We start from the raw sequence: 72,089 nt of genomic DNA, 5'->3' as shown, positions 1-72,089 counted from the left end.
GCTTGGACATTGCTTTGAATCTTGAGCAGTGCGGCAGATAGCTTCGCAGTTGGAAAACTCGACGAGATCGAGTGCTTGCACCAGCTTCTGACTCGACTATCCACTCCAAATTAGCTTTGGACTTTGCATCGCAGGAGATGTATGTCGACGAGTAGTAGTCCGCTGATATGCTACGGGTTCGATTCCTTCTTGGATTTTGACGCAGAGACACGATGAAATTAGTCATCATTTAACAATAATCACATTGCGCTGTCGAGTAAATTGATCTTCATGATGAGGTCCTTCAAGCTCATCCAATGATCTCAACGATCACCACTACCTGGCATGCCAAATGTTGATGTTTTATACCCGAAAACCTACCAAGGGGTATCCCAAGGTAGCAGATTGGTTGATGGGGGATCGGTGGCTTTGGAACTTGATGGTAAAAATGAGGATACAAGACACAGATTTATAAAGGTTCGGGCCGACAGAGTAGCGTAATACCCTACGCCCTATTTGGGGTGTTGTATATTGCGTCCTGCACTTAAGTATTGTTTGGTGTTGAGGATTTGATCCCTAGTTGTGGTTCTGTTGATCTAGGTACCCCTGCCCTCCTTTATATACTCCATCCTTTATATACTCCAGGGGGTGGGATTACTAGTCGGTTACAAGGTAAGAGAGAAGTAGGATTACATGGTATGAGTCCTAGTAGGATTACAGAGGAATCCTAGTAGGATTCTGTCTTCTTTCTTCCTTGCGGGTACTGGGGATCTATCCCTGACACATGGTGTAGGCAAGCCCATTCTGTGGGAAAGCCAATGAGGATGCAAGTGCCCATCTGCAGCAGTTCCTGGAGCTCTACAGCACCTTCATCATCACAGGGGTGAGTGAAGATGCTATTCTTCTCCGATTGTTCCTATTCTCTCTCCTTGGGAGAGCAAAGCAATGGTTCTATGCGATTGTTTGGAGATTAATACGTGGGGCAAATGCTCAACGGCATTCCTCGTGAAGTTCTTCCCGTTGGGCAAAACCAATGCCCTTCGTGGAAGGATTTTGAGTTTCCAGCAAGCAGCTATGGAGTCAATTCCCAAGGCGTGAGAAAGGCTCCAGAAGTACATCCTGACTTGTCCTACCACGGGATGGATAATTGGCTCATTCTTCAGAATTTCTACAACGGGTTGACTCCAATAGCCTGAGGCCATGTTGATGCTACTACTGGAGGAGCCTTCTTCTCGCTTACCATTGATGCTGCCACAACATTGATTGAGAAGATGGTCTCTAACCAAGGGTAGAGCGATGAACGACTCCAACCCCATCAGAGAGGTACGCAAAAAGTCAAGAGGACATGCTTACCACTAAGATGGACCTCCTCATGAAGAGATTGGATGACTACACCAAAGAGAAAGCTGCCATGTCCAACACCGTCCAAGCTATGGATTCTCACATGACATGTGAGGTTTGTGGAAATACTGGACACTCGGGGAATAACTGTCCCGAGACTCAGGAGGACATGTTGTACATGAATTGCAACAACAATGGATATCGTCCACAGGGATGCCAAGGGTGGAATCAGCAATGATCTTACCAAGGAGGTAACAATAGTAATTCTTTCAATCCTCACCAACCCTCCTTTAGAGATCTCATTTTTGGGCAAGCTAAGATCAATGAAAGTTTTACTAAAAAGTTAGCTACCAATGAGAAAACCTTGGATAGCCTCAACATAAACATGAAAAATCTTTTGAGCATTTATTGAGCAAACTTTGGCCGAGGCACCCAGGCGTGATGTCATGTAGCCGTTGGGGAGCCATGGGCCAAAGCTGTCAACAAGTGGGGCCAACCAGGGGTCGGCCTAACCAAGGTGACCATTGCTGGGCCCCAGCATTGGCCAATAGCTATAGCAGTTGCAAGTGGTCGGGATTCGACCATTTGCGATGTTTGCTCTATAAATAGAGGGGCTGAGAGGGTGATCTTCACCCATGCAACACATTTCATTCACTCTCTCCCTCTCTACTCTTTGCTCTTGAGTTTTCTTGGAACTTTTGCACAAAGTTGAGTGCAAGCAATCTCTCTCTTGATTTGTTTGCTGCAAAATTGGAGGAGCAACGTTCAGGTAAAAGTTTCATTCGATTACACCAACATAACCCATTCCGAGTTGCTCTTGTGTTTCCTTTGTCATTGGTGACAAGCATGAAGTGGGTTGCTGGTGCGTTTAGGAGGATGACGGGTTCAAGCTCATCCCATTCGCAAGCTAGCGTGAGCTCTCCTTACTTCTTCGAACCAACACCGAGCCCACCTCGATGGACTATGAAGAAGAGCAAGCTGAACCACAAGTTGAAGCTATGGAGGTGGACACAAGTGATGCCCCCGAACTCAACTTGCAAGGAGATCGAGAGAAGCAAACCTACGCTATCCTCAAGGACTAGGCCTTCGGTCACACCAAAGCCTATGACCCGGAACTTCTGGAGAAAATAGGTATGGATATTGACTTCACCTCTGTTTGGTCAGCTATTGGATGAGATTAGTTTTTATCGGTTGAGGAGCTTGGTTCTCGACCCCTCACCATCCTGTTTCTTTGCACTCTTCAGGAGGTGACGAATGGTGTTTCTTATACCGACTCTTCGGCATAGAATACCATTTTACTTGGAAAGAACTTAGCCGTCACCTTGGTTTTAGTCCTTGTTGCGCTATTTCTCTTGACAAAGCTTCCCATTGGTTTTCTCAACATGGTTTTGGGGGTGAAATCTCCGGTCAGATTGTCCATGGCAAGTTTGCACCTCGGTGCAATGAAATTCAAAATCTGACCCTTCGATTGATGCACAAGTGGTTGGCCATCACTCTCTTTTCAAGAGAGGATATTAGGCTCGTGCGCAACGATGAGTTGATAATTTTCTATGCCATGGTCAAGAAGATCAAGATCTCCCTTGTCAAGGCAATGGTTCAGCAATGGCTTCACAATTTTAAGATGACGGATCCCATTAAGTACACTTCGTTGATCACTCGCATTGCTACAAGGATCAGGGCTCCAGATGGGATTACTATTCCTTTCATTGAGACGCCTCATCGTCACATCAATGAAGTGTATTTGATTTATGGCCACACACTCAAGAAGGGCCCGGATGACTCTTTGGTTTTCTTCTTTCCCGACTATACAAATGAGATCCCATTATCTAACCCAGGGCTTCATTTGTATAATTGTCAGTCGCTAACCATGCCTCTTGAGCCACAAGAGGAAGCTCGCAGGAGCAATGTTTCTGGTGGCAGGAGGACCAGGAGCATGTCAAGGAGTGCAGCCATGCAGCAACAACCACCACCATAGCCATAGCCTCCCGTACCTACAGTGCCGGTAGGATGGGCTCCGACTGGGTACATGCCGGGCTTACACTAGGATATGCTCCTGGTTGGGACCAGACCTCCTATCAGCACAGGGTGAGTAGCTCGGCGTGGCAGAGTGCGAGCAGTGACGAGTAGGCCCAACTGATCCATTGGAGCCAGTCCACTAGTTCAAGCTTCGGTGGTGTTCCTTCCACATCCACTTCTCGACGCTCGTTCTCAGCTCGAAGCCACTCCGGTCTTGCTCAGAAGCTGGGTGAGCTCACTGTGCGTACTAGCAACATGGAGAAGTCGCTAAACCAGCACATCCAGCCCACTTAGGATTGGCAACAATAGACGGGTGAGAGGATCCACGAGATGCGGCATTTCCAGCGGCAGCGATGAGAGGAGCTATAGGCTTACTTTCATTGGACGAGGTACAACCCCAACCAACAGCAGTGAGCCTGAAGCTAGCTTGGGGGAGGACCCCCACAAGAGAGGTAACTTGTATCTTTACCGCTTTCAAAACATGCATGATGAAAAAATAAAAATCTGAAAAACTAACAGACCAAAAAAATATTTACTGCTTTCCTATACGCGTAAGAATGTTTTAAATCACCATCGTTGAAATGATGAATAGTTGCTCTATTTATTTCCTCCCATATATCTTGCTACAACTTAGTATCCTACCTAAGTTTTGAGTTTGTTGGCTTTCATGATCAAACCTTAGCTTGAAACTTATGGGTAGCAACAAGTATGATCCATGTCTAGGTTGTTATGAAGTATGATATGGTAGAATAGAGATGCTATGATCTTGTTCTACATGAAGATTGATATCTGGAGTTTAATTTTTGAAAATGTTAAAGTGTTCAGTTCCTCAATGATGTGAAATTTGTATCCAAGGATATATTTGATCCTATTACATAGCCTCCACATATGCAGCTTGTTTTCTCATGGAACTTTGTCAAATTGTTGTGACCCTTAGTGAGAAACTTGTCATACTCCCATGATCAAGATCATTTATATGCCACCACCATATGCTAAACTTCTACACTGGAAGTTAGCAATCATATCATTTCATCCATCCACAAAATAAAGCTTCAAGTTTGTCTATGACCTCTCTCTCCAAAGTATCCTTGCAAAAGAGACTTGAGCTATGCAAAAAGAAAATAAAGTACATCCTCATGAAAGCACGATGAAAAAAAAAGAGAGAAAAGATAGCCCACGTCTCCAAAGAAAGAAAGCAAGGAGAGTGGAAAGCAAGGAGAGAGAAGGATCATACAAAAAGGAGTCCATACACCATCCACCATATTCACCATCCACACACATGCGCATCTTGATCATGTTATATGACTTGCTTCTCCAAAGGATCCAGTCTTTGACTCAGCAACAAATGAGGAACAGGTATGCCTTCATTTTGTTGATGCCAAAAATCAGACAATGAATCCGGCCTCTGCGTCAGACACACGACCTAGGAGAATCTGCTTAGCTCCTGTTCGTGTTATCGCCCTGGTGCGGTTTGCATGGCGTGTCAGTGAATCTGACCTGTTGATCGACAAGGAAAGAAAGTTCAAAGGTTCGATCGGCTGAAGTTCCGATCTATTTCAAAGGATGTATCAACGAATCGGCCGAATTAGTATAAAGATGACCAGCTATGAGATAGCCGATGATCACGTAGCAATTGTAAAAGAAATTACTAGAGTAACCTAAACAATGCTACAGAAACAACACTTGGAACAGATCTAATCAGCTGTAAAATATTGATATAGCCAACAGTTTGTGCCTCAAGCTAGATAACTGTTGATAAAAACTAAAATAATAGGTAAAACCTATAATTCTAGTAAATATCGATAACTGGTGAATAAATCAAAAGAAACAACAGCGATGTGCCCAAAGTTAAAGCTTAGATGTTACTCGAGACGCAAAACTTACAAATTGGCCGGAGATCGTGTTGATGTAGTTCTGCCAACTCGCACGAACTCGTGAAAAGAAAAAAGGATTTGGCGAAGTCGCCGACTTGAAAGTAGAGTTTACGTAAAAAAGTAGATTTGTAGTGTTGTTTTACAAGCCTTGCGAGGCACCTATTTATACCCTGCTACAACTGATTTCCTAACCGACTATGATTTTATCTCTAATTCGAAAATAACAAATATTTACACACGGATACAACTCGCATCGGAGTCGAGCACTATTCAACTTCTCTATGGGCCAATCCTCGTCTTCATCTGGTCACCTCCTTGGCCCACTTTAGGCCCACATCAGCCAAACTACTCTGGCTCCCAATCGGCCAGTCTTCATTGACTCCCTCAGCTAATCGGCTGAAACAATGTAGCTCTATCGGCCGATTCCCCAATCCACAGCTTTCTTCTTATCCGCATCGGACACTTTTCTCTCCTTGATGCCGACCTTAACACGTGTTAAAAACCGGTGTCAACACATTCTTCCCCACCTATAGCTCCACATATTAGCCTATTAGGAGTAGGTTGTGAAAGAAAGGCAACCCTATGCCTTGGTGAAGAATCATACACATTGAGTGATCCGTGAGTATCATTTGAGGAACTTTGATTTCTTTTGAAAAACTTTGCAAAACCTTCGGATTGATAGCTGATCAAAGGATGAGTGAATGGTGCTCTAAACAGTTCTAGCTCTCAACCACCCAAGACAAGGTGAAGCTACATGCCCACAGAAGTAAGGCAAGAGGTAAGATCAATGACAACTTAATCAATTCTTGGTAGAATATTTTGTTGTAGGCTTGGCATAAGTTAGGAATACAACATAGTAGCAACTCCTGATCAACTAGCCTAAGTCTTAGCATTTACTCAAGACGAGCAAAGGGCTAGCTTGGGGGAGTTGTTGAAGGTTGTTAGGTACCAAACATGACCGTCAACATAATCAAGAATAAAGGAGGGTTGGCATTTCTTACACGCATATTTGGTTTCGAATAATGTAGTTCCACTTGTGCTTGGAGAATATTTGGTTGCAGGTGAATAAGCACAAAAGGATCGAGAAAACACCCTCTATGGATCCAAGAAACACGCTTCTAGCCAATGGGAGATCGCCACATGTGCATCCCATGGATTAAAGTGTCCACAAACTACCACAACTTCCTCAATCCACCAGATAATGCACACAACCGCCATTAGGACCTACATGTCAGACTACCACACGAAGGCGGTTGCGAGAGGGGCTACTAGGGGTTCGACTGAACCGCCTTTGGCTCCCCTCATGATTTGCTTCCACGTGGCGACTGGTGGTGACTCCTGTAAGTCGATTATGGGATATTCCCCAAAGATCCCCTGCCAGAACTGCCTCTTGGAGCCTATAAATATGAGGGGAGGGGTTCCATTTTAGGACACACACAACTAGTGATTCACTCTCTCCCTCTTAGTTTCCAAGTTAGTGGAGTTAGGCTAGAGTAGCTCTACTTCAGGTTCCAGGTCTCCTTGGAGTCTAGGGTATGGCTCTTGTATCTTTTATTCCAAGGTTGACTTTATTCTATTCAAAGTATACATCTTCTTTATATAGTCTTGTGTTTGGTTCTCATATGCATGAGCTAGATATATACCCTTCTTATGTTGATGTGGTAGGCTTATATGCTCGTATGCTAGTCGTATACCCTTGCTATCGTAGTATAGGCTTATATACATCTATGTATGCCTTGAGACCTATGGACGCTAAAAATCGACCGATGACTCTCGGTGTCGGACACACGACCTGGGAGAATCTGCTTAGCTCCTGTTCGGGTTATCGCTCTAGTGCGGTTCGCACGGTGTGCCAGTCAATCTGACCTGTTGATTGACAAGGAAAAAGCATTAAATTCCAAGGTTCAATCGGCTAAGGTTCCGATCTATTTTGAAGGATGTATCATCGAATCGGCCGAATTATTGTAGAGATGACCGGCTATAGACAACCGATGATCACGTAGCAATTGCAAAGAAACTACTAGAGTAACCTAAACAGTGCTACAAAAGCAACACTTGTAACAGATCTAATTGGCTATATGATAATAAATAAATAATATTGATAAAAAGCTGACAGTTCGTGTCTCAAGCTGAATAACTGGTGATAAAACTAAAACAACAGGTAAAACCTATAATTCTAGTTAATATCGATAACTGGTGAATAAATCTAAACGAAACAACAGCGATGCGCCCAAAGTTAAACCTCAGATATTACTCGATAAGCAGAACTTACAAATTGGTCAGAGGTCATGTTGATGCAGCCCTGCCAACTCGTACGAACTCCTGAAAAGAAAAGGATTTGGCGAAGTCGCCGACTTGAAAGTAAAGTGCAAAGAAAAAGTAGATTTGTATTGTTGATTGATGTGTTGTTTTACAAGCCTTACGAGGCACCTATTTATACCCTATTACAACTGATTTCCTAACTGACTAGGATTTATCTCTAATTTAAAGATAACAAATATTTACACATGAACGCAACCCGCATTGGAGTTGGTTATTATCTTCCCACGGGCCAATCTTCATCTACAACTAATCACCACCCTAGCCCATTTTGGACCCACATCGGCCAAGCCGTTCTGGCCCCAATCGACCAATCTTCATTGACTCCCTCAGCCAATCGGCTGGAATACTGTAGCTCTTATCGGCCGATTCCCAACTGTAGCTTCTTGCTTGCCGCATCGGCCACCTTCCTCTCCTTTGACGCCGATCTTAACACGTGTCAAAATCCGACATCAACACATGCCCCCCAGTTTTGGAGTGAAACATATCTTTTGCTCCGAAATTTTCTGAACTCTGACTCTTCCCCCCAAAGAAAGTGCAACAGTAAATTTGGCAAAACTCCTTTTTGCTCCGGAGTATTCTCTTTGATGATTGCAATTTTTGAATAGAGCGCCCACAAGCAACCGCTCTTCCCGAAATTCGCGCAGACGGCACGGTAAAAATCCTGCCTTTACCCTTCTCTCAAACCATCCTTTAAATACACGCATCTTCCACCGCTTCTTCTTCCCCGAGCTAAAAAGCTTTCTTTTCCAGCGAACGATCTTCTGACACACTCCGGCGCCCATTCCGCGTCCAGTTGCATTCCTCTGGTGACCTCTTTTTCATCCTTCGATCAATCACGCCAGTCCTTCAAACCTAAATGGCGACTCCTTCAGCCACCATGGTTTTCATCCCGGAGGTAAATTTCCTAAAACTCTCCTCTTTTTACTTTTCACCGTTTCATGATTCTTAGATTGGTTCTTCATTTTTCCTCATATCTTCTCAGGAGCTCAAGCAAAGAATCACCATCCCCATATCCAACGCACTTGGCCTCATCGAACTTGGCCCCATGGGGAATCCAGATCCAACCAAGTTGATTAACTTGGAAACTCACAGAATCCCCTTCAAGCATTCGACTATGGATCTGAACAATTGGACAGGCACATTTAGGTCTTGGCAAAACAAAACCCCAGGCTGGAGAGAATGGTTCTTGAGGATGTCAAACTCCAAGAGGGATTTTTGGGACGAAGGGAAAATCAGCCACTACATAAATTTGTCCCTATCTCAAATGGAGAGGAATGACTCCTTAGTCATCGCGACGTCTTATTTCTGGTCTAACGCCCTCAATGCATTCCTTTTTGGCCACGGGCCCATGACTCCCACTCTGGCTGATATCCTAATGTTGACCGGTCTTGACGTCTCCTCCGTCGATACACCCTTCGACCTTCTAATCAAGCGCACTCATCGTCTCGAAACAAAAGGCATTGGCGGATGGAAAGGTTTTGTTGAAAAGAACATGAAAACCGGATCCATTACTGACATAGAGTATATGGCCTTCTAGATGATGTGGCTAGAAAAGCACTTATTCTACGGCAGATCGGTCGGCCCCTCCTCCAACACGCAAGCCTTGGCCGAAGCGCTAGCAAGAGGTGCCACTATACATTTGGAAAAACATTTGCTGGGATCGGCTTATTATATGATGCATCAGATCACCATGGAGCTATCATCTGGAGAGCCTATTAGGAACCCTGGTGGTCCCAGCTAGTTTATCAACCTTTGGCTTAACTTATACATGAGCAAAATCTCCAGAGAACGGGTTGAAACCAAGACCTTCCCTAATATTGAATCAGAGGATGACCCATCATCATGACGCCATTGCACCTCTTTTGGCGAAGCCGTATCATCTTTCCCTAGTAGCAAGTTTACTCCCTCAAGAACAGCCAAATATTTCAGATGTTTTTATATTGGCTTTAGTGAAGAAACCACGAGCTGGTATCCGTACAAGAGAGAAGAGCCACTTTTTGAGAATCCTGATTGCTTTGACTCGGACACCAATTCTATTGAAGACAGGATTATGGACATCTTGATCAAACCCGGGGTCTTGCCAGCAAATTTCTTCTCTGGAAAGGATTCTCCGACGTATGAATTCTACAACCCATCAGTGGTAGCCCGGCAATTCGGCCTAGGACAGATGCCCATTGGGATTTACTTCGTCGGCCGTGTAAAGTTCCGAGAGTGGCTTTCAAGAGGGTTCGAATATAATCGACTGTGCAGCTTGATACCAGACTCCAGCACTATTGACTTGAACAATTGGCTGGTAGCGCCCTTCTCCACTCAACAATTCAAATTGTGGTGGGTCGAGTGGAAGCAACATCTCTTTTGCACATCCCCTGCAATATATTGTAACCAGTTGGACCCTGCTCATATTGACCCAAACGCAGAGGTAACAAAACCTTCTCAGCTGATTTCTCATTTTTTTTCTCTTTATGCCACAAGGTTCTCATTATTGACCCTCCCTCTTTGCGCAGTCCAACAACCAGGCATCTCCAACACGCAGCCAAAGTGGTGGGCCGATAGAGAACTGCCATCCGTATACACCATACCTGCTCATCGGCTATCACGCCCCATCAATGGAGGACATAGCTACCGACAGATTGAAGCACAATCTGAAAATGTCTTCTTAGAAGAAAACAAGTCACCGAGTACGAGCACGTACTGAATCAGCAGCAATTCTGACAACCGGTCAATCGGCGGTGCTATCGGCCAAGCCCTTAGCCATGCCAGCCCCGTCAGAAGTCCTGCCGGCAATTCAGGAGACTGACCCCAAGCGATTTCAAAAGCTGGATCGACAGCTGCATCTTTGTTGGTGGAAGCTGTACAGGTAATCTCACATGCTCCAATTCTTCTAAGTATATTGTCAACATTAAATTCCACTTCTTTTTATCAGGTTGCGCAAATTCTTCCGGAGCAAGCTGTTCATCAATCGGCCGATCCTCCAGCGGAAAACGCACCATCAGCAAGCTTCCCAATTGAGGTAAAGAATGTGCTCTTCACTTGATTTCCCCAATTTTTAAGTAAAACTGACTAATTTTTGGCGTAGGACATCCCGGACACATTGATCGTACCCTTCAAGCAACCATCGGCCGTGCGATTTTTAGAGGTAAGATAACTAAGACTCATTCCTAGATCCAATTATCCTTTTATGCTCATAAAGACTTTTCCTGCCATTCTTCAGAAGGCTGGTCCATGTACCACGCCGATTTTCATTGAATCCTCCTCTTTTGGTGAACTAACAGCGCCAATTCCTGAAGCGGGAGCAACACTCCTGCCAACCCAAGCAGAGGAAATCCATTTTAAAGAGGTAAGGACCCTCTGTCTCCACCAGCTGATTTCTTACTCCTATCGACTAAAGCACTTTTTCCCTTTATTTCTCACACGAACAAGACACGCCCAATAATAGCCTCTTCTCCTTCGCAGTTGCAGCCTCCGATGATGATGAAGTTGCTTCACGTCAAGTAGCTTTGGGCTCAATACCAGAAGAGATTCGTGCCAAGCTCCAAAACATAAGAGACCTTCTCCAGGACGACACCAGCAGATTGGTGGAAGACGCTTCGCCGATTCGGCAAATATTCAATAAAATCAAAGGCCAAGTCCCAGAGGACGCGGAAGAAGCTCTTGCGCCCACGACATACATTGAGTCGATGCAAATCCCGATGATTAGAGCTCTGTGACATATGGCCGATCGCGCCAAGCTGGAGAAGGGACGCGAAGAGGAAACTTACAACCGCCAAGCTCAAGAGGTACACCACCAAATCGGCACTCTCAAAAATTCCCGTCCAAGCATTGTCAACACCATAGATCGACTCAAACAGCGTAGAGCAGAACTCGCCAAAGAGATGGAGCAAGTTGTGCATGACATTGCTGCTGAGGAGAAGAAGCTCCAAGACCTCTCAGCTGTCATCGCCAATTTAAAATAGGAAAGGCAGACCCTCACCCACGAGGCCATCCAACTTCATCGCAACATGCCAGAAGTTCCTGGATCAGCCAATGACGACCAGCGAGTACTAAACTCAGCAGATCGGATCCACCTACGGGCGATTGAGGCCATTAATACCCTCCTTGTATAACTGTATTTGAACTTAAAATGCCCTTTGAATGCCTTGTAAAGCATTAACGCTTTCAACGTCTCTGTGTGAATACGAATTTGAACGACTGTCTCCGCAGCTTTTTGACCCAATAGTCGTTTGCTTTGAATGACTCCTTCTACTAACCGTTGCTTCTCGTTCTATAAATATGAGTCCTTCGCATCCTCCTAGAAGCATCTGCGTAACACCCATATACTCGCCCTCTGCTAGAGACTTCCAGGTCTCCAGCCAGGCACTCGGATGGCCTCTTCCTCTTCCATCAATCAAGTACGAAATCAACCTTTGCGCACTCGAATAGTTTTCACCGTCCATTGACTATCTATTGTCGCTCCAGCCAAACCGGCTCAGTCCCGGTCTTGAACGGGCTATTGAGATCATGCACTCCGACAAACTGCTGACACAGGCGGACAGAGATCTAATCCAAGCTCATCGTGAAGAACTCAAGGACCACGTTCCCACCACATCAAGAATATTGTAGACATATCGAAGCTAACGCCTTCAAGAGGCCAACCCAGCCGCCAGTTGAAAGGAGCCACCAACTGCCCCGCCAAGTCACCCTTGAAGACGTGATGGCGGACGTGGAAGAGAGGAGCACCCGCATCCTGCTCGAATTAGGCCGATTTCAGAGAAGAATTGACCTGAATCAAAACAAGCCGAGATAGCATTGAATTACTACGACTTCAAAATGTATTGGTATTCTTTATTCTAAGGGCGACTTGTACCATGTCGGCCATGTATCCAGTTAATATACCGAATAGTAATCGGCTTATTCGTATGAATGCTTTTCTTGCCTCATTCATTTTCAAGGCGATGCCTTCCACATCGGCTGTATGAGTGCGAGTCAATAGGTATCGGCCGTGAGAACCCGACATGCCATGTCATCGGCTAAGCATCTACCCATATGCTAGGATAGTATCTTTTTAAATATCTTCCATTTAGGGCCATTGTAAATTCTTCTACCTTAATACTCTCCATTATGTATTTATTACCCGGCGCACATCGACTAATCCTATACGGCCCTTCCCAAGTAGGCGACCATTTTCCATATTTGGGATCTTTAGCTCCTATCGGCAGGATCAACTTCTAGACCAAGTCCCCTTGGGAAAACTGCTTGACCTTGACCATCTTGTCATACCATCTGGTGACTCTTTTCTTATTTTTCCTTAATACTGATCAAGGCCCTCAATCGCTGACTCGCCAAATCCTCCAACTCTCCTTTTATGAGAATAGAATAGTCATTGGCCATCAACTGATCCTGAAGTGACGTGGGCCTAGACCCAGTTTTCAGCTCCCAAGGCAATACTGCTTCGTGCCCATATACTAACTAGTAAGGAGACACCTTGGTGGCACCGTGGCAAGCTCTTAATTAATTTGATGACCCCCTTGTTGGACGACTCAGCTTGACCATTGGCCTGAGCATAATATGGAGAAGAATTTAGCAATTTAATTCCCATGTCGATGGTGAACTCCTCAAACTCTCCTAAGGTAAACATTGATCCCTGATGAGTTGTAATCGTCTGAGGAATACCAAACCGATAGATAATATGCTCCTTCACAAACTCAATCATGTTGGCCGACGTCACGACTTTTAAAGGAACTGCCTCCACCCACTTGGTGAAATAATCAGTAGCCACCAATATGAACTTATGCCCTTTACTCCATGGTGGATAAATCTGTCCGATGAGGTAAATTCCCCAACCTCTAAACGGCCACGACTTTATTATTGGGTTCATAGCCGAAGCCGGTGCTCGTTGCACGTTGTTGAATTTCTGACAATCCTAACACCCTTTATAATATTTAAAATAGTCCTCGAGTATCGTCGGCCAATAATACCCATTATTTCTAATCATCCACTTCATCTTGAAGGCCGATTGATGGGCCCCACATACACCTTCATGAATTTCTCCCATCAGAGTTTTTGCTTCCTCCATTCCAAGGCATTTGAGTAGCACCCCATCAATCGTCTAGTAAAACAAATCATCTTCAAGCAGTATGTATTTCGTAGCCTGAAAGCATATTCGCCGATCGACTTTCTTGGACGGATCTTTCAGATAGTCAGCAATCTCCTTCCTCTAGTCGTCGGCCGCAAGTTCTAGAGCCATGGCGCCTTGAATCGGCCGGTAACCAGAAGCATGCTGGGCAAGCCTATTAGCTTCCTCATTGTAATCCCTGGGAATACGCTCAATAAGTGCGGTCTTGAATTTCTTCAGTAACTGGAGGCACTCTTCATAGTAAATTCTTAGAATATCATCCTTGCACTCAGATTTCCCAGTTAACTGGTCCACAATAAGCATGGAATCTCCAAATATTTCCACCACATCAGCTTTGACTTCCCTCAACAGTTGGATGCCTTTTAGGATAGCCCGGTATTCCACTTGATTATTAGTGGCGGATGCCTCAATCGGCAGAGAGAAATCATAACTTGCGTCCCGAGGCGATATGAGGACAATGCCATTTCCTAACCCAGCCCCATAGGAAGATCCATCAAAGTACAATGTCCATGGAGCTGGCTCGACGACAGCAATCTCTGGCCCATAGTGCTGGGCTATGAAGTCGGCCATTACTTGATATTTGAAAGGCTTGGCCGATTCATACCTTAGGTCAAATTTTGAGAGGGCCAGAATCCACTTTCCAATTCTCCCTTTAAAAATCGGTAGTGATAGCATATACTTGACGACATCATCTTTGCACACAACTACGCATTCTGTCGATAACAGGTAGTGCCTGAGCTTGGTACAAGAAACATATAGGCAAAGGCACAACCGTTCCACCAGAGGGTATCTAGTCTCAGCGTCCAAGAGTCTCCTGCTAACGTAATAAATCACCCTTTCTTTCCCCTCGAACTCCTGGACCAGCACCGAACTGATAGCTCGCTCATCGGCCGATAGATACAGTCTAAAAGGCTTATCAACCTGCGGAGGGACCAACACCGGAGGGGAAATCAGGTACTGTTTGATGTCATCTAATGCTTTTTGCTGTTCCTCACCCCAGACAAATTCTTGGTCGGGTTTTAATTTCAGCAATGGGGTGAAAGCTTGAATGCGCCCAGACAAGTTCAATATGAAATTCCGGATGAAGTTGACCTTATTGATTAAGGACTGTAGCTCGGTCTTGTCTTGTGAGGCCACAACCTTGTTGATGGCGGCTATGATCTTTTGGTTGATCTCGATGCCGCGCTCATGGACCATGAAGCCCAGAAACTAACCGGCCGAAATGCCGAAAGCACACTTATTTGGATTCATTTTTAGCCCATGCTTCCTTGTGCACTCCAATACCTTGCGCAAATCGGCCAGATGCTGTTGATGCCCCTTTGATTTGATGATGATATCATCAATGTAGCTCTAGCATTCTTCAAACCGAAAGTCATGACTACCCACTCGAACAAAACGAGATGACCAGGGTATCTGAAAGCCATTTTCGAGATATCTTCTTCGGCCATTAGTATTTGATTATACCCAGTGTTACCATCCATAAAGCTGATGACTTTGTGTCCTGCGGCCGCGTCTATCAAAACATCAGCTGTCAGCATCGGGTATCCGTCCATCGGTGTAGCTTGGTTAAGATTTCTGAAGTCAATGCAAACGCGTAGCTTTCCATTCTTTTTGTATACATGAACAGTATTAGAAATCCACTCGGCATATCGACACTACCGAATAAACCCTGCTTCAATCAATCTTGTGATCTCAGCCTTTATATCAGGTAGAATTTTAGGATTACAACATCGTGCAGGCTGCTGATATGGCCGATATCCTGGTTTTATAGGCAATCGGTGTTCGACAATGGACTGGTCTAGACCAGGCATCTCATGATACTCCCAAGCGAAGCAATCTTCAAACTCTCTTAACAAATTTGTTAACTCACGCTTGTACTCGGGATCTAACCTAGCACTGATGTACGTCGGCCTTGGCTTGCTACCATCCCCAAGGTCCACCATCTCTACTGAATCGGCCGACGTAAACCCGTGCCCAAGTTTTCCATCTTCTCGGACGAACTGCTCCATTTAATCTGATTCTTCCGAGCCGACTCCTTGGATCGGCTGTAGACCGAAATTGAACACCTTCAAAAAGTCAGTGTCCCAAGTCCTGCCAGATATGCATCTGACGTGTTCGTAGCTCCATTGTTGTGTGTCGATTGCCGTAACGCTGTAGGTGGAGTCGGCGGTGACTACTTCAATGGTGTTGCCGATCCACTGGACGAGGCATTAGTGCATTGTAAACGGGATGCAACAGTTTGCGTGGATCCAATCTCGCCCGAGCAACATATTATAGGACCCTTTGCCATTAATAACAAAGAAAGTGGTGGGTAGGGTCTTACTGCCGATGGTGAGGTCGACACAGAGTGCCCCCGGGCCGGAGATATGTTGCCTTCAAAGTCCTTGAGCATCATATCCATCTTGATTAAATCTTCTTCTCCCATGCCCAGTTTGCGGAATATAGCATACAGCATGATGTTCACGGCAGCGCCTCCGTCTACCAATAGCTTAGCGACCAGTCGTCCGTTGACTTGCCCTTTGAGGAACAAAGCCTTGAGATGCTGGCGCTTTTCATCCTTAGGTTTCTCAAAAGTGGCGGTCATTGGCTCCAAAGCCAATTGTGCCATCTACTCCTCTATTTCTGTTGCGTTGACACGGTCGACGGGAGCTATGAACTCCATCGGCAAGATGAACACCATGTTGACGTCAGCAGCCAAATCCTGATCGTCGTTTTCTTCGTCGACTTTTCTTCTAGGGTGCCAAACTTGAGATTTGACTCCTTTCTTGTCCACGGCTTGCTTTTGTTCCTCTTCTTGCTATTTCCATTGGCGCAAACATTGGAGGCACCATCTGGGGTTCACTGGTTTGCTTGGTGGCTTAGCACGTTCCCAGTCCGGCTCCTTCCCTAGAGGATCTTCATCCGAGACTCTTGCATCGGCCATCTCTCCTAGCCGATCATGTGCAATGGCTCTGCCCCCCAGCCGATTGTGCTGGTCTACTCTGCCCCCCAGCCGATCACGCACTGAAATGCACCAATCTTCTTGCTCGAGCCTGTTTCAGCTGATCGGCTCTCCTCCTCGATCCTGGACCATGACCCTTTTGAACGGGCAGCTGCTACGATATTGACCATTGCATTCAGGGTAGTTATCGACCGATGGTAGTCTGAGGTTATTTTCCCAACAATGGATGAAGAACGGGCATCTCCAGTGATCCTCGTGTCGGCGCATCATCTCCTCCCGGCACCTCGTGTCCTCCCATTGCCTCTGATACTTGTTGAGCAGATCTTGAGAGGTGATAGGCCAACGTGATCTCTCCGAGCTCTCGCCGTCGGTTTCCATCTGGCCTTTTCCTTTAACATCTTCGGCTGAGGTTTGATTTCTGGGGTCCACCGCGCCGCTTCTTCTGGCCGATTCCGACGTCAGCACTTTGGTCTAGAGCGCGTTTCTTTCAGCATCGACCATGTTAGCAGGGAAGGGGTGCTGGTCGATCTTCATCGGCTTTGCTGGCTTCAAGGGCACTTCGAATTTAAGTCTTCCTTTTTCAATAGCTGACTGTATCTGCTAGTGGAAGACTTTACATTCATTGGTGTCATGAGACGTGGCATTGTGCCACTTGCAATACTTCATCTTCTTGAGCTGCTCGGCTAATAGAATTGTGTGGTATGGTGAGAGCTTGATTGGTCCCTCTTGTAGCAGCAAGTCGAATATCTTATCGGCCTTAGATGTGTCAAAACCAACCGTTTCTGGTTCCTTTTTACCAAACGGGCATGATATTGGATTTTTTTCCTTTTACCCACTCTGCCAGGCCGATTTCTGCTTCTTCCTCTAATTCGAACCCTTCCACGTACGCCACCTTTTTATGAAAATTTCTTCGTTGGTCAAAGGGACGCACCTCTTGGTCGGACAATCGGTGAACAATTTGGCTCAAACTCTCGAACTCCTAGGAAGCGTATTTCTCTTTGATGTGCGGTAGGAGTCCCTAGAAAGCAATGTCGGCCAACTGGGCATTGGTCAAAACCAGGCTGTAGCATTTGTTCCTGACCTCTCTGAATCTCTGTATGTAGCTGATCACCGACTCGTCACTTCTCTATTTGAGGCTAGTTAAATCTGAGAGTTTCATCTCGTGGACCCCGCATAGAAGTATTTATGGAATTGTTTATCCATATCAGCCCAAGTGACTATGGAGTTGGGTGGCAGTGTCGTAAACCATTGGAAGGCTGACCCGGACAGGGACGACGAGAACAGATGTACCCTTAGAGCGTCTTGTGTAGCAGCTTCTCCACACTGGATGATGAATTTCTTAACGTGCTCCACCGTGGACGTGTCATCCTGGCCAGAGAACTTGGTGAAGTCAGGCACTTTGTACCGATGAGGAAACGACAACAGATCATAAGCGAGCGGGTACGACATTCTGTACGTATAAGTCTGCACTCTTGGCTTTAATCCAAACTGATCCTGTATTATATCAGTTATTCTTGCGGTCCAGTCAACTTGCTACTAATGCTGCTGTTGCTGATGTATAACTGGCTGAGGAATCGGCACGTGCTGTTGAACTTGCGGCATCGTGATTGGGTGATAGGCTGGCATGTGTTGCAGATCTTGTGGCTGGACTGTCAGCTGAGGAGCCGACAACTGTTGTCGCATTGGGTCAACTTGTCGTAGCGCTTCTGCTGCCTCATCATACAATATTATCGGCGCCGCAGTTTTGAAGGGATCTGGAGCGTTTGCTCCCCTGCCGATTTCCGGGGTGGTTTGTTGATATTGCGGGGCTGTCGGCCAAGAGGCTGATTGAAATGACACCTGCACCGGAGATTTTCTGTAGCTAGTGGACGGATCAAGATCTGCAGGTATTCCCGCCGTTCCTCACGGTGCCGAGGTTGCAAACGGCGGTTGCGCGGGGAGAACTGGTGCAGGGTAAAATGGCGCTTGTGATTGATAGGGCATTGCACCGTTATATCCTAGGGGTATTGTAGTGTTGTACCCCCACTCTGCATCTGCATCGGCTGAGGAGCCGACTGATACATATTTGGCACCGTTGAGAAGCTTCTGACCGATGCGATGATGGGAGGGGCGTAAGCTGGTCCCTAATACCCCTGAGCCACTCAGTTGACCATGGAGCTGACAACGGTGTTGTACACTGTGTTAGTCATCACCTTAGACTGATCAATCATAGCCTGATAAACAGACTGTTGGATCATCTCAGACATCTTTCCCGAGTCTTCGGCGATGGTGATATGGCGAGGAGTTGGAAGAGCAGCCTTCCAGACGGTCTCCCTGCTTCTGGTGCGACTATAGGATTGTAGGCATGCCTTCTTGTAGTCTTCCATAGCCTTTACCACCTCATCCCTCTGGTCATCCTTGAGATCTGCTTCCAAGATTTCAATGACGTTATTCTCCGAGATCTCGGCAGCCTTCGACATGTTGGATCTTGCTTCTTGTCCCACCGAGCATGCCAAAAGTGTGTTGACACTAAAAATTGGCCGATGACTCTCGGTGTCGGACACACAACCTAGGAAAATCTACTTAGCTCCTGTTTGGGTTATTGCCCTGGTGCGGTTCGCACGGCGTGCCAGTCAATCTGACCTATTGATTGACAAGGAAAAAGCGTTAAATTCCAGGGTTTCGATTGGCTAACGTTCCGATCTATTTTGAAGGATGTATCATCGAATCGGCTAAATTATTGTAGAGATGACCAGCTATAGAACAGCCGATGATCACATAGCAATTGCAAAGAAACTACTAGAGTAACCTAAACAATTCTACGAAAGCAACACTTGGAACAGATCTAATCGGCTATATGATAATAAACAAAGAATATTGATAAAAAGCTGACAGTTCATGTCTCAAGCTAAATAACTGGTGATAAAACTAAAACAACAGGTAAAACCTATAATTCTAGTTAATATCGATAACTGGTGAATAAATCTAAATGAAACAACAGCGATGCGCTCGAAGTTAAAGCTTAGATACTACTCGATAAGAGGAACTTACAAATTGGCCGGAGGTTGTGTTGATGCAGACCTACCAACTCGTACGAACTCGTGAAAAGAAAAGGATTTGGCGAAGTCGCCGACTTGAAAGTAAAGTGCGAAGAAAAAGTAGATTGTATTGTTGATTTATGTGTTGTTTTGCAAGCCTTACGAGGTACCTATTTATACCCTATTACAACTGATTTCCTAACCGACTAGGATTTATCTCTAATTTAAAGATAACAAATATTTACACATGAACGCAACCCGCATCGGAGTCGGTTATTATCTTCCCACGGGCCAATTTTCATCTTCGGCTAATCACCACCCTGGCCCATTTTAGGCCCACATCGTCCAAGCCGTACTGGCCCCAATCGGCCAATCTTCATTGACTGCCTCAGCCAATCAGCTGAAATACTGTAGCTCTTATCGGCCAATTCCCAATTGTAGCTTCTTGCTTATTGCATCAGCTGCCTTCCTCTCCTTTGACGCCGATCTTAACACGTGTCGAAATCCGGCGTCAACAAGACCATGCTACATGTTATACTCTGTGTGCATATATATCTTGTATAGCTTAGTTGATCTATACTATGACATCGGTTCAATGGTCATTTCTATGGCGGCTTTAGCCCTTGTCACACTAGCTCGGGTCGGTTGGAGTGTTGTTATGGTGCTTGGATTGCTTAGCCTCATTGGATATGAGTTTTCCCCACGGGTTGCTAGGGGTAGGCCACAGGTGGTGACAGCCCTATTGGTCCTTCATAATCCCCCACGTTCGGGTGCATTGTAGGAGTTTGGAAATTAGCAGTAACTTTACTGGGCAGAACTAGTACAGGTACTGTCTCCCCATGTGTGTCTGGGTGCATAGGACTGAGTTCTATATAATGTGTATGTATGTTATGCTTGTATGATTTGTGCAGTATATAGGAAGTACATATGAACCTAGAGCTAACTCTTAGTACTTCTCCCTAGCTTAGTTATCTTGAGATGATTCTTGTGAGTGTCACACTATCCATCTATCTATCTTAGCCCTGCCTTGAGTATTGTCTCTATCCATCTATGGTATACTCATATGCATAGTAAACTCTTATGACATACCCACCTTCCTTTGGGAAATACGATACCCTTGGGAATACTCTTGGATGAAATACTACAACAGTATATCCGTGCGCTTATGGATTTATTTGGGATCATTAAATATACCAACAAAAGACCATCTCAAAGCTGGTAAGGCATTGCACCACGTCATTCTGCAGTTTTAGTAGATTATTTTGGATAGATTTCCTTCTGAGAAATTATTTTGAGGAATGCACATAGCTTCACGATTGCCATTTTAACATTCTTTGGTAGAATACCCCTCAGTGCAACAGGCAACAATTGTGTCATCAGGATGCGGCAGTCATGGGCCTTTAGATTTATGAATTTCTTCTCTTTAATATTTATTATTCCCTATATATTCGAGGAGTAGCTCGATAGGACCTTGATACTATTCAAGCATTCAAAAATGTTTTTCTTCTCTTCTTTGCTGAGACTGTAACTAGCAAGATGTAAGTAATGTCCATCATCTCTCTTTCTCGGATGTAGGCCACCCTTTTGTTTCATACGTTTTAGGTCTCGACGTGCTTCAATTGTATCTTTTGCCTTTCCATATGTACCCAAGAAGCCAAGCACGTTCATGTAAAGATTTTTCACCAGGTGCATCACATCGATTGCAATACAGACCTCAAGGACTTCCCAATAAGGTAGCTCCTAAAATATAGATTTATTCTTTCACATGGGTGCATGTTCTTCCTCGTCGTTTGGAACAGGTTGGCTACTAGAGCCCTTGCCAAAGACTACCCTCACATCCTTTATCATAGAAAAAATGCGTTTACCATTACGGTGCACGGGCCTAGTACGATTATCTTCTATCCCTTCAAAATGCTTCCTTTTATTTCTTAATGGGTGGTTAGCAGGAAGAAATCAACAATGGCCCATATACACAACCTTCCTACTGTGTTTCAAATACATGCAATCAGTATCATCTAAACAGTGCGTGCAGTCTCAATATCCCTTATTTGTCTGTCCTGACAGATTACCAAGCGTCGGCTAATTATTGATGGTTACGAACAGCAATGCTCATAGATTAAAGTCTCTTTTTTATCCTCATCCCAAACAAGTACACCTTCTTCCTTCCATAACAATAAAAGTTCTTCAACCAACGGTCTTAGATAAATGTCAATGTCATTACCATGTTGTTTTGGACCTTGGATAATTACCGGTATCATAATGAACTTTCGCTTCATGCATAGCCAGGGCGAAAGGTTGAACATACATAAGGTCACAGGCCAAGTGCTATGACCACAACTAAACTCACCGAATGGATTGAATCCATCCGTACTTAGGCAAAACCTTATGTTCCTTACATCCTTTTCAAACTTGGGAAATTCTCTGTCAGCTGTTCTCCATTGGGACCCATCAGTGGGGTATCTCATCATTTCATCTTGCTTACGTTCTTCTTTGTACCAACGTATTAACTTTGCATGCGCCTTGTTTCTGAACAAATGCTTCAAGCGCGATACTACAGGGAAAATACCACATTACCTTAGTAGGAACTTTCTTCTTGCTGGACTGCCCCTCAACATCACCAGGGTCATCTTGTTTGATCTTATAACGCAGCGCATCGTACACAGGACAAGCCTCCAATTTCTCATATTCCGCACCGCGATAAAGGACACAATCATTAGGGCATGCATGTATCTTTTGTACCTCAAAACCTAGAGGGCAAACAACCTTTTTATCTTGGTACGTTGAGGATGGCAATTTGTTCCCCTCGGGAAGCATGTTCTTTATGATTTTCAATAACTCATCAAAACCATTATCAAAAACTCCATTTGTTTCCTTTCATTGTAGCATTTCCAGTGTGGTGCCCAACTTTTTGTGCCCCTTGTTTACAATCTGGGTATAACAATTTCTTATGATCATCTAACATACACTTGAACTTCTTTGACTCCTTCACAATCTCACAGTCTTCCTTCGCATCTCGCAACACCTAACCTAGGTCATCAGTAGGACCTTCTTCTGACACCATCTCTTCTTCAACCTCGCCCATTGCAGCATCTGCAAAGGCACCTCCTTGAGTCCAGTCAAGAATGTAGTTATCATCTTCTTCTTCATCATCATCTTCCATCATAACTCCTCTTTCCTCGTGCTTGGTCCAAATGAAATAGTTAGGCTTGAATATCGAACTGTATACGTAGGCGTGAATAGTCTTTCTGGATAAGTATCCTTCTCATTTTTACAATTTTTGCATGGACAACAAATTAAACCAGACAGTGGCTTGTTGGACTCTGCAAAATCAAGAAAATCACGCAAGCCATTAATGTATTCCATGGAGTGTTTGTCCGCGTTGTACATCCATTGCCGATCCATCTATAAAATATTACTAAACCAAAGATATTCTGATCATCCATAGAATTATGAAGCATAACAAACATGATACAAATTTTATAAAACTCAAATGTTGCTGAAAGTTTAGATAGAAATACATAAATTTAAATTTCAGACCCAAACAACATGATACACTATGACAAACCATCCACTGAGTGCTATCTAGGAGGACTTTAAGCATCCTTGGGCGGCGAAGATGAAGGTTTAGCTGACCCAGCCTCATCCTGTGGATTATTTGTGCCTCCTGCGATGGTAGTACTCACTAGACCTAAAACTCCTAGGACTAGCAGTTGAGCATAACAACCACCAAAAAGAGATTCATGACCCGCCGCAACAGCATATTCATGACATCTTTCCAAATAACGAAGCATTGCTCTCTCCCACGTGCTCATTTTCTTCGTCTTATCAACAGGGCCAACTGTTGTTTTCCCCTTGCCGTGAGAGAAATGACAATCGCCCCCACCATCGCCACTTCCTCTAGCAGTAGTAGCCATGTTGATTGGACAACACTTTATTTTTTAATTTGACAACAATAAATTAGTTTTACGAATATCCAAATTTAATTATCTCTATGTACCACAATTTATTTATTAGCTCATATTTGCAAATGACTAAACTATGATCAAATTATATTTTTCCCAAAATTTATTTAGTCAAACATAACATATAAAGGAATTGTAGCTTATTCTGAATATGACTAATTACAATCCTGTATTTCATCTTATTATCTCTATGTACCATAATTTATTTAGCTCATATTTACAAATGACTAAACTATGAATAAATTATATTATTTCCCACAATTTATTAAGCTCATATTTGCAAATAACTAAACCATGAACAAATTATATTTTTAAGAGAACTAAACTATAAAATTAATCTCTCTATAATACATCTAACCTTATTGATCAATTTCTTTAACTAATACGAAACCTAGCATCCAATCCATTGTAGCTCAAACATATATAACATATGCATATAAAATTTTATTGTAGCTTATTTTTAAAATCATTAATTATTGTAGCTCTATAGTATAAAACTTAGTATCTTGATCATATAACAAGGGAAGATGAAGTTTCTAACTTTAGAGCACTTTAATGAGTGAAATCCCCATGAAATGGTCAAAAATCCGGCAGCATTTTCCCTAGGTCGCCATGGAAGGATGAAGCCCGAGAGTGGCTCGGGCAGGTGGAAGAACAAGCCAGATTTATAGGATAGACGTTAGTACCGGGTGGAGGCTTCACTCTATACTAAAGGTTGCCAATTAGTACCGAGTGAGCCCCTGCCTGGTACTAAATGCCTTCAGACACATTAGTACCGGTTGGCAGGGGTAGATCTAGGGCCTGGGCTGCCCGGGCTGTAGCCCGGGGTGAGCCCATGTAGTCCCTTTAACATATGTGGTATTTTGCCTAATAAAAGGAGGTTTATGAGGCAAGATTAGACTGTTTTGACTATGATTCAGCAACTTAGCCCGGGGTGCAGCCCCGTTTTGGATCCGCCCCTGTCGGTTGGAAGCTTTAACCGGTACTAATTCGCAACCTTTACTACCAAGTCAAGGAGGTTCCTCAGGAACTAGCCGTTAGACTCGGTACTAATACTCACATTAGTATCAAACCCAGTTGCAACATGTACGATGCAATGGATGAAAGGTCGATTATCCACTGGGATATCTAATATTTAGATCTCAAATAGTCGAATGTAATACAAATCCAACCAGCCCCAAATTTTATAGCTATCTCCAAATATTTTCATCAGGACAGAGGTGCGCCACACAAAAATCTGGGCACAAATGTCGAAACACCAGGAACCTCCACACACTGGTCCTTTACTTTGGTTAGATTATTAGCGTGTAGCTTGGAAGGGAAGGGATGGCAGGCCTTCTCATGCTTATCCTTTACCTGGTACCCTTCCAGACTAAAGCAATTTGTTTACAGTATATCTCCCATCCTTATCATGTACGTGAGCACCTTCTTTTTCACACATCTGCTCCCCAACACATACATAAATCGAGCTGCATAGTAGAGCCATTAGGGACTTCATCGAGCTTCCTTCCTTCATGAACAAGCATCTCAGCAGCACCAGGAAGCTAATCGGGAATCGGTAATTCAGAGCATATTGACATGCGTGTCCCAGAGCCTCATTTGAGAAATACGCACATGCAGGCAAGTCGAGTTCTTGATGCATATTTTAAGTACTTCATCTTTGTTTTGAACTTATTATTTTGTCTGTCACCTGCAAAATTAAAAATGTGAATATTCACTCTTTGCTTCCGGGATGGAAGTTATGTTCGCGGCCTATTGGAGGCAGACACCCCATGATATTAAGTGGATAGTAGATTTCTACTAGTAATGAATGTGTTTCTTGATCACAAATTTATTTTCATACATGGTGATATATCTTTGTGAAGGTAGAGGAAATGTTCATGCATTCTTTTTGCTATTCCTCGGCTTGCTGAGTACCTTTTGTACTCATCCCGATTAGTAAATCTCCTTGTATAGATTCCGGTTACATGGAGCTGATAGACGACACCAATGTTTTGTGTTACTCATATGATCTTTACATAGACGACTTCACTAAGAGTCACGAATGCCATACAATCCAACTTCTTGTGGTGTTGATCTCCAAGAGTAAGGGAAGGCAAAGAAATGGTGATAAGAGTTAGAAGTGAAATTAGCTCTGCTAGTGTTAAACTAGCATGTTACAGTTTGAATGTAAATAGGTTTGAAATAATAATTATTTGGCAGTCATGTGTCCATGGTTCGTATTTGGAAATCTGTAGTGATTGCGCTTATGTAATAACCCACCTACCATGCTTCTGAATTGTGCTACTCTGATGTGAGGCATTGTGTTGTAAAGCTAGCCTTTACAATGTGATGTCTCCAAAGACCGGTTGTACTCTTCGTGAGTATAAGATCATTACATTAGGTTTCCTTGCTTTCAATCTATGATAGATGATAGATTTTCTAAGGTATTCATGTGTTCATGGTGACTAGATTTGCATACCTGATCTACCAATGAGTATGATATATTTTTTTATGTCCGTGACCTTAAACTGCCTGTGCCGATAGGTGGATCGTGACAGGCTATGCTTCCGTGTAAGGTGTGTGTTTTCGGGAGTCAGACCGGACGTGTAGTTTTAAAGAGGCTTTGAATGAGACTCACGTCTGTCTTGTTTTGCTATCTTGCTCAAAATTACAACATATGCATAGTCTAGGTTGCTCTAGATTAGTTATCTCTTGCTCCTACTGCTATCTGTCTGTATATGCTAGAATAGACATGAATCCTTCATAAACCTGAATCATGTTGACAATGCTAGTTAAAATAGTTCATGCACTATAAATTCCACGGATTGATAAATCTTGGGGAATACTTTAAGGGAAGTGCTACAATTGATCCGTGTGCTTGCGGTTCATGAACTGGCACGCTAACAGATGCCAACACAATATGATCAAAAGAAATATAGATTAGTAAGATGGAATATACTTTGTCAGCCGAAAGAACAAGGGGGATTGGGAATCCAGGACTTAGACATACAAAACAAATGCATTCTAAGAAAATGGCTTTTTAAGTTGTGATACGAAGAGGGGTTGTGGCAGTAACTGGTCAGAAATAAATATCTAAAGAATAAAATCTTAAGCTAGGCGAGTAAAAAAGTAAGGGATTCTCAATTCTGGTCAAGCTTTATGGGGGTAAAAGACCAATTCCTAAATCTAGGAAGGTTCAGGCTAAATAGTGGTAACCCAATTAGATTTTGGAAGGATAAATAGTTAGGTACCCGGATTTTAAAATTCCAATACCCTAATCCATTTAATATAGTACGGAGAAAACACGCAATTACGGAGGAAGTGCTCAATAGGAACCTAGTTAATGTTTCATTTAGGAGAGCTTTAGCTGAGGATAAGTTAATTGAGTGGTATAATCTTGTCACGAGAATAGCACATATTAATCTGAATGGTTCCGATATATTTGTGCGGAATCTAAAGGAGAATGGACTTTTCATGGTGAACTCCATGTATAGGCACCTAGTCAATAACGGAGTCAAAGTTACACAAGAAATTTGGCATATGATGATTCCTCTCAAAATAAAAATATTTATGCGATATTTGAAAAGGAGAGTGATCATTGTAAACGACAAACTAGCAAGGAGAACTTGGAATGGAAGTAAGGCTTGTTGTTGTGTTAAGTAAGCTAGAAACTATGCGACACTTATTCTTTAATGTCATTATGCAAAATTTCATTGACTTGCGGTACACATTGTGTTAGGCCCACCACCACAGAACATGTGTTTAATAATTGGCATAAATAAGGGGACGAGAGCACAATATTTTGTTATTTTTTTTACTGAAGTCAGCAGGGAAAGCCCCTACCTATTTTTTATAATTTTTTTATTTCAAACATATTTAATTCGCTCATACGGGAAGTTGAACCGGCTTCCTAGGCGCTACTCAGATGCTCTAACCACTAGATTAGAGGTTCTTTCACACAATGTTTTGTTATTGATTGGCGTTGCATGTATTTGTTGGGCCATTTGGCTCACAAGAAATGATAGTGTGTTTAACAATGTTAGACAAAAAATTATTTGCAGGTACTATTTAGGGGACATATTGATTTCAATCCTAAGCATTGTTGCAACGCACTGAAGATCGAATGAAGTGGCTGCCAGTTTTGAGAGCCTAGAGCTGTGTATTTTTTCAGTGAGCCCACTCCTTAATTCCTTAAGGCCAGTCCAACTCCACCTCCCTCTCCTTGTCTTCTTGCCTGCACGCACAGCAGCACACGCAGAAACAGCAGAAGGCAGAACACGCGGCTCAACCGCATCAGTCACATTGCAGCGCCTTAACTCCGCCGTGCCAAGCCAAGCTGCACAACTTCAATTACGTACAGTTGGTAGTCATGCTGGCCAAGCCCGTCGTGTGCCAAAGAGGCCTCCAAAGGCCGTGTTTAGTTGGGGAATTTGGGGGTGCCAAATTACTGTTACAGCACTGTAGCACACTGTAGCGTTTCGTTTGTATTTGTGAATTATTGTCCAAATATTGACTAATTAGGCTCAAAAGATTCGTCTCGCAAAGTACAACAAAACTGTGCAATTAGTTTTTAATTTCATCTACATTTAGTACTCCATGCATGTACCGCAAGTTTGATGTGATGGGGAATCTTCTTTTTGCATAGTGTCAAAGTTGGGAGTTGGGAGTAACTAAACATGGCCAAAGTTTACATCGTGTGGAACGTCAAAATCAGCCATTCCACACAGTGCAGGCTCGAAACGCTCGTTCGCATCATCCCCAGTTCGTTTTCCTCACGCCACGCACGCAGCACAGGCAGAGGCCACGGCGACGCGCAATGGCCGCGGAGGGGCAGTTGTGCGTGTTGGAGGTATGCCCTAGAGGCAATCATAGAGATGATGATATTCCATTTGTATCCATGATTTGTATGTTGTGTTCATTGAATATCCATTGAAGGCTACTTGAATTGATTTGCAATTATGTGAATTGTATGTGAAACTCTTTACTTGTATGGTTATTCTAAAGATTGTCCCTAGTCGGAGTTCATGTGAGGACACACAAGAATATTAGACTAGCACATGTATTAGTTGATGACTATGTTTCACAAGTCATGGACATGGAGACGTTGAACTAATAATGTGGACACATGTGGAGACATGTGCTAGGACTGACCCAACACGAGAAGTAGTTCTCTCTTTAAACAACATATACGCTTTGTCCTTAGACCTGAGATTGTCGCATGTATTCTAGATGTGGATCGACCTACTTAGGGGCTATCAAACGCTACACCGTAACAGGGTAGTTATAAAGGTAGCTTTCGGGTTTGTCAAGAAGCATGCTATGAGACATGGTCAATCAAGATAGGATTTGCCCCTCTCTGATTGAGAGTGATATCTCTGGGCCCCTCGATTGATCGGATCCGAAAATGCATGGCCATGCTACGTACGGTTAAGAGTTAACCTACAAAGGGATTCCAAATCACAGGATCGAGAAAGAGCGGTCGGCTTGTAGCTAGACCAAATATCGTGAGGCAAAGGGAATAACATGTATATTATGTTGTGATGGTTCGTCTGATATGATCTCCGTGTGCGTATAGGAGTTGGCACGTCTTGCTAGAGGCCACTACCGACTATTGGGCCGAGTAGGAGTACTCGGGCCATTTCTATACGTATCCGAACCCATAGGGTCACACACTTAAGGGGTTGGAAGCCAGATTCGGATCTGATCCGAGTTGGATTAGGTTTAGAAGTACTAATGGGCCTCGGACCCAGAGGCCCGTTAGGAACCTCTATAAATAGAGGGGTGGGGGCGCCCTAGGGTTTACACCTTTTTGGCGAAACACACCTGCCGCGCCTCGCACGCCCTCGCCTGTTGCAACTCGCGGATCTAGCAGTCCGGCTTGCGACGCTTCCTCCCTACACGTGTGGATACCTTGGAGGTGTTGCACCTGCAGCACTTGGACGAGCCGCCGACGAGCCGCCGACGAGCCACGACGAGCCGACGACGAGCCGCGGCACCGGGGGCGATCTTGCTGCACGTGGACGAGCTGCTGAGGAGCTGCTGGACGTTGACGTGATCGACTACATACGACTACGTTGATCAACTACGTACGACTACGTGAAGGTATTCACTGCATCGACACATATCTACATCTTCCGCACTAGTAGTGCGTCGAGTGGTAATCCCGTGATCCTTATACGACAGTTCTTCCTGGTTTTACGCGGTAGAAATTTTAATTTGCGCTAGTGTAGCCTACCTCGTATCCCAACAGTGGTATCAGAGCCGTAGCTGCTTAGTTTTGGATTCAGGATGTGTGCATATTGAGATATGCGAGTTTTCCGTTTGATCTATGTCCTGGTTTCGTGCCCTTGCTGCAATGGTAGTGTAACGACATACTTCTACCGGTCGGTTTCCGCCATCAGAGTTAAGTGATACATGTAAATCCAGTTGTAGTGAGTGAAGATCAATATGATTGGTCGAATCGAAATCCAGGGTCATACGCCAAGCGCATTAGATGTGCAATAGTAGATGAGATCTACTGCGAGGGTCGGGATTTTTGCCGTTTGCGTATGCTTCGGTAAATCAGCCGTAACTTTTCGGTACGATCTCGGATCGGGGCGAATTTTATATGAAAATTGATCTACAGAAAAAGTTACACATGAAATTCAACCGCTGTGCCGTTTTCGGCGAAATTAGATTTCCCAAATTCGGCTTGGAAGATGGAGTTTCGGGCATCCGAAGTTTGGAACGTTAGGACGCCTAACTCTATTTTGCAGGATGTATGTTTGTATCTTGTGATCAGTATGGCCCCCTTGTGTATGTGATGCATGTGTGTAACTCATTCGTGACCTGAAGTGTCACGCGTACGGCAACACGGTAGGAGCCATATGTGTTGTCACTTTATTGTATTTAATGGTCTGCGTACCAATCTGTGATGATCCAAGCAACTATGTAATCTTCATTACTAGCTTCTTTACTAGCTATTAGGTGTAATAGCATGTTCTAGTTCTTGGAGGACTCATCACCAGGAGGATGGCGCACATGGAACATGGAGATGGAGATCACCATGGTGAACAGGTTCTCTGGAGATGGAGATCACCATATGAAAATGGGCCATACTGTGTCACAACTGTGTGAATGCTATTCTGTTTATGTTTTACTTTCTGCATGCTGTGATGTTAGAAGTAGAACGATCCCTCACAAAGTTTAAGTTAGTATGCCCTCCCAACTAAAACTTGCACCGTCCCATGTCTTGTACAATTAGTGGTGGGTCTATGAAATTAGGGTGCCACTAGTTTTCCTTGACTAGACGGGTTTGTGTCGGATACTTACACGCATAAGGGTTAGTTTGCTTAACAAGGTTATCTTAACGGTTAAGGACCTTGGGGCATAAAGGTTGGGCGCCGAGACATAGAGATGTCACCCAACAACAGGAGTCATATGTGATATGATTAGCAAAAGTTGCTTACCGATCTACCTTGTTTGCTAGCAGTGATGCTAAAGCTCACTAGTGGACTTGTTAGTTGTGGATCCTGAATCACTAAATTTCAATAGAGGGATATTATTTTTAGTGGGAGTAGTTTCTGTTAAAATAGTTTAATGTGATTTGCTCTATCATGGATACATTTGTCTTAGTGTATTTTGCATTACTTTGTTGTAGATTAAATGGCACCTAGCAGCACTACACCGTTTGCTTTGCGTTCGGTCCTTGAGAAGGACAAGTTGAATGGAACAAATTACTCGGATTGGATCCGTAACCTGAGAATTGTTCTCAGGGCTGAGAAAAAGGAAGATGTTCTAGACAACCCACTACCAGAAGAACCTGCTGATGATGCACCCGCTACTGCTAAGAATGCTTACAAGAAAGCATGTGATGCTAACCTCGAAGTAAGCTGCCTTATGCTTGCTTGCATGGAACCCGAGCTGTAGATGCAGTTCGAAACAAACCATGAGGCACACGATATGATCGTGGCGCTTAGAGATATGTTCCAAACACAGGCCAGGACTGAAAGGTTCAAAGTGTCTAAGGCCTTTGTTGAGAGCAAGCTAGCAGAAGGCGCAGCAGTAGGACCACACGTAATCAAGATGGTTGGTTACACTCAACGGTTGGAGAAGCTAGGCTTCCCATCGGATCAAGAGTTGGCCACTGATTTCATTCTTTAGTCTCTTCCGCCTAGCTATGGGAACTTCATCTCGAACTACCATATGCATGGGACGGAGAAGGGTTTGAATGAGCTGTGTGGCATGCTTAAAACAGCAGAGGCTGACATCAAGAAAAGCGCTAGTACCAGCCATGTGATGGCTATACAGAACAAGCCTAGCTTTAAGAAGAAGAGCAATTCTTGGAAGAAGAAGGGCAAGGCTGGAACGTCCAAGCGAAACCCACCGCCCAAGGTTAAAGCTGGACCTGGACCTGCTCCAGACAAAGAGTGCTTTTACTGTCATGAACTTGGTCACTGGAAGAGAAACTGCAAGCAGTACCTAGCTTCCTTGAAGAATGGCGGAAGTAAGAGTACTTCTACCTCAGGTACGCTTGTTGTTAATGTTATAGACAACATATTTCTCGCTGATACAATTATTAATTCTTGGGTATTTGATACCGGATCGGTTGCTCATATTTGCAATTCGATGCAGGGAATGATAAGAAGTAGAAGCGTGGAAAGAGGAGAAGTTGATTTCCGCGTGGGCAATAATGCAAGAGTTGTTGCGTTGACCGTCGGGACGATGCAACTCCACCTCCCGTCAGGATTTATTATGGAGTTGAATAATTGTTATTTTGTTCCTAGTTTAAGTCGAAACATTTTGTCTCCTTCATGCTTGATGAAGGATGGTTATTCATTTGCGAGTGAAAACAATGGTTGTGTGATCTCTAAGAATAATATGTTTATGGCTTTTGCACCCATTGTGAATGGATTATTTGTTTTAAATCTTGATGGTTCACCTGTCTGTAATGTAAGTGCTAAAAGGCCTCGGCCTAATGATTTGAGTCCTACCTACTTGTGCCATTGTCGTTTGGGTCATATAAGTGAAAAGCGCATGAAGAAACTCCATTCTGATGGACTTCTAACTTCGTTTGATTTTGAATCATACGAGACATGTGAGGCTTGCTTGCTAGGCAAGATGACCAAGACGCCTTTCACAGGATTTCCTGAGAGAGCAGTAGACTTGTTGGAACTCGTACATAGTGATGTATGCGGACCAATGAGCATGACGGCTAGAGGAGGATTCCAATACTTCATAACTTTCACTGATGATTTTAGTAGATATGGCTATGTCTACTTGATGAGGCACAAGTCTGAAACCTTTGAAAAGTTCAAGGAATTTCAGAATGAAGTTGAAAATCAGCGTGGCAAGAAAATTAAGGTCTTACGATCTGATCGTGGAGGCGAGTATTTGAGCCACGAGTTTAGCAATCATCTAAAGAGTTGCGGAATTGTTCCACAACTTACGCCGCCTGGAACACCTCAGAGAAACGGTGTGTCCGAGCGACGTAATCGAACTTTGTTAGACATGGTTCGATCAATGATGAGCCAGTCGGACCTACCGTTGTCATTTTGGGGATATGCTCTAGAAACAGCAGCTTTCACACTTAATAGGGTACCATCTAAATCTGTAGTTAAGACACTATATGAGATATGGACTGGAAAGGTTCCTAGTTTGTCTTTTCTAAAGATTTGGGGCTGTGAAGTGTTTGTCAAGCGACTTCAGTCGGACAAGATCACATCCAAGTCGGATAAGTGCATTTTCGTGGGATATCCAAAGAAAACTTTGGGATATTATTTCTACAACCGATCAGAAGGCAAAGTGTTTGTCGCTCGGAACGGGGTTTTCCTAGAGAAAGAGTTTCTCAAACGAGAAAAGAGTGGAAAGATAGTGCATCTTGAAGAAGTTCAAGATGAGCCGATCGGGCAAGAATCAATGAGTGATGCTAACGTAGTAGAACAAGTTGAGATACCCATGGCAAGAGAAGCACCGCCACAACCACGAAGGTCAGCAAGGCTCCGCGAAATGCGGGAAATATTATTGTTGGACAATGATGAGCCTGCGACCTATGCAGAAGCAATGATGGACCCAGACTCTGAAAAATGGCAGAGTGCCATGCAATCCGAAATAGAATCCATGGGAGACAATCAAGTTTGGAACTTGGTTGACCTGCCTGATGGTGTTAAAGCCATAGAGTGCAAGTGGATCTATAAGAAGAAAAAGGATATGAATGGAAATGTTCACATCTATAAAGCACGACTTGTCGCAAAAGGTTTTCGACAAGTTCAAGGAGTTGACTACGACGAGACCTTCTCGCCCGTAGTGATGCTTAAGTCCATTCGGATTATTCTAGCTATAGCTGCATATTTCGATTATGAGATATAGCAGATGGATGTCAGGACAGCTTTCTTGAATGGAAACCTAGCTGAGGACGTGTATATGATACAGCCCGAGGGTTTCGTCGATTCGAAAAATGCTGGAAAGGTATGCAAGCTTCAGAGATCCATTTATGGATTGAAGCAAGCATCTAGGAGTTGGAACATTCGTTTTGATGAAGTGATCAAAGGGTTTAACTTCACCAAGAACGAAGAAGAGTCTTGTGTTTACAAGAAGGTTAGTGCGAGCTCTGTAGTATTTCTAATCTTATATGTGGATGACATATTACTGATTGGAAATAACATTCCTATGCTTGAGTCCGTAAAGACTTCACTGAAAAATAGTTTTTCGATGAAGGACTTAGGGGAAGCGGCATATATTCTAGGCATTAAGATCTATAGAGATAGATCGAGAAGGCTTATAGGTTTAAGCCAAGATACTTACATTGACAAAGTGTTGAAGCGGTTTAGCATGGAAGAGGCAAAGAAAGGGTTCTTGCCTATGTCACATGGCATACATCTCAGCAAGACTCAGTGTCCTTCGACTGCTGATGAGCGGGATCGCATGAGTATAGTGCCATATGCCTCGGCTATTGGATCTATCATGTATGCAATGATAAGTACTCGCCCAAATGTTTCATATGCGCTAAGTATGACAAGCAGACACCAATCTGATCCAGGTGAGAGTCACTGGACAGCGGTGAAAAACATTCTTAAGTACTTGAGAAGGACTAAAGATATGTTCCTCGTCTATGGAGGTGAGGAGGAGCTCGTTGTAACAAGTTACACCGATGCTAGTTTCCAAACCGACAGAGATGATTCAAAGTCACAATCAGGATTTGTGTTCACGCTAAAAGGTGGTGCTGTTAGTTGGAAGAGTTCCAAGCAAGAGACGGTGGCCGATTCTACGACAGAAGCCGAGTACATCACGGCTTCGGAAGCCACGAAGGAAGGTGTTTGGATAAGGAATTTCCTCATTGAGCTTGGTGTGTTCCCGAATTCGTCCAGCCCATTGAATCTCTACTGTGATAACAATGGGGCAATTGCGCAAGCAAAGGAGCCAAGGAACCACCAGAAGAACAAACACGTAATGTGGCGATTTCATCTCATTCGAGACTTCGTTAACCGGGGTGAGATCAAGATATGCAAAATACACATGGATCTGAACATTTCTGATCCGTTGACAAAACCACTCCCGCAGGCTAAGCATGATGCGCATGTAAGAGCTATGGGTATTAGGTACCTTCTAGATTGACTCTAGTGCAAGTAGGAGACTGTTGGAGGTATGCCCTAGAGGCAATCATAGAGATGATGATATTCCATTTGTATCCATGATTTGTATGTTGTGTTCATTGAATATCCACAAGATCCGCGCCTTCATCCGTCGGTCTGCGCCCGAGGTGGACACTTGTCTCGTGGGCCCGAATGAGTCCGACCCCCTACGCCCGGGCTCGGGCGAGGCGGAGCCTTGCGGCGAGGGGTCGGATGCTCCCAACCCTGGGATCGCGGGTCAGGCGAGGCGGAGTTCCGCCATCGAGGGGTCGGGATTGTCTGACCCCAGGACCCTGGGTCGGGCGAGATGGAGTGGGATGTTCTCTGCCTCTACTGGGTCGACGGTAATCGCAATTACCGCAGGTGGGCTTGGGCCTTCATGATTGTTGCTTTAAGGGGCATTAGGAGGTCGTTAATATTCCCCCCGACAGTAGCCCCCGAGCCTGTGGTGGAGCAAGGATGCTCCTCCAGAGGCTGCTTTCGTCGCTCGTCGAGGATCTTTGCTCACCCTGCAAGCTGCAGTTGATCAGGGATAGGGAGTGTTGTTGGTCCGGCTTGGCCGGGGAGTTTGATCAGGCGAGGTGTCCTATGGATGAATTGGCGCGGGAGGACTCCTCATTGCTCCATAGGGCACTCCCGCCTCAAGTCCTCAAATCGCGACAACACGTGTGGTCATTGGTTGCGACGCTAGCCCCCGAGCCCCCGCGCGTTGCAGGAGACCGATCAGGAGGCTAGATCGGCTTTTGATCGTTACCCCTCAAGCGTCCGTTCGTTGGGACGAAGGGGGTGAGCCGTGCCACGCTATCCTCGTTGGACGAACCGTGGTGCTCGTTGAGCTGCGAACGGGTCGGTTCGAGTGGAGTCCCGGTCCCCGTTCGGGGAGGTCTGGCTCGGGCCAAGCTGGTGGCGTACTCCAGATTCCGGCTGTCCAATTCATATAGTTCCCGAGTCCGTTCGATCGGATTCAGGGGCTTGTTGCCTTTCTTCGAGGAAAAACCATGAACTTAGACGCCAGCCCGGGCTCGAACGTGAGGTCGGGACACCCTTGTCTTTCGCTCGCCTGGGTAGTGGCCGCTAGCGGACCCGTCCCTTCTCACCCTTGCTCGGGGGATGTCCTGGGGTGGCTATCGAACCCTCTGGAGGGCTAGCCTTCGAACCCCTGGAGCGTAATGGGCCGTAAGAGCATTTTCAGCTCTGTATCCCTTTTTTTCCTGAAGCGGGTCTTGATCCGCTTGCAGAGAAAGTTGTGCGCATGACCTCCGGGAGTAGAAGCGGCAGAAAACGCCGAGCTCGTGGGGTAGGAGGCGCGGTGTTCTCTGCGGTTAAAAAGAGATCGTGCGTACGGTTTTTGGAGAAAGACGGAGGTGACGGGATGTACCTGATGTCGCAATAGATGCGGTTGACTCGTATTTCGTTTGCCGCACACTCCTTATAGAGCGGAAGAGCTTTCTTCATCATCATCCTCATCTTCATCGTCATCGTCTTCATCTGTTGTCGTGCTTGAGCCCCTCCGCAGCCTTCGGGGTTCCGCTGCGGCCTTTTTCTTCTTCTGGCGAGTGGAGGCACCTTTGTCGGCATCCTCCTCCCTCTTTTCCTTGCCCTTGGAGCGATCGAATATCGCCCCGATGGCCTCCTCACCCGAGGCAAAGTAGGTGGCAGTATCGAGGAGCTCCTTGGTGGTCCGTGGGCCTACATGCCCCAGTTCGTGGACTAGAGACCTACAGGAGGTCCCTGCCAGGAAGGCCCCGATGACGTCGGCATCGGTGACATTGGAGAGCTTGGTGCGCTTCCTGGAGAAGCGTCGGATGTACTCTCGGAGAGTCTCACCTGACTCCTCGCGGCAGCTCCAGAGGTCCCAGGAGTTCCCGGGGTGCATGTATGTGCCCTGGAAATTCCGTACAAAGATTTCTTTCAGGTCGTTCCATTTACGGATCCGACCTGACAGGACGTGTTCCAGCCAGGCTCGCGCCGAGTCGGCCAACAACAGTGGGAGGTTGCGAATGATGAACAGGTCATCATCCGCTCCGCCGGCCTGACAGGCAAGCTGGTAGTAGCTGAGCCAAGGCCCGGGGTTCGTCTCCTTAGAGTATTTGGCCACATTGGTGGGCTATCTGAAGCGCGCTAGGAACGGCGCGTTCAGGATGCGTGTGGAGAAGGCCCTAGGTCCCGCTGGGTTGGGGCTCGGGCTCCGATTTTCTCCACCATCGTGGCGACCACCACGGTGTACGCGGTAGCTGCGGTCAGCTCTATCCTCCCTGTCCGCACGGGAGCATCTCCCCGCGTCCAAGGCGTCACGGGCGTCGCGGATGGGGCCGACGCGGCGGGGGACGGATGAAGCCTCGTCGCCCGCGCGTGTTGGAGTCCGTCGAATGGGCGAGGCTCGGTTTCCCCCGTGGGAGGAAGGTTGATGGACAGATCCTCCACGCCTCTCGATAGGCGCAGAGGGTGTGACCCTGCTGGCGCCGTGTGTGCGGCGCCGGGACGCCGAGTTTTCTTCCTGCTGGACTGCTGCACACTCAAGCAAGTCGCGTACCTCCTGGCAGGCCTGTCGTTCCTCGGGCTTTGCCGGATCAAGGAGTCGTCGGAGTAGGGCTGCCGCGGCGGTGACGTTCTGGCTGGCGCGTGCGAAGAGTTGGGGATGATCCTCGTCCCCGCAGATGCGCCGCTGGACGTCGCGGGCCCGATGATGCGCCCCACCCTCGTTGCGGCGGTGCTCGTCCTCTTGGTGGGGCACTGGGACCCTGGCAAGGGCCTCAGTCAAAGCTGCGGCGCGCGGTGGGGGAGCGCACTGCTTCCCTTCAGCACCGTCGTCGTTGGACCCCTCAGAGTGCACGTCGGCCATGAAGCACTCGTGCGAGGGGTGGTGACTCTCGTCGTTGGAGCCGGCGTCGTGGTTGGCCATTTGAAGCCGGTGATGTACGCGCAAAGGTCTCCTACCAGGCGCGCAACCTGTCATTGTCAAGATTAGCGGATCAAGACTAGCTGTGGCAGAACACCCTCGGATTAACTTAACTAAAGCACGGTTAAATCGCTTGACACGCGATACTCATGCCTTAATGAAGTTCACTCGATATGCCGTCGGATTTCATCTGATTTAACCACTTAACAGGACCAAATTAGCATAGCTCACACGAAGGTGAGTGGTTCTAGAGAATACAACAGATCCAACATTAGATTAACAAGTTGTTACACACTGGCTAAAAATCAGAGTTTTACAAGTCCTGAAGAAAACAACAGAAGGTAAACACATCGCGGAAGCTATCGTCGGGGTCGGATGTCCCTGGTGAGGCCAGCCAGGACATCAATGATCCCATTCCCCGCCATCCGAGGAAGGATCCCACTCGACCGTCCAACCCGGAGGGAGTTGGGGCGGCCAAGTGCTAGCAGCAAGCTCAGAAGCTGCAACTTCACCTGAAAAGAGAAGCCACAAACAAGGCTGAGCTACTAAGCTCAACAAGACTTAACCGGCCGGTGGATAGAACTACTCCACCACTTCTAGACATGCAAGGCTCTTTGGCTGAGGGGTTTTATTTGCCAAAAGAGACTATGTTAGGTCCTTGCTTTCAAAGTTTTAGCTCAGATTCTAAGTTCATTTACCAGTCTATGTTGGCAACTTACACTAAGCAAACATAGATCCAACTTTATGTATATCAACTCATCATCAAGACCATGTCATCATTAGATTCCTTCATTACTCAGTGTAGCATTATGATCAAGCAGTCTCAAATTGTGAGAGGCAGACGAATCGATTCGAGTTCTTTAACCATGCATGGTGAACCTAACCTCACGACATTCACGCACCACTGAGGGTCGCTTCCTGTGTCGGCCTTCCCCATCAATTCCCTAACCCGTGTCGGGTCCACTTCCTTTGGTGCAAGGTTCCACAGACCCGGCCTCTGCTGTTCTGTGACCACACTTGCCACCACGTGCGGCCGCAGGGGAACCTCGTTCCAAGGACAGTGGAGCGATCGCTCACATTTAGGTTCAATCAGGTACTAGGCTTCCCCATCCCATACTGGGAATGAGATTAGTACTTTCAAACATTTGATCACGAACACCACCACTGTCGGGCCTTAATAGGTTCAATAAACAAACGGGGCGATCAGCCAACCACCAAAAGAGTTAACCAAAACCCTGCCCCGTCCATTGTCCTTATAGTTGTAACAGAAGAAAACAAGCAACTCCTATAACTCGCGAGTGACAGGAAATCACTCGGCTTTTACCGATTCCTATTAAGCATTGCAACTACTCGACTCAACAGACTAGTGTACATTTCAAAGGAACTATGGCATGCATCTATGGTTGCAAACAATTCCTATACGTAAATGCACAATCATAAGAAGGAGGCATGCGCAAGTTTGGAAAGATGGGTTCATGCTCCTGGGCTTGCCTTCAAGCGGATGGGAGGGAAACTGGTCTTCAGCTGGGGCTGCTTCGGCTTCTGGGATTGGCAGCTCAGCTACAGTTCCGTCTTTGGGCGCCGGGTGTAGCTCGCAGTTGCCGTCAGCGAGAAGTAACTCTATACGAATGCAAATGCAGGAGTTAGTGTTTAGACGGTTATTTCAACAACACTTGCAAGTTTAAGCTCAGACACTCGTAACAAAGCTACAGAAAAGGTGGGGGAGTTCACTTTAGTTGGGGGAGAACAGGATAAAAGGGTCGGATGGGGATAAACTTAGGATCTGACCCTTAAGTTAAGGAATAACTATGCCGGGGTCCTCAGACTTAACACCGGGGAGTCCCCGATATTTGCACAGATACCCTCGGGTCAAGGAAAAGGATACAGCTGAGTCCTCGAGCGAGGCGGATAAGGGTCAGCGAAACAGATAGGGTCGGGCGAGATGGAAAACGGGTCGGGCAAACCGGAAAAGGGGTCGACAGCTTACCTTCAGGTCTACTGGTGAAGGTTTAGGGTCGGGAAGGAGCAGACTTGGATGGAAGGTCTTAAGCACTAAGGCTTGGGCGGCGGCGAAGTTGGACAATACTCCGACGGTGGCAGAGCTTCTTGTGGGCAACAAAGAAGCTCTAGCACAGCACGGAGGAGCAGACGGCTGGGTGGATTGGGGAGAAGCGGACTTGAGCGGAGAGGGGAACTTCTCAAGAGTTTCAGCGGGATTGCTCAAGTGCGCTCAGAGTAGGGGCGGTGAAACAGCAATGGCGGAGGAACTCCGGTGGAACTCTGGCATTCCCTTTTTATAGTTGCGCAGAAGAGAGAGATTTCGAGCAGCACGAAGATCGGGAAGAAAAGGATGGAGTGCGCTGCCATGGCGGCAATTGAGCGGCGATGGGCGGCGGAACAGGACCTTGGAGATAGAGTCTTCGGCTATTGGGCACTGGAGAAAAGGCGGCGCGAGCGTGGTTTTGCTGGGGTTTAGATTTGGCGGAGGCGAGCGTAGCTTGGTCGCGTCGAGCGGTGGATTTGATGGGTGTGACAGGGAGAAAGGCGCTACAAGCGAGGTTGCAACAGGCGAAGTGACAGGGCGAGCGGCGGCGCGAGCGAGCGCGAAACAGCGGCATTGCCGGAGCACGTCACTGGTGGGGCGAGAAAAGGGGCTGTCGCTGCCAGAGTCGGGGTTGGCGAGGGAGGAATCGTCGTGGAGCGAGTTCGTGGGCGGCGCCACTGTGGAGAGGCGGGAAAACCGAATGGCATCGGGTCTTGCAGCCGAGGATCCGGGCGAGATGATGGGTGCGGGTCGCGAGGCGGTCTGACGCAGCAGCGGCAAAACTCTGCCACAGCATCGATGGGGCACCTTGGCGCGGCCGGCGAGGGCGTGAGCGAGACGAGGCGAGGCAGAAAGGGTTGCAGAGGGGCTTCCGCTGCGATTGGGGAGGAGGACGCGTGGATCCATCCTGTCGCGGCCGGCGACTGGGCGAAGCGGCGGGCGTCGGAGAGATCAAGCCACGCGGCGGGGAAGCTCTGAAGCGGGTGCATGCTGCTCGTCGCGTCTGCCTCGAGAGATCCGGGGAAAGATCGCGGGTCCACCAGTCAGTCTCGGTTGTTCCACAGCTCCAAGATTGAAATGAACCCTGCCTTTGGGGACTCAGAAGGAACCAGCGGTTTTGGTTGGGTTCTCAAGGGTCGGGACTAAGAACCGGTTTTGGAGCGCTTAAGCTCAGGGGAGCTGAGACAGAGGGATGAGGGACTCGGATTAAGATTAACTCGGCTGATTTAACCAAGATCGTTACACTAAGACTAGTAAATTTCTTTTATGCGCGTAAGGCTTCGGATGGTGGCGTGGGAGACACGGGGTTTAGACTGGTTCGGGCAAGTGAAAGCCCTACGTCCAGTATGAGGCGCTGCTCGTGTTGCCCACGCGGGGTCTACAGTAGGGGTTACAGGAGGGAGAGAGAGGGAGCTGGCCCCAAGTCTCTTGGGTGTGCACTGGTGCTCTAAGGGGAGTGCGAGAGTTATGTTCGCCTGCGCCCGTCCCCTGTCTCAGGCCCCTGGTTCTCCTTTTATAGCGCAAGGAGGTCACCAGGGTTACAAGTGAGACCGGGTGTGAGGAGAAGTAAATGAGATAAACTAAATTAAGTAAAATACAACATGAGGAGTGGGACCAAGTTCCAAGGCCGCCGCTCCTCCGCTCTGGCCTTCGGCTTCTGTCAGCGCATCCGCCAGAACAGGGTGGCTACCTTCGGATTCGGTTGAGCATCTCCTTGGTGGTTGTTGCCGCAAGGCATGATAATGGTGTTCGGTTGTGGCATCTGTGCCCGTCGGGAAAGGCGGCTGATCCTGCCATGTTGCTGACGGCCCGTGGAAGGCAGACGTCGCGTCCCTGTCGCCGGATGCGTGGGGCGCGAGGACTGGCGCGACTTCCTCCTGCTCCGGGCGGCACAAGCCATGAGTGCCCTGCTGCGAATCAGGGGGATCTACGGCCACCGTAGCCTGTGCGGTCATGGCTATAGTGTTCCGCTCGGGTACTTGTGGCGGGTCACATCGAGGGGCGCGGGCGCCTTTCTGTGTGCCAGAGCCGCGGTGTATTTATGGCGAGACCGCTGGGGGGCCCACAAGATCCGCGCCCTCATCCGTCGGTCTGCGCCCGAGGTGGACACTTGTCTCGTGGGCTCGGATGAGTCCGACCCCCTACGCCTGGGGTCGGGCGAGGTAGAGCCTTGCAGCGAGGGGTCGGATGCTCCCGACCCTGGGACCACGGGTCGGGCGAGGCGGAGTTCCGCCATCGAGGGGTTGGGATTGTCCGACCCCGGGACCCTGGGTCAGACGAGACGGAGTGGGATGTTCTCTACCTCTACTGGGTCGGCGGTAATCGCAATTACCGCAGGTGGGCCTGGGCCTTCATGACTGTTACTTTAAGGGGCATTAGGAGGTCGTTAATATCCCCCCACGCACACACCTACTTATCGGTAAAGCTACACCTCTACAAAGTTAAAATGTATCTAAGTAGCCATGCCCACAATCTTAGATGAGTTATGATTAAGGCACAAAAACTTGATGGTTTGGGAAATGTACATATCCTTGGTGTAAGTAAAGTGTGTTGGAATTTTGAATTGACCGGCATGAGTGCCGTGTGCTACCACACACGGGTGTTCAATATAGCAATTAAAACTTGGATAAGATCAACAACACTCTTTCTTAATTACTCTTATACATGAAAACTATGATATATGTTTTGGTAAAAAAATCAACCTTGCAAGTGTACAAAAAGATAGATTTACATCCGTATGCACGTATTCTTATACCCCTTCCTTTGGGTGGTATAGGATTGGTTGCATATATACATTTGTATTTACTATTGCTTGCTGTTACAAAGAGGACCCAAAATACATCGTTGGTGAAGCTTTGAGTAGGCGGTCATGTCTGATGTTGGAACATAGGAAGGATGTGTAGTTTGGACTTTGGAGTCTTGTTGGGCATTTAATTTACTAGTTTTGGTATTGGTTATGATTGCTAAAATAGTTGCTGGGAATTCAGTTGCCTGCCACCGAGTGACTGTATAACTCTTGAACTATTGGTTGAATAAATGTATATATTAGGGGGTGTTTAGATATGAGGTGCTACACTTTAGTAAGGTCACATCAGATATTCGGATGCTAACTAGGAGAACTAAATATGAACTAATTACAAAACTAATTGCACAGATAGAGTCTAATTCGCGAGATGAATCTATTAAGGCTAATTAATCCATCATTAGCAAATGGTTACTGTAGCACCACATTGTCAAATCATGGCCTAATTAGGCTTAATAGATTCGTCTCGCGAATTAGACTCCATCTATGCAATTAGTTTTGTAATTAGACTATGTTTAATACTTCTAATTAGTATCTAAACATCCGATATGACAGCTTCTAAATTTTAACAGGGTGTCCCCTTTAGTCTTCCTAGAACCAGTATTTGTATCTTTTTATCCTGATTTAATAATCGGTGATGCTTCAAGTTGGGACCAAATTCAGCACAACCCGGATCCAGTCAATGAGGTGGCTTCTTAGGTCCTTTTTGGCACGGCTCCACTCCTAAACTCCAGCAACTCCATCAAAAAATTTAGCCAAACACCCCAACTCCAAAACTCCATGGAGTTGCTAACTCCATGGAGCAGTAGTGCAAATGGAGGTGGAGTTTTGGAGCACCTCTTTTGCTACTCCAGAAACCACTCTTTTGAACCTCCTCGTGGATTTGGTGGGTAATTACCCGCCAATGCCACTGGTTACACAAAAAAATGTTTCATTGTATTCTCCCTTCTATTCTCCCGAGCCCCGCCGCCAGAGCCCCGCCCGTCACCGCCCCCGTAGCCGGCCGACCCCGCCGCCCGGCGTCGCCCGTCGCCACCCGCAGCCCGTTGCCCGTCGCCGCCCCCATGGCCGGCCGGCCCCGCCGCCCGTCATCGCCCCACCGCCCGGCGACGCCCGTCGCCGCCCCCGTGGCCGGCCGGCCCCGCCGCCCGCCGCCTGGCGTCGCCCGTCACCGCCCCCGTGGCCGGCCGGCCTCGCCGGCCGGCCCTGCCGCCTGTCGCCGCCCATCCCGCCGCCCGCTGCCCAGCCCGCCGCCCACCCTGCCGCCCGTGGAGGGTCTCCCGTGTGCGGCACAGTGCAGTGGAAGAAAGGGAAGAAGAAGATGGGATAGAGAGGATGACAAGTGGGGCCTTAATTGGGGGGCAACAATGGCAATCTATACTGAAATCGATCTTTTTTGGAGCTGAGAGCACCCATCTAGCCAAACACCCTATTTTTGTTCTGGAGTTTTGGAGCGGAGCTGGCTCCATGTGGAGTTCTGGAGTGGAGCAGCTCCACCCGGAGTTGGAGCCATGCCAAACAGGGCCTTAGATGGGCAGATGGCCATGGAGTTTCTAAAATATAGTTTCAACTTTTAAAAAATCATTAATATAGATCTGAATCCAAATCCTTTCTCCCGACAAGCCTTAAATAATCATATATTTAATTAAATCATACATCAAAACGATCAGTGAAACTTAATACAATGAATTAATGACCGACTTTAAGTGCTGATTGACTGACCGAACCACGCTACAAAAGCAAAGCAGAGTCGTAATCTCTACTCCTAAAAAAACCAAAGAGGAGAAAAAACTTCGTACGTCGTCTGCCCCTCCGCTCCGTTCACCCGTCCGCTGGCTCCCGCGTCCTCCGCGCAAACTGGTCCGCCCTCCGATGAACGCCCTTCGAAGCCCACCGCGCGCGCCGTCCGTTGCCCCTCCTCGCGCCCTGCGCTTCATGCTCCGCCATCCGATGTTCCCCTCGCTCGCCTACTCCTCCTCCCTTGCCCAGCATCGCAGCCGCTGATAGCAGTCCACATTGCAGCCGCCGCCAGCAGTTCGCATCGCCTCGCCTAGCTCGGCCTACAACGCCGCTGCCGCCCACAAACCGTCGTCGTCTACTCCCTCGCCCTGCAACGCCGCAGCCGGCTCCCTCGGCCTGCTTCGCCACCGCCGCCGACTGCTCTGCGGCCGACCAGTGGATTGGCTTCGAGATCCAGGTCTTCAACATTGGGAAGCGGAACCGGCGCCTCGATGTCGCAGCCGCCCGCGTTCTGCCAGACCGCGGCTCCCTCGGCCTGCTTCGCCACCGCCGCCAACTGCGCCGCGGCCGACCAGCGGCTTGGCTTCGAGATCCAGGTCTTCAAGATCGGGAAGCGGAACCGGCGCCTCGTCCCCGGTCTCTCCGAGTGCCGACTCCTCGACCAAGCCCACAGCCGGCCTAGAAAAGTACCAGGTAGGTCTCCTTCGTTTCCGATTCATCCGATTCATTCCTTTAATTTGTCTTCTTCATTCAGTTCCAATTCCAAATTCATGTGATTTTGTTTATCTTTTCCCAGTCAAATCATTCTCTGATAGAAATTTTCCCAGTCAAATCATGTCAAGATATCTACGATGCAACGTATGACATTATCAATGAGCACTCAGTTTTGCTAATAAAATTAACAATATATTTAACCATCAATTCTTTAAATTCATGTATCCCCTTGTCTGTTTAAGTTTTTAATTCACTTTTCCCTTGCTTGTTAGGTGGAGTGACTACTACAGATTATAGTCAAATTATTTTTTCTCCCATATGTTCTGATGCGTACGATTTGAAAGGTAACATCTTTTTGTGCTCAATAACTTCGTTTCACTAAAGTTATATAGTTTTGATCTCTGATTTTTGTGCTGCGGACCTATCCAAGCGGATACGCGCTGAACGGAAACAAATTACAAAGACGGCACGTGCCCTTACATTAGATATCATCAACAAGTAGTAATGCTAGGATGCTCAGCAACTCTGTGTTGTGTTTCAAAGTTTGGATGTTCGCGACATACTGAATCATATTTTTTGAGGATTTTCCTTATATGAACTTTTTAGACAGTGACCATATAACATGTTTGGTGATTCAATGGCAGCTAAGTACTCACCTTGATGTGTTTATTGTTACCATATAACAATTTCATGAATGCGTTAAGTACTCAGCTTGATGTGTTTCAACCCTCCATTGTGTATATCTAATGTTTGGTGATTCAATGGAAGTAACATGTTTGGGGAAGATGCATTTCACTTCTGTTTGGTCCAAGATCCCTCTAAAAGTTGCTTGCTCTGGACTGCAGAAGAAATGTTGCGGGTGATGATTTATTGATATGTATCCAATGCTTGTAGATCCAATACCCTAAACATGTACTCCAAATCGGACCAGCTGTTTTAATCAAGCTGCACGTACATCCTGAGACACCATAACCCAAATAAGGCACTATGATCCCTAACCCAGCAAATCTAAATCTACATGTACTAATATTTTCCTCCCGAAACCTAGCCTGAATGGTAAGATTGGTTCCAGCAGAATCACATCCCAAATCACTCGGGGTCGGGCGAGGCGGAGTTCCACCCTCAAGGGGTCGGGCGCATCCGACCCCGGGACCAAGGGGTCGGGCGCATCCGACCCCGGGACCAAGGGTCGGGCGTATACTCGGAATTGGACTGCGGGTTGATATCATGAAATGTCAGGGGTTTTTTGAAAAATAGCCTCGGACTACTCCAACGTTCTGCTCAGGGGTCGGACACTCCCGACCCCAGGACTCAGGGTCGGGCGAGGCGGAGCTTCACTCGGGGTCGAACGAGGCGGAGTTCCACCCTCAAGGGGGCGGGCGCATCGGCGAGGCGGAGTTCCACCCTCAAGGGGTCGGGAGCATCCGACCCCAGGACCAAGGGTCGGGCGAGGCGGAGTTCCACCTTCAAGGGGTCAGGCGCATCCGTCAAGAGAGAAGATTTTGTGGGCATGTTGAAAGAAAGGAAAGTTTAAAAAATCAACTCCCTATATGCATGCGCGAGATTTTGTGGACAGTTTAAAAGAAAGGAAAGGTTAAAAAATCAGCTAGCTCCTTGCATGCATGCGCTAGATTTGTCAATATCCTTTTTTACAAATTTTGTGGGCATGTTAAAAGAAAGGAAAGATTAAAAAATCAGCTAGCTCCTTGTGCATGCGCGAGATTTTGTTGACATGTTAAAAGAAAGGAAAGATTAAAAAATCAACTCCTTGCATGCATGCGCGAGATTTTGTGGGCATGTTAAAAGAAAGGAAAGATTAAAAAAATCAGCTAGCTACTTGCATGCATGCGCCAGATTTGCTAGGCCTGGTTGGAAAAAGAATTGTACTCCATCCTGGTTCCTTCCCTTCCTTTTTCTATCAGCCGCCATAACAAACTCGTTGCCGCCATCGCAAATGCACACGCCCGAAGCAAACCCGTCGCTTGCCCCGTGGCGCCGTTGCCCGCCCGGCACCTTGGCTGACCTCCTCGTTGGGTAATTGTTGACCATCGGTACGGACGCATGTAATTCTCCTGAAGCAGTAACTATGGAACAGTACACCGAAGTGATAAGCTCCTATATCATTATTCCTTCATCTCTCCTAACGAATAAGACTCACTGCAGTACAAATGTTCAACTTGCAGTTATCCAGCTATGGGTTCCTCCTACATGTCGCTCTCGAGGAAGAGGGTAACCTTGCCTGCACCGCTGATATCCTTGCCCGCACCGACAACGAACAGGTATGATACTCGTAATTTTCTGAAGCGGTACAGATTTCATCAGAATGATGACATCAGTTTTTATCTCGTACGCTATGATGCACCCTTGCATTATATATGTATAAAATCTCGGAATTATAGGTGGGTTGAGTTTCATGAGGTGGAGCTGGAACACATCTTCTGGAGATTGGATGTGAGCGCCATGGTTTTCTGGAAAGGAAACATACGAGAGTATAGAGGACAGGAGTATTTGCGCGTAATATTGGTTGATGAGTAGGTGCTTCAATCATCCGCCTACTTCTTTTTTTATATGCATGTGTAATTAGGCGGATGCATTGTGGTTTCACTGCAAACTACTGATATATGTTGGCTACAATGTTTGTGCAGGGCACCAAGATGGAGGCAGTTGCGTGCGGCGACCATCATATGATGTTCAACAGTGTGCTCATTGAAGGTGAAACATATGACTTTTTGGGAGTGTATTTTACGCCAACTTATGTGGATCCCATTCCCAATATGTACCGTCTGTGTGAATACTACGCTGTCGTCCTTTTACCGGATACTGTAGTCAAGACTCCACAGAGGCCCATCTGGATTTCAGAGTGTCCTCGTGCCTTTAGGAAATTCGAGGATGTATACCGTCAGCCAGTAGATACTTTTGCAGGTGACTCATCAATTTATACACACTTTCACTTAACAAAATATGATGTCCTTGGTTTCACACTAAAATGCAAAGCATATATTTTTTTTGTTGTTGAAGATGTCATAGGCGTGGTTGTATATGCGTCTGAGATCCAAGATAGGGGTGACTTCCGGAGGCGGCCTAACAGGCACGTGGTAATCATGAATCAAAGGTATGTGTATTTATGTACATATGAAATTATCTGCCATGCCATGGGTCGATCGGAATTAATGTTGTTACTTGTAGGAAAAACTTCATCATAATCCACGTGAACGACCCACACCTTCAACGCCACATATGGGAGTGGCGTCACGCGGCTTATCAATTCAAGACATTAGCTGCCCTCCATGTCAAGATATCTACGATGCAAGGTATGACATTATCAATGAGCACTCAGTTTTGTTAATAAAATTAACAATATATTTAACCATTAATTCTTTAAATTCATGTATCCCCTTGTCTGTTTAAGTTTTTAATTCACTTTTCCCTTGCCTGTTAGGTGGAGTGACTACTACAGATTATAGTCAAATTATTTTTTCTCCCATATGTTCTGATGCGTACGATTTGAAAGGTAACATCTTTTTGTAGTTTTGATCTCTGATTTTTGTGCTGCAGACCTATCCAAGCGGATACGCACTGAACGGAAACAAATTACAAAGACGGCACGTGCCCTTACATTAGATATCATCAACAAGTAGTAATGCTAGGATGCTCAGCAACTCTGTGTTGTGTTTCAAAGTTTGGATGTTCGCGACATACTGAATCATATTTTTCAAGGATTTTCCTTATATGAACTTTTTAGACAGTGACCATATAACATGTTTGGTGATTCAATGGCAGCTAAGTACTCAGCTTGATGTGTTTCACTTCTGTTTGGTCCAAGATCCCTCTAAAAGTTGCTTGCTCTGGACTACAGAAGAAATGTTGCGGGTGATGATTTATTGATATGTACTCCAATGCTTGTAGATCCAATACCCTAAACATGTACTCCAAATCGGACCAGCTGTTTTAATCAAGCTGCACGTACATCCTGAGACAGCATAACCCAAATAAGGCACTATGATCCCTAACCCAGCAAATCTAAATCTACATGTACTAATATTTTCCCCCCGAAACCTAGCCTGAATGGTAAGATTGGTTCTAGCAGAACCGCATCCCAAATCACTCGGGGTCGGGCGAGGCGGAGTTCCATCCTCAAGGGGTCGGGCGCATCCGACCCCAGGACCAAGGGTCGGGCGTATACTCGGAATTGGACTGCGGGTTGATATCATGAAATGTCAGGGGTTTTTTGAAAAATAGCCTCGGACTACTCCAACATTCCGCTCAGGGGTCAGATACTCCCGACCCCAAGACTCAGGGTCGGACGAGGCGGAGCTTCACTCGGGGTTGAACGAGGCGGAGTTCCACCCTCAATGGGTCGGGCGCATCGGCGAGGCGGAGTTCCACCCTCATGGGGTCACGCGCATCTGACCCCGGGACCAAGGGTCGGGCGAGGCGGAGTTCCACCCTCAAGGGGTCGGGCGCATCCGTCAAGAGAGAAGATTTTGTGGGCATGTTGAAAGAAAGGAAAGTTTAAAAAATCAACTCCCTATATGCATGCGCGAGATTTTGTGGACAGTTTAAAAGAAAGGAAAGGTTAAAAAATCAGTTAGCTCCTTGCATGCATGCGCCAGATTTGTCAATATTGTTTTTTACAAATTTTGTGGGTATGTTAAAAGAAAGGAAAGATTAAAAAATCAGCTAGCTCCTTGCACATGCGCGAGATTTTGTGGACATGTTAAAAGAAAGGAAAGATTAAAAAATCAACTCCTTGCATGCATGCGCGAGATTTTGTGGGCATGTTTAAAGAAAGGAAAGATTAAAAAAATCCGCTAGCTACTTGCATGCATGCGCCAGATTTGCTAGGCCTGGTTGGAAAAAGAATTGTACTCCATCCTGGTTCCTTCCCTTCCTTTTTCTATCAGCCGCCATAACAAACTCGTTGCCGCCATCGCACACGCACAGGCCCGAAGCAAATCCGTCGCTTGCCCCGTGCCACCGTTGCCCGCCCTGCACCTTCGCTGACCTCCTCGCTGGGTAATTGTTGACCATCGGTACGGACGCATGCAATTCTCTTGAAGCTTTCTCATCACCTACTCCCTGACCTTGTTACTAGACCGACACCGATCTGTTGTGAAGCTGAACGCTCGGTCGCGAACTGCACAGGAAGGTTGGAGGGTGTCGTCCGAGCGGCGGCGTTGCACCTCAAGTGTGAGTTCTCGTTACCCTCTGTTAATCATGTTCACGTAGATTAGATCATGATTAGGCCTAACTAGACATGATTATACCAAGAGGTTGTCGGATATGGCATGTGTTATATTAATTAATCTGTTAATCATGTTCGTTATAATTAGATCATATGTATTCACAGAAAGAACTTGCCCTCCGCACTACTCAGCTGTCAGCTCAGCAAAACAAGGCTGCAGCACTTGTGTTCCTGGGAAAAAAATTAGCAGGCGCCATCATTATGTATTCAATGAAATAATTGTGCCAGGACCTGTAACAGGAGATGACACATGAGACTCAAAGTTGAATAAAATCTCACCTTTCAGAAGACGACTAGAAGGGGCTGCCAATAATTAAGCGAGCGACGGCGTTGCAGCTCACTGAATCGTCTGACAATGAGATGTTCCCATTCCAATTTAAGAGGAAGCAGTTCCCTATTAGGCTCAGCTTCGCCATGACGGTCAACAAGTCACAGGGCCAAACTATACCAAATGTGGGTGTGTACCTGCCCGCTCCTGTGTTCTCTCATGGTCAGTTGTATGTTGCTATGTCTAGAGCCACAGCTAGAACGAATGTCAAGATCCTCGCCCTCCCACCTAACGCAGAGGCAGACGAGGAACATACTAAAAGGAAGGAAAAGAAAAAAGCTTCTAAGAAAGTGAACGGCCAGGGTAATCAAAATAACAATGAACAAAAAGGTACATCAGTGAAGAAGAAAAGGGTACCAACTGTAGATGGCACGTATACGAAGAATATTGTATACAAGGAGGTTCTAACACCATAGGCAAGGTAATATAATGATTATTTGTGGGTGTCTTACATTTTTCATTTATTTTTTAAAAATACTAAACTGATCAATTCCATGTTTCTTGCTCTTGCTAGGTATTTAGGTTGAAGTGATTGCTTAATTTTGTCACATGATGTAACTGTATGGGAAATTCCACGTATACTGAAAAACTGAATTACATCACATGACTATATATGATGTTTGGAACGTTTGGGACATGCTAATTAGTTCAATATTTATGTTTCTTCAAACATTTCTCTGTTTCCTGTGCACATCGAAAAAGTGAGTAGATATGCTTTGTTGTACGTTCCTTTGTTTACAATATACGATAATCCCATCACACGAGAGCTTAACTTGGAGTAAGCACTTATCTTACATACATGATGCTATAACGATGCGGCACAGCTTCTTCATCGATCTTCTGGCGCACGAAGCGAATGCCTGGAGGACAAGACTACCGGGCATGATAAAACATTTTGTTTGGCCCATCACAAGCAAAGAAATAGGATAGATAGGGTTGACATTTGGATGACCTGTATTCCTACTTGTTCCACATAATTATTGTCCTGTTGAATCCAATCTTATATGATATACTTATTTTATATTTATAGATGTTTTATATTTTTATTATCCCGTTGAATCCAATATCTTGCAATATAAAAATTTTGTTGCCCGTAGCAACGCTCGGGCATGATCCTAGTAAAATATAAAGTCAACACTTGAGATCTAGGGAGATGCATGCACATATATAGCTAAGTAGGACATTCTTTTTTTCTCTTGTGAGCATATTAGTTTCAAGAAGCGAGTTAATTTTTCATGATTTCCAATAACAAGTTTATTAAATAATTGAGTGATTGTCTAATAATCGAGCACTGTACATTTGGGTGATGTAGTTTATGAGGTTATGAGATGCTCCCTTCGTGTTTAACTTTATGACATTGAACTAGTAATTAGCATCATAAACATTACAGATTAATAACGAAGAGAGTATTAACCTTGCAGGTGGTTTTTAATCAGTAAATGTATATTTTCTTAATTTTTCTCGTGTTTTGATGGCATTGGAGGGTGTTATTAGCAGGCTATACTTCTCACTTGGTCAGCCCACTTGAACCATTTTTTAATACCAGCCGTTGTTTAAGTACCATTTGCCGGCCACTCGCTGATAAAGTAATTTAACTTTGCCGCCCATTACTATCTATTTATCGCTTGCAGTTCTTACCTGTTTCAGGCCACAAAGAAGCCCTAATCCAGAGAGACCCGTGGGCATCGAGGTTTCAGCAATGGCCTCGTCCATCCGAGCCGGCCGCCGCGTTGTGTGCTTCCCGTTCCCATACCAGGGTCACTTCAACCCGATGCTCCGCCTTGCCGGCGCTCTGCACGCAGGCGGCGTCGCGATCACCGTGTTCCACACCGATCTTCGCGCGCCGGATCCGGACGACTACCCCTCGGACTACCGCTTCGTACCGGTGCCGGTCCATGTACCCACGGAGCTCATGGGGTCGGAGGACATTGCGAGACTCGTGACGGAGCTGAACGTTAGCTGTGCGGCGCCGTTCAAGGAGCGGTTGGCGGCGCTGCTTGCCGAGGAGGAGGAGGAGGAGGAGGAGCCAGGAGGCGTCCGGTGCGTGGTCACCGACGTCATTTGGTACTCCGCGCAGGCGGTGGCGAGGGAGCTCGGCGTGCCGGCGCTGGGGCTCATGAGCAGCAGCGCAGCGAGCTTCCGGAACTTCATGGTCTACCCGGCACTGATTGAGAAGGGCTACTTGCCTGTCCAAGGTAACTCGAGAAAATCGAAATGTTTGGTGTTTAGTAATGTTTGTTCTAACAGCCAGACACCAAAATTCTCTGCTTCCTCTTTGCACGGCAGAGGACCACACGGATGGTCCAGTCGATGTGCTGCCACCGTTCCGTGTGAGAGACCTGCAACGCATCGAGACGAGCAGCCTTAACGACTTCGCCAGCCTGCTCGGGCACACACGACCTGTTCGCTTCAGCTTATTCAACCAGCTTATCAGCCACCAAACAGTATTTTCCTCTGACAACAAATCAGCCGTTTTAACTTTTCAGCCAGCTTATAAGCTGAAGCAAACAAACTCACAGTTGATGGAGCGTGGCGGTCCGCCAGCCTCATAATCAACACCATTGAGGCCATCGAGACGGTTGAGCTCGACAAGATCCACGAAGACATGTCCATCCCCGTGTTCGTCATCGGCCCTCTCAACAAGTTCTCACCGCCGGTGAAAAGCAGCTTGTACCAGTTAGCAGCAAGACCGCCGGTGCCTTGACTGGCTGGACACGCAAACGCCTGGCTCCGTTATCTACGTGAGCTTCGGGAGCCTTGCTGCCATGGACCCGCACGAGTTTGTAGAGCTGGCTTGGGGCTGGGCTGACAGTAAGCGCCCATTCATTTGGGTCGTCAGGCCGAGCCTCATCCGCGGATTTGAGTCCGGTGATCTGCCCGATGGGGTTCGGGAAGAGATTGGGGCCTGTTCGCTTCAGCTTATTCAGCCGGCTTATCAGCCACCAAACAGTATTTTCCTCTCACAACAAATCAACCGTTTTAGCTTTTCAGCCGGCTTATAAGCTGAAGCGAACAAGCCCTGGAGATCGAGGCAGGATCATCGACTGGGCTCCGCAGGATGAGGTGCTTGCTCACCCTACGGTTTGCGCTTTCTTGACTCACAATGGTTGGAACTCGACGATGGAGGCTATATCGGAAGGTGTGCCGATGATATCCCGACCTTTGTTGGGTGACCAATATGGAAATGCTATGTTCGTGTGCGAGGTTCGGAGGGTTGGAGTGGAGGTTGAAGTGGAAAACCAGCTTGAGAGACTGAGGATACGAGATGCTATTGAAAAATTGATGAGCAGCAAAGAAGGGAAAGAGGTTAGAGAGAGGATGACAAGCCTGAAAGAGACGGCGGAGAATGGCATTAAGGAGAGTGGATCATCTCACACAGCTTTCCTTAACTTGGCTGATCTCATATTTTCACTATGAAACATTTGGAAGCTACAGTACAAAGCATATTTGTTATTGGTACGAACGTATGGATTGTGCGTGTAATTTCCTTTTATTCAATTTCCACTTTGAACCAGGAAACTAATTTACCATTTCAACTGATTCGGGGACCTGAGCTGTAACTCAAAAGGTTGTGTTGATTCCCTCAGCATGTGGTCACTCAAAACTCAAAAAGTCAAAAGTGTATACCCTTAACACATTACTATGCCAATGGCATGACTGAACAAAATAAACTATCACTTAAAATCAAATAAAATGTAAATTTTAAAATGTTCAATAATATTACTCTGACAGGAACGATGCTCACGAACATGGAGCAAAAATAATTAAGCTCCTATCATCCTCATATATAATGAAGAATACACACTATGGTGAGACTATGAAATCCAATAGACGTTTGCAAGGATGCATCAGTAGATCTACCTTTGAAAGTGCATTTTATTGCTGCATGCCTGCATCCCTCAAAACTCTAATCCTTCCTCTACTCACGTTTCCTTCCTTTCGGCCCATCGGTCTCTCAATAGCCGACTGGACACCCTCTGTCCCGTATCTCCTCCCGCAGCTCAGCAGGAAGCTTGTCGGACTCGCATCCACACACCAGCCTTGGCTAGACCACCCACAGGGAAGGGGCGCTTGTTCCCCAGGCCATTTCCTTGAGCTTCTGCACATCAATGGACATTAAGCTCCCAAGGCTGGCGTAGATCACGGAGCCGGGTGGCTGCGCATCGAGCCATTCCATGTAGCTTCGGTACGATGAGGACATAACACGCTTAGATACGACCATTCGTACTAAAGATAAGGTAAACTCGTTCCTATGTATTATTTTTAGTTAAGATATTATTATAATTAAGAAACATGGAGAGGATCATGAAATACTTGAAGAGAGGCATGAAGGCAGAGAGGATCAGCAGGAACATCCAAGCTAAGTTAGAGGCACAAACCACATCAAGTTCGAGTCCACCTCAGAGTCCAGGTTTGACGGAACCATCTAATTTAAACTAGCTTAAGTGCGCCTAATTACTGCTGGAATAGTAATTATCCACCAACGCGCTTAAAACAATTTAAATCCAACAATTCATTGAGTGTCCTCCGGACAACCCGAATCATCCACTTACAACTTTTATCTCATCCATACATCAGGATCACTTTTTTATGGGAAAACATCAATAAAAATTACCTTTTAACATAAATAGCCTCAAAGGTACGAATTATTACAAAACATAGTTGAAACATGTCAAACCATTCTAAGAGTTTTCAGACCAAACAAGGCAGAGATTATCGTTGTGAACTAATTATACATTTAAGGTTTCAATTTAGAACATTTGAGACTCGTACAATGTTCTAGTTCTTTCGGATCTCCTCCTCGGCAGACTACTATGAGCTTCTAAAACAAGTTAAAAGGATCCCCTAAGTACGATGTAACCAATATAAATAAATAAGACCTCAAGGAGTATGCAAAAAGTTTTTTAGTACACCTTCTTCCTTCCAGAGCTGTAAAAGGTCATCAACCAACGGCCTTAGGTACACGTCAATGTCGTTACCGGGTTGTTTTGGGCCTTGGATAAGCGCCGGCATCATAATGAACTTCCGCTTCATGCACAGCCAAGGAGGAAGGTTGAACATACAAAGGGTCACAGGCCAAGTACTATGGCTACTACTCAACTCACCGAATGGATTGAATCCATCAGTGCTTAAACCAAACCTTATGTTCCTTGCTTCACTTTCAAAGTCTGAGAATGTTCTATCAATTGATCTCCACTGTGCCCCATCTGCGGGGTGTCTCAGCATCTCATCTTCCTTACGGTCTTTTTTGTGCCATCGCATCAACTTAGCATTCGCCTTGTTCCTGAACAAGCGCTTCAAGCGTGGTATTATAGGAAAATACCACATCACCTTCGCGGGAACTCTCTTCTTGGGAGACTGCCCCTCGACATCACCAGGATCATCTCGCCTGATCTTATATCGCAGGGCTTCGCAGACGGGACAAGCATCCAATTTCTCGTATTCATCACCACGATACAGGATACAGTCATTAGGGCATGCGTGTATCTTCTGAACATCCAATCCGAGAGGGCAAATAATCTGTTTAGCTTCATATGTTGTGGATGGTAATTCATTATTCTCGGGGAGAATCTTCTTGACAATGTTCAACATCCCCTGAATTGCCTTATCGGACACACCATTTTTTGCCTTCCATTGCACAAATTCTAGTGTCGTACCTAGTTTTTTATGGCCCTGCTGGCAACCTGGGTACAACAATTTTTGGTGATCATCTATCATGCGCTGCAACTTTGCTGCTTTCTTCTCAGTTTCACAATCTCTGTATGCATCTCGTATCACCTGACCAAGGTCATCAGTAGGGCCATTTTCTGCAAACTCATCTTCATCAGCCTCGCCCATTGTAGTACCTGCAAAAGCTTGGCCTGCAACCCAGTCCGGAATGGTGTCATCTTCCTCCTCCTCCTCGCCATCTTCCATTACAACCCCTAGTTCACCGTGCTTGGTCCAAACCAAATAGTTAGGCATGAAACCGTATTTAAACAAGTGGCTGTGAATAGTCCCCCAGAAATCCTTTGAATACTCCTTCCTGTTATTGCATTGGAAGCATGGACAACATACGAACCCATTCTCTGGCTTGTTCGCTTTTGCCACTTCGAGAAAATAATGCAAGCCATCAATAAACACCTTGCTCCGCCTGTCTGCATTATACATCCATTGCCAGTCCATCTGCATCATATTACGCATGAAAATGGATTACACTTGACAATGGATTACGTGTGAAAATCGATTAAAGATCCAAACAACATGGTACAATACAACAACATCAAGATCCAAATACACATATTTAAATTAAAGTCCCAAACAACATCATACAATACAACAAGCCATCCACTGGTTATTATCAAGGAGGACTTTAAGCATCCTTGGACGGTGAAGAAGAAGGTTCCGCTGACCCAACCTCATCCTTAGGTTTATTTGTGCTGCCTGAAATGGTAGTACTAAGTGGACGTGAAACACCCGGGACTGAGGGTGGAGCATAACGACCACCAAAAGGAGGTTCCTGACCTGCGGCAACAGCTTCTTCATGACGTTGCTGCAAATAACGAAGCATTGCTTTTTCCAACGCGCTCTTTTTCTTTGGCTTATGCTGAGGGCCAACTATGATTGGAACCTTGCCATAATAGGAACCACGATCGCCCCCACCATCGCCACTTCCTCCAGTAGCAGAAGCCATCTATGTACAAAAAATATTATCTTAACACTGCATAAGTTGTTGAACTTGAAGACCGTGATCAACTCGCGAGGATGTCCTCAACTGGGCAGCACCGCACTTCGTCATGAAAGAGGTTAGATGCTACGGAAAAGGAGACATGGTCACGATGTCCGTATCCACTCTTTCTCGTAGAATCGACCCTACTTCTTGACATACGTTGCTGCTCGGCGGAGAATATTCTCGCCAATATGAACACGGTATGCAAGTTCAACAAGTATGGATTTGAAAAACCTTATTGAATTTGATAAGTTCAACAAGTATCAGAAGTCATCTATGTACAAAAATTCTTTCCTTACCACTACAGAAGTTGTTGAACTTGAAGACCGTGATCATTTCGCGAGGATGTCCTCAGCTGGGCGGCACCGCACTTCGTCATGAAAGAGGTTAGATGCTACGGAAAAGGGGACACGGTCGCGATGTTCGTATCCACTCTTTCTCGTAGAATCGAACCTCCTTCTTGACATACGTTGCTGCTCGGCGGAGAACATCATCGCAGAAATGAACACGGTGTGCAAGTTCAACAAGTGTGGATTTGAAAAACCATATTGAATTTGATAAGTTCAACAAGTAGCAGAAGTCATCTATGTACAAAAATTCTTTCCTTACCACTACAGAAGTTGTTGAACTTGAAGACCGTGGTCATCTCGCGAGCATGTCCTCAACTGGGCGGCACTGCACTTCGTCATGAAAGAGGTTAGATGCTACAGAAAAGGGGACACGGTCACGATGTCCGTATCCACTCTTTCTCGTAGAATCGAACCTCCTTCTTGACATACGTTGCTGCTCGGCAGAGAACATCCTCGCCGAGGCGAACATGGTATGCAAGTTCAACAAGTATGGATTTAAAAAACCATATTGAATTTGATAAGATAAACCGTCTAGACAAGGTAGCATCATTTTTAAACCACTGCAATAATGCATACTATATATGACACATCAATCTCCCTCACATTCTAGCTCAAAATACCTCTCCATTTTTCTACTTCATCATCACATTCTAGCAAATAATCTTTCCATCTCCAAAGCATAAATCAAAGCATAACACGAGGATGAAGTAGCAAACCCTCACAACACTTGTGTTGGCCGAGTGAAATTCCCACGAAAATGAGGGAAAAAACTTCGGGCAGCACCTCCCTTGCTTGCTTCGGCACCACCGGAGAGTAGGTGAAGCTCAGCTCTCTCTGTCAATGTGCTGGACTGGCTCGGGTTGGAGGAGGAAGAAAGTCCTCTGTCTTGGCCGTATATAATGGGGATGAGTTTTTATCCCGGTTAAAAACTCCAACCGAGACAAAAAGGAACACCTTTTGTCCCGGTTGAAAGTTTAGTCCCGGTTGGTGCCTCCAACCGGGATAAAAGGGTTCACCTTTATCGGGATAAAAGGGTTCACCTTTTATGCCGGTTGGAGCCTCCAACCGGGATAAAAGGGTGCCGCCACCGACAGCCCCCCACTAGCCGTTGCAACCGGGACTAAAGAGGGGCCTTTAGTCCCGGTTGCAATTACCAACCGGGAGTAAATCTCCCCTCCATTTTTGCCTACCGTGACGCACCCCCTTTTGTCCCGGGTCAACTTTAAACCGGGACAAAAGGGGGCGGATCGAAAGCCAATTCTCTACTAGTGGTACGAACGTATGGATTGTGCGTGTAATTTCCTTTTATTCAATTTCCACTTTGAACAAGGAAACTAATTTACCATTTCAACTGATTCGGGGACCGGAGCTGTAACTCAAAAGGTTGTGTTGATTCCCTCAGCATGTGGTCACTCAAAACTCAAAAAGTCAAAAGTGTATACCCTTAACACATTACTATGCCAATGGCATGACTGAACAAAATAAACTATCACTTAAAATCAAATAAAATGTAAATTTTAAAATGTTCAATAATATTACTCTGACAGGAATGATGCTCACGAACAAGGAGCAAAAATAATTAAGCTCCTATCATCCTCATATATAATGAAGAATACACACTATGGTGAGACTATGAAATCCAATAGACGTTTGCAAGGATGCATCAGTAGATCTACATTTGAAAGTGCATTTTATTGCTGCATGCCTGCATCCCTCAAAACTCTAATCCTTCCTCTACTCACGTTTCCTTCCTTTCGGCCCATCGGTCTCTCAATAGCCGACTGGACACCCTCTTGTTGGAGGTATGCCCTAGAGGCAATCATAGAGATGATGATATTCCATTTGTATCCATGATTTGTATGTTGTGTTCATTGAATATCCATTGAAGGCTACTTGAATTGATTTGCAATTATGTGAATTGTATGTGAAACTCTTTACTTGTATGGTTATTCTAAAGTTGTCCCTAGTCGGAGTTCATGTGAGGACACACATGAATATTAGACTAGCACATGTATTAGTTGATGACTATGTTTCACAAGTCATGGACATGGAGATGTTGAACTAATAATGTGGACACATGTGGAGACATGTGCTAGGACTGACCCAACACGAGAAGTAGTTCTCTCTTTAAAACAACATATACGCTTTGTCCTTAGACCTGAGATTGTCGCATGTATTCTAGATGTGGATCGACCTACTTAGGGGCTATCAAACGCTACGCCGTAATAGGGTAGTTATAAAGGTAGTTTTCGGGTTTGTCAAGAAGCATGCTATGAGACATGGTCAATCAAGATGGGATTTGCCCCTCTCTGATTGAGAGTGATATCTCTGGGCCCCTCGAGTGATCGGATCCGAAAATGCATGGCCATGCTACGTACGGTTAAGAGTTAACCTACAAAGGGATTCCGAATCACAGGATCGAGAAAGAGCGGTCGGCTTGAAGCTAGACCAAATATCGTGAGGCAAAGGGAATAGCATGTATATTATGTTGTGATGGTTCGTCTGATATGATCTTCGTGTGCATATAGGAGTTGGCACGTCTTGCTAGAGGCCGCTACCGACTATTGGGCCGAGTAGGAGTACTCGGGCCATGTCTATGCGTATCCGAACCCATAGGGTCACACACTTAAGGGGCTGGAAGCCCAATTCGGATCTGATCCGAGTTGGATTAGGTTTAGAAGTACTAATGGGCCTCGGATCCAGAGGCCCGTCAGGAACCTCTATAAATAGAGGGGTGGGGGCGCCCTAGGGTTCACATCTTTTGGCGAAACACACCTGCCGTGCCTCCCACGCCCTCGCCTGTTGCAACTCGCGGATCTAGCAGTCCGGCTTGCGATGCTTTCTCCCTGCACGTGTGGATACCTTGGAGGTGTTGCGCCTGCAGCACTTGGACGAGCCGCCGACGAGCCGCCGACGAGCCACGACTAGCCGACGACGAGCCGCGGTACCGGAGGCAATCTTGCTGCACGTGGACGAGCTGCTGAGGAGCTGCTGGACGTGATCGACTACGTACGACTATGTTGATCGACTACGTACGACTACGTGATCGTCTTCACTGCATCGACGCATATCTACATCTTCCGCACCAGTAGTGTGTCGAGTGGTAATCCCGTGATCCTTATACGGCAGTTCTTCCTAGTTATACGCGGTAGAATTTTTGAATTGCGCTAGTGTAGCCTACCTCGTATCCCCACAGTGGTATCAAGAGCCGTAGCTGCTTAGTTTTGGATTCGGGATGTGTGCATTTGGAGATATGCGGGTTTTCCGTTTGATCTATGTCCTGGTTTCGTGCCCTTGCTGCAATGGTAGTGTAACGACATACTCCTACCGGTCGGTTTCCGCCATCGGAGTTAAGTGATACACGTAAATCCAGTTGCAGTGAGCGAAGATCAATATGATTGGTCGAATCGAGATCCAGGGTCATACGCCAGGCGCATTAGATGTGCAATAGTAGATGAGATCTACTGCCGGGGTCGGGATTTTTGCCGTATGCGTATGCTTCGGTAAATCAGCCGTAACTTTTCGGTACGATCTCGGATTGGGGCGAATTTTATATGAAAATTGATCTACAGAAAAAGTTACACATGAAATTCAATGGCTTTGCCGTTTTTGGCGAAATTAGATTTCCCAAATTCGGCTTGGAAAATTGAGTTTCGGGCCTCCGAAGTTTGGAACGTTAGGACGCCTAACTCTGTTTTGCAGGATGTATGTATGTATCTTGTGATCAGTATGGCCTCCTTGTGTATGTGATGCATGTGTGTAACTCATTTGTGACCTGCGTGTCGCGCGTACGGTAACACGGCAGGAGTCATATGTGTTGTCACTTTATTGTATTTAATGGTCTGCGTACCAATCTGTGATGATCCAAGCAACTATGTAATCTTCATTACTAGATTCTTTACTAGCTATTAGGTGTAATAGCATGTTCTAGTTCTTGGAGGACTCATCACCAGGAGGATGGCACACATGGAACATGGAGATGGAGATCACCATGGTGAATAGGTTCTATGGAGATGGAGATCACCATATAAAAACGGGCCATACTGTGTCACAGCTGTGTGAATGCTATTCTGTTTATGTTTTACTTTCTGCATGCTGTGATGTTAGAAGTAGAACGATCCCTCACAAAGTTTAAGTTAGTATGCCCTCCCAACTAAAACTTGCACCGTCCCATGTCTTGTACAAATAGTGGTGGGTCTATGAAATTAGGGTGCCACTAGTTTTCCTTGACTAGACGGGTTTGTGTCGGACACTTACACGCATAAGGGTTGGTTTGCTTAACAAGGTTATCTTAACGGTTAAGGACCTTGGGGCATAAAGGTTGGGCGCCGAGACATAGAGATGTCACCCAACAATAGGAGTCATATGTGATATGATTAGCAAAAGTTGCTTACCGATCTACCTCGTTTGCTAGCGGTGATGCTAAAGCTCACTAGTGGACTTGTTAGTTGTGGATCCTGAATCACTATGTTTCAATAGAGGGATATTGATTTTAGTGGGAGTAGATTCTGTTAAAATAGTTTAATGTAATTTGCTCTATCATGGATACGTTTGTCTTAGTGTATTTTGCATTACTTTTGTTGTAGATTAAATGGCACCTAGCAACACCACCACATCGTTTGCTTTGCGTTCGGTCCTTGAGAAGGACAAGTTGAATGGAACAAACTACTCGGATTGGATCCGTAACCTGAGAATTGTTCTCAGGGCCGATAAAAAGGAAGATGTTCTAGACACCCCACTACCACCAGTACCTGCTGATGATGCATCTGCTGCCGTTAAGGCTGCTTACAAGAAGGCATTTGATGCTAATCTTGAGGTAAGTTGCCTTATGCTTGCTTGCATGGAACCCGAGCTGCAGATGCAGTTCGAAACAAACCATGAGGCGCACGATATCATCGTGGCGCTTAGAGACATGTTCCAAACATAGGCCAGGACTGAAAGGTTCAATGTGTCTAAGGCCTTTGTTGAGAGCAAGCTAGCAGAAGGCGCAGCAGTAGGACCACACGTAATCAAGATGGTTGGTTACACTCAACGGTTGGAGAAGCTAGGCTTCCCAATGGGCAAAGAGTTGGCCACTGACTTCATTCTTTCATCTCTTCCGCCTAGCTATGGGAACTTCATCTCGAACTACCATATGCATGGGACGGAGAAGGGTTTGAATGAACTGTGTGGTATGCTCAAGACAGCAGAGGTAGACATCAAGAAAAGTGCTAGTACCAGCCATGTGATGGCTATACAGAACAAGCCTAGCTTTAAAAAGAAGGGCAATTCTTGGAATAAGAAGGGCAAGGCTGGAACGTCCAAGCCAAACCCAGCGCCCAAGGTTAAAGCTGGACCTGGACCTGCTCCAGACAAAGAGTGCTTTTACTGTCATGAACTTGGTCACTGGAAGAGAAACTGCAAGCAGTACCTAGCTTCCTTGAAGAATGGCGGAAGTAAGAGTACTTCTACCTCAGGTACGCTTGTTGTTAATGTTATAGACAACATATTTCTCGCTGATACAATTATTAATTCTTGGGTATTTGATACCGGATCGGTTGCTCATATTTGCAATTCGATGCAGGGAATGATAAGAAGTAGAAGCGTGGAAAGAGGAGAAGTTGATTTCCGCGTGGGCAATAATGCAAGAGTTGTTGCGTTGACCGTCGGGACGATGCAACTCCACCTCCCGTCAGGATTTATTATGGAGTTGAATAATTGTTATTTTGGTCCTAGTTTAAGTCGAAACATTTTGTCTCCTTCATGCTTGATGAAGGATGGTTATTCATTTGCGAGTGAAAACAATGGTTGTGTGATCTCTAAGAATAATATGTTTATGGCTTTTGCACCCATTGTGAATGGATTATTTGTTTTAAATCTTGATGGTTCACCTATCTGTAATGTAAGTGCTAAAAGGCCTCGGCCTAATGATTTGAGTCCTACCTACTTGTGGCATTGTCGTTTGGGTCATATAAGTGAAAAGCGCATGAAGGAGCTCCATTCTGATGGACTTCTAACTTCGTTTGATTTTGAATCATACGAGACATGTGAGGCTTGCTTGCTAGGCAAGATGACCAAGACGCCTTTCACAGGATTTCCTGAGAGAGCAGTAGTGTGACGACCGACCCCTAATCTTCCGAGTTAATCTTAATCGGAGCCCTTGATCATAGTCATTTGTCTTGTTTTACCGCGCCTGAGTGCTCAGCCTTCAGCCCGATCCCGACCCTTGAGACCCGACCCCTCCCCGCTTCGCTCCAATCCCGACCCCAGCGAGCTCAGCCCACCGTCGGATCCTTCTAAGTCTTCCGCAACCGCCCGTTCTATCCGCCCGGTGGACCGCGAGATCTTTTTCCCCAGATCCTCCGCGATAGGCGCACTCGAGTTGCATGCCCGCTTCAGAGTCTCCCTGCCGCGTGGCTCGTCTTCTCCGACGCCCGCAGCTCAGTTTTGTCTCTGGCTCGCGACCAAGTGGATTCTCGCGCCCCCTTCCCCAATGGCAGCGGAAGCCCCTCTGCAACCTTTCTGCAGAGCCTCGCCTCCCGCGCCCATCATCACGCCGCCAGATCCCGGCCCGAGAGCTCGATGTCGCCCGTCTTTTCCGTCACTTCAACCACAGTCGCGCCGCCTGGTCTCCACTACACGACGATTCCTCCATCGCCAACCCCGACCACGGCAGCGACAGCTCCTTTCCCCGCCCTGTCAGAAGCCGCCCGGCAATCTATTGCTCCGCGCTCGCCCGCGCACCCGCGGCTGCCTGTCTTCTCACCTGTGCGCCCTCGATTCTAGCGCCGTTAAACTGGTCGATTCTATCAAATCTTCCGCACGGCGACGCCCGCCTCCGCCAAATCTCAACCACCGACATACTCGCTCCTGCGTCGCCCTGACGCCAGAACCCAATGACCGCTGGCGTCACCCCCGGAGTCCTGCACCACCGCCCTCTTCGCTCAATCGCCGCCCCGGCAGAGCACTCCATTGCTTCTCCCCAGCCTTCGCGCCGCTCCCCTTCTCTCTCTCCCGCGCCGCTTCCTTCCTCCGTTCCAGCAGCTATAAAAGGAATGCACCAGCCGCCGGAGTTCCCTCCGCCATTGTTGCCTTCAGCCATTCTCTCGCCCCCTGCTCAAGCTCCTAGCGCCACACACCAAGTTCTTGAGGAACTCTTCTCTCAGCTTCTCCCTCAGTTTTCTCCAAGTCACCCAGCCGCTTGCTCCTTCGTGCTGCGTAAAAGCTTACTTGTGATCTGCAAGAAGCATCGCCGCCGCCGGAGCATTGCCGGTCTTAGCCGTTGTTCAAAGCTTTAGTCCCTCCGCCCAAGTCTGCTTCTTCCCGACCCCAAGCCTTCCTTTTAGGAAGAAGGTAAGCTGCCGACCCCAGTCCGCTTCGCTCGACCCCTCCTATCCGCCCGACCCTGGTTCCGTCTCGCCCGACCCTATCTGTTCCGCCGACCCTTATCCGCCTCGCCCGAGGGTCCGGCTGTGATCTTTTTCTTCAACCCGAGGGTGTATGTGTAAAATTTAGGAACCCTTCAGTGCTTGCGTCTGAGGATCCCTAGTATACCACATCCTCTAGTTCAAGGATCAGATCATAAGTTCCTTTCTGACCCTTGCCTCTTGATCATCACCAGCTCTCTTGAACCTCCCTACCCTCCTGCTCCTTATCGCAAGTTTCTGGGCTCAGGCGAGCCAGTGTTGCTGTTGAAATAACCGTTTATGCTAACTTTTGCATTGCATTCGTGTAGAGCTGCACCTCGCCGACGGCTTCTACGAGCTACACCCGGTGCCAGAAGACGAAGCTATAGCTGAGCTCCTGCCCGCTGAAGCCGAAGTCGCCCCCGAAGTCGAGCAGTTTCCTTCCTCTTTGCTCGAAGGCAAGCCCCGGTTGCATGAAAACCCTGTGTGTTTTACCAGACTTGCGCATGCCTTCTGTAACATGATTGTGCATTTACGTATAGGAGTTGTTTGAAACCCTAGATGCATGACTTAGTTATCCCCATGATCTGAGCACTAGCTGTTGGACCGAGTAGCCGCTTGCTGAACTAGGAGACGGTAAAAGCCGAGTGATTCCCTGTCACTCGCGAGTTGTAGGAGTTGGATGTCTACCTTTCTGTTACAACTATAAGGACGATGGACGGGGCAGGGTTTTGGTAACTCTTTGGTGGACGGATGGTCGTCCCGTCTGTCTATGAAAACTTGCTAAGGCCCGACAGTGGTGGTGTTCGTGATCAAGTGTTTGAAAGTACTAGCCTCATACTTAGTATGGGATGAGGAAGCCTAGTACCGGATTGAACCTAGACGTGAGCGGTCGCCCCATTGTTCTTGGAACGGAGTTTCCCCTGCTGGTTGTCGCACGTGGTGGTAAGCGTGGTCACAGGACGGCAGGGGTCGGGTCTGTGGAACCTTGCACCAAAGGAAATGGGCCCGACACGGGTTAGGGGAGTGATGGGGAAGGCCGACACATGAAGCGACCTCCGGGTGCGCGGATGTCGTGAGGCTAGGTTCACCATGCATGGTTAAAGAACTCGAATCGATTCGTCTGCCTCTCACAGTTTGAGATTGCTTGATGGCTATGTCACCCTGAGTAAATGAGGAATCTGATGATGACATGGTTTTGTTGATGTATCTACATATCTTGTTTTGGTTCTATGATTGCTTAGAATAGGTTGCAAAAACCTAGACTGGTTAATGAACCTAGAACTGGAGCTAAAACTTGAAAATAGGGTTTTACTTAGTGCTTTTGGCAAACAAACCCCTCAGCCAAAAAGCCCTGCATGTCTAGAAGGAGGAGTAGTTTACTCCTATCGGTTAAGTCTTGTTGAGCTTAGTAGCTCAGCCTTGTTGTGGCTCCTGTTTTTCAGGTGAAGTTGCTGCTCCCGACCCTTCTCTGGCTGGCGCTTGGCCGCCCCAGCTCCCGCCGGGCTGGACGGTCCAGTGGGATCCCTCCTCGGATGGCGAGGAGAGGAATCAGTGATGTTCCGGCTGGCCTCCCCAGGACATCCGACCCCGACGATTGCTTCCGCTAGTGTTTACCTCTGTTGTTTCTTTTGAACCCTGTAAAACTCTGCTGTTCTTTTCGCAACTAAATGTAGTTGTTAATTTGCCTAACTCAGTGGACTCGTTGTATTCTCTGGAACCACTCACCTTCGTGTGAGGTTGCTAACTCGATCCTGTTCAAGTGGTTAATCGGATGAAATCCGATGGCACTTCGGGTCAACTTGGTTAGGCAGGAGTGTCGCATGTTAGGCGGCTTAACCCTGTTTAATCAAGCTAATCCGAAGTGGATCCGCCACAGCTGGTATCAGAGCAGGTTTAGCAGTACAGAGAACACAACAAGCCCTAAACACTTCTTTGAAAAGATAAAAGTTGCAAGAAACTTTTGAAAAATCTCGTACGATCGTTAAGGATGGCTTTAGTGCGAGAGGCCCTAGTGGATTTTGGGGTTGTTTTAGGTGACTAATAATTACTTGGTTATTTTGCTAACCCTTCCAGCACTTCGCCACGTCTATCATACGTGTGCCGAGTTCCGCATCATGAGTATGCGAAGGTTGATAGGGAGTTCTATTCAAAGGACCCTATCCTCGTGGTTGTTTTCGCCCACGTCTATCACACGTGCGCAGGTTCCGTATGTACTCCATACGAAGGTTGGTACAGTTCGATTCCAACGAACCTATCATCACGGTTGGTTCGCCACGTTTGTCATACGTGTGCTAATTCCGCATCACGAGTATGCGAAGGGTTATATGGTTCCATTCAAAGGGAACCTATTTCCACGGTTGAGTGCTGTCCATGCAACCTTAAACGCATGGGTGCCGTTCCTATAGTGAGCGGTAATGTTTGGGAACGCTTTCGTGGGTGCTGGCACGGAAGGTTCGTGTGTTGGTGTTTTCTGCAGGTACGCTAACCGCGTTCGTTTAAGAGACGTTGTAGAACCGACTAGTTATTATAGGGAGAGACGTAATTGTTGCCTTGTCACCAGCACTGACCATGTAAGACCCAAAAGTTTCGGGCAGTTGTTTTTGGTTAAGTGTAAGGTAGGCCGTGCATGCGTCATAACTAAAAAACTGTAAGGTTTCCTTCTCAACAGCAACCTTGTTCGGAAGAGTTCTTTTTGGATCTAAGGATTTCTAGTTCTTCCGTTGCTCTCGGTTAAAGCTGAATGCATCTCTGCCCGACCCCTGACCCTTGGAGTCTATCTCACGTGGTTTCGGTTTCTTGGTTCCAGATGGCTGTTCCCGGGCATGTTCTATTTGGAGCGGACGGTACTTTCCAGTCGACATGTCTGCATTTCGAGGGTTTCCCCGCGATTCTGTGGGACACGTTGAAGTGGTTTGGGTACCAGTCCCCACCCTTGTACGCCGGACGGCTATATCTGGAGCAGGGTATCCAGACGTGCCAAGTGCAGGCGGTGGTACCTCCTCCCCCTGTGCGGCCCGACTGGCCCTCTTTCGGCATAATAGCCTATGGCCTTGCTCCTGAGTATACATGGGAGTCTGCCGCCCTCGAGCTTCTCAACCAGTTCTGCCAGCTGCATCCCTTGGAGATCACGCTCGACCCGATCGGCCTTTTCCCCGTCAGGAACCGGCTGGACCCGGCATGGCTCGACCGCGTCGGGAATATTGAGGTGCTAGCCACCACATGCGCCATGGTCACCATCTCCACCAATATCAGGTGCATGGCAGCTCTTTACCGGCTGATAGAGCTTCAAGGGAGAGCCATGACCCTCTTCGCCCGGACAGCAGCGGATGCTCACGGGTACCTCCAATCGGCACAGAGAGATATGGTAGGCCAAACCTACCAGCTTATTCAACGGGGTATCCAGATCCACGACATGCAAGACCGGATCTCCGAGCTTGAGGGAGAAGTCGTCGACCTAGTGGACGGCATGATAGAGCTATCAGAGGAGAAGATGGAGATAGAAATGGAGTTGGCGGTTGCCAATGCCCATTTGGAGGAGCATCAAGCTGAGCTCGATGATATGCATGCCCTCCACATGCAACTCAAAGCTCAAGAGGACCCTGAGGAAGACGAAGGAGCGTCCAGCATGGATATCGAGGAAGATGGCGCCCCTTCTACTCATAGTGTCCATTGGTAGATTGAGGGTTCTCAGGGAATCATTCTTTTGTTGTACTCCTCGGCAGCCTAAATTTTGGAAGGATTGTAATAGGTTAGCCTTGAGCCGAGTACCCCCTGTGTTGGAACACCGCTGTATATAAAGTAAATTCTGGTGCCTGGCTTTTTCATCCTTGCACGGTGTGGATGCTAGGCTAAGTGAGTTGCGCCATGACCATATGCTGTTTTCGGGGGGCCTGTTCAGTTGGCCGACCCCAGTGTGTGAGGCCGAGTGCGCCGACCCTTGAGGCAGTTTCCGCCTCCTCCGACCCTTTTTAAGTATGGATCGTTGCTCGACCCCTTGGCTTGAGTTGGATCATAGGGGTCTGTATATGACATGTTTTGCCTGAAGTTGAGTACCAAGTCAAGATAAATGTTATCTACTCTGAGAATGAGAAAAGTGTGTTTTCCCTATGAGGACGTGTGTTGCACCATTGGCAAGAGTTGCATTGGAGAATTAAATTATGCGATCCATTTGTTGGAGTACATCTAAGGTTATGAAATTAATGGAGCGTTAACTCTTGCAGATGGCGCACCGCACCAGGTCTGGTTCTGTGCCCGGCAGTAGCGAACCACGACAGGATCTTCCCCTGCCCCCGCCCTCATCGCCACTAGAGGCAATCCTAGCAACTCAAACTGAGCTGCTAAGGCATCTGGTACAAGGGCAACAGTAACAGCCACATGGTGGAAGAGCTCAGCAGCAGCCGCATATCACTCGGTATGAGGACTTTCTGGGGACACAGCCCCCTTTGTTCCAAAAGACACAAGAACCGCTCGATGCTGACGCCTGGGTTCGTACGATCGAATCCAAGTTTGAGCTTCTCACCGCCCCGTGCCCCGACAACAACAAGGCTCGATTTGCAGCTCAACAGCTGCGTGGCTCTGCACGGCTTTGGTGGGATCACTACCATGCCATGCTGCCGGCTGGCCATGTGGTCAGTTGGAATGAGTTCAAGACGGCGTTCAAGGCGCATCACATTCCAGAAGGTCTCTTGGAGCGCAAGCTCAACGAGTTTCTAGCCCTTACCCAAGGAACCCGAGATGTGCTGCACTACGCTCAAGCTTTCAACGACCTGTGCCGTTATGCCGGCTACCATGTGGACACAGACGAGAAGAAGCGGGACAGATTCCGCCGAGGATTGAGCTTGGAGCTCAGGGAAAGGTTGAACCCCATCAAGGTGGACACCTACAATGAGTTGGTCAATTTGGCCATCTCTCAAGAGGATTGCATGCAAGCTCTCAAGGCCGACCAGAAGAGGAAAGCCTCTGTGGCATTTCCGAGTCCGCCGACTCGAAGGTTCCGGATGGTTCCTCCACAAGCCCCTGGCCGACCCCAGCAGTCAGGAAGGTGGATTGCCCGACCCCGGCCAGTAACAGCGCCTCGTTTTCCAGGCTTCCAACCGCAGGTGCCCCGGCCGACCCTGCCAACACCACCCCGCCCTGCAGCTAGTAGCCGTTGTTTTACCTGCGGCAATGAAGGGCACTTTGCAAAGGACTTCCCCAGGAACAAGAATCAACAGCAAGGGCAGAACCCCATGGCAGCCAGAGGAAGAAGGCCCAAGGTGCAAGTCCGACAAGGCCGACTCAACTACACCAGCTTGACCGAGCTCCCCGAAGGTGCGCCAGTAATGACGGGTACTTTCCTTGTTTTAAATCAAGCTGTTGTTGTGTTGTTTGATTCGGGAGCCTCTCATAGCTTTATCGGGAGTAAGGCTAGGGAAAGATGTGAGCTGGATGTCGGTCACACTAAGGAACCTTATGTGATCGCCACTCCTGGAGGAAGGATAACGTCGGATCAGATTGTTACTCTTGTACCCCTCCAGCTAGGCCCCACCCTCTTCAAGGAAAACCTTATCATCCTTGACCTAGAAGGCATAGATGTCATCCTTGGTATGGATTGGATGGCCCGACATCATGTGGTTCTAGATACAATAGCCCGATCCCTCTACCTCAGCTCACCCTTCCATGGCAGTTCTACCATATCCTTGACCCATCCTGAGTCTGCACTTCCTTGTGCCTACCCCCTATCGGGAGCCCGTCTAGAAGGCCTCCCTGTTATCTGTGAGTACCCTGACGTGTTTCCGGAAGACTTGCCGGGTATGCCACCTGATAGAGAAGTGGAGTTTTCCATAGAGTTGATCCCTAGCACAGCCCCAATATCTAAGAGACCCTATCGGATGCCACCCGCTGAGTTAGCCGAGTTGAAGACCCAGTTGCATGATCTGTTGGAAAAAGGCTTCATCCGACCCAGTACATCATCTTGGGGTTGCCCTGCCCTATTTGTGAAGAAGAAGGATGACAGTCTACGTATGTGTGTGGATTACCGACCCCTCAATGCTGTGACCGTCAAGAACAAGTACCCACTGCCACGCATTGATGTCTTGTTTGATCAGTTAGCCGGAGCAAAAGTGTTCTCCAAGATCGATCTTCGTTCTGGTTATCACCAAATCAAGATCCGACCCTGCGACATACCCAAGACAGCTTTCTCTACCAGATATGGATTGTGCGAGTACCTAGTCATATCCTTTGGACTCACCAATGCACCCGCCTATTTCATGTACCTCATGAACTCGGTATTCATGCCCGAGCTGGACAAGTTTGTAGTGGTGTTCATTGATGATATCCTAGTATACTCGAAGAACGAAGAGGAACATGCCGACCATCTTCATGTAGTTCTCCGACGGCTAAGGGATCACCAACTCTATGCCAAGTTCTCCAAGTGTGAGTTCTGGTTAGATAGTGTCAAGTTTTTGGGACACACTATCTCCAAGGATGGTATCGCCGTTGACCCCAGTAAGGTGCACCAGATCAGAAGTTTCCTTGGACTGGCCGGCTACTATCGGCGTTTCATACCGGATTTCTCTAAGATAGCTAAGCCGATGACCGAGTTGTTGAAGAAAGAGGTCAAATTTGTGTGGGACAACAAGTGTGAAGAAGCCTTCAAGACCCTGAAGCACTTGCTGACCACAGCCCCAGTTTTGGCTCAGCCCGACCCCTCTAGGCCATATGACGTATACTGTG

The 72,089-nt window shown here is 46.7% G+C and overlaps 1 protein-coding gene and 1 long non-coding RNA gene across 2 annotated transcripts; both read left to right on the top strand.

Annotated features, from left to right (window-relative positions):
- The first annotated feature begins 45,226 nt into the window (after positions 1-45,226).
- Positions 45,227-46,130, top strand: LOC111257562. The gene is made up of 4 exons (XR_002678060.1): positions 45,227-45,334; positions 45,438-45,499; positions 45,628-45,699; positions 45,786-46,130. It is a non-coding gene; the product is annotated as an uncharacterized LOC111257562 (long non-coding RNA).
- Positions 46,131-52,627: 6,497 nt separating this feature from the next.
- Positions 52,628-54,345, top strand: LOC101778310 (DIMBOA UDP-glucosyltransferase BX9-like). Its single transcript, XM_012846800.1, is given in 5 exon segments — positions 52,628-53,123; positions 53,215-53,320; positions 53,443-53,608; positions 53,610-53,835; positions 53,954-54,345. Coding segments are annotated over 5 exon segments (1,386 nt in total).
- The last annotated feature ends 17,744 nt before the right edge of the window (positions 54,346-72,089 follow it).

Source organism: Setaria italica, chromosome VI, assembly GCF_000263155.2.
Source record: "Setaria italica strain Yugu1 chromosome VI, Setaria_italica_v2.0, whole genome shotgun sequence".
In the NCBI taxonomy this organism is placed as follows: domain Eukaryota; kingdom Viridiplantae; phylum Streptophyta; class Magnoliopsida; order Poales; family Poaceae; genus Setaria; species Setaria italica.
The sequence above is the reverse complement of the archived record's forward strand: the minus strand, read 5'-3'. Positions and strand labels throughout refer to the sequence as shown.